General features: G+C 43.9%; 1 protein-coding gene across 1 annotated transcript; it reads right to left on the reverse strand.

Annotated features, from left to right (window-relative positions):
* Positions 1-32,439: 32,439 nt before the first annotated feature.
* On the reverse strand, positions 32,440-35,551 carry LOC130272521 (protein spinster homolog 1-like). The gene is made up of 2 exons (XM_056518374.1): positions 35,446-35,551; positions 32,440-34,032 (listed from the first exon to the last, which is right to left on the reverse strand). Exon 2 carries the CDS (start codon positions 34,005-34,007, stop codon positions 32,493-32,495), a length of 1,515 nt encoding a protein of 504 aa, XP_056374349.1. The 5' UTR covers positions 34,008-34,032; positions 35,446-35,551; the 3' UTR covers positions 32,440-32,492.
* Positions 35,552-72,089: the final 36,538 nt, after the last annotated feature.

Below are 72,089 nucleotides of genomic sequence, written 5' to 3' on the forward strand. Positions count from 1 at the left end.
ACAAGTTTCTGACCACTTATAAAATGTGTTCAATGTGCTGCCCATTGTGTTGGATTGTCAATGCAAACCTCTTCTCCCACTCTTCACATACTGATAGCAACACCGCAGGAGAAATGCTAGCACAGGCTTCCAGTATCCGTAGTTTCAGGTGCTGCAGAATGGGCAAAACAAAAATTGGAACAGGACCCTCAGTTTACACAGAAGATTTTGTTCAGTGATGAGGCAAACTTTTATGTGAATGGTGAAGTTAACCAACAAAACCACCGCTATTGGTCTGACACTAACCCACATTGGATAGATTGATTGTATGGTGTGGTATATGGGGTACAAAGATAGTGGGGCCATTCTTCATCAATGGAAACCTCAAGGACACTGGATTTGCAAAATTGCTACATGATGATATGTTTCCCTCTTTATGCACTGAAGCTGGCACGTTCCCTCAGTTTTTCCAGCAAGATGGTGACCACCACATTATGGGTGTCAGGTCCGAGCAGTCCTTGATGAACAGTTTCCTGGAAAGTGGATTGGTCGTCGTGGGCCAGTTGAATGTCCCCCAAGGTCTCCCCATCTGACCCCCTTAGACTTTTATCTTTGGGGTCATCTGAAGGCAATTGTCTATGCTGTGAAGATACGAGATGTGCAGCACCTAAAACTACGGATACTGGAAGCCTGTGCTAGCATTTCTCCTGCGGTGTATATAGTAGTATATAGCAGTGTATATGGATACTGGAAGCCTGTGCTAGCATTTCTCCTGCGGTGTTGCTATCAGTGTGTGAAGAGTGGGAGAAGAGGGTTGCATTGACAATCCAACACAAAGGGCAGCACATTGAACACATTTTATAAGTGGTCTTAAACTTGTAAATAACTCATGAAAGAATAAAGTTACGTTAAAACCAAGCACATCATTGTTTTTCTTGTGAAATTCCCAATATGTCTGATGTGTCACATGACCCTCTTCCTATTGAAAAAAACAAAAGTTGGATTCAAAATTGCCGACTTCAAAAGTTTCCCCCCTCACATATGCTAATGTGCCCCAAAGAGGAAGTTAATATCACCAACCATTCCCATTTTATTAAGGTGTATCCATATAAATGGCCCACCCTGTAGATTTGCCACGAATAAATTTGGATCGAACCAAATTTTTTTCAAAATATTCGGCGAATCAGCCAAATCGAATTTTTCAAAAGTTTGCTCATCTCTAATCCTGACAGGTAAACGAAACTCAAAGGACTTCAGTGCAAAGGGCGACACAATAATCCAGCAATCGATCACATGGCCCTGCCCGTTTACTGGTCTAGCCTCATCTAAAGAAGCAATCATCTACTGCGCTCACTTATCGGTGCATGTGATAGGACCCTATGAAATAAACTAAAGTGTTTCAATGGGGTACTGTCATTAGGTAAAACATATGACATGTTACCCAAATATGTTAAAAGACTAACAACCGTTACCGGCCCTGCGTTTCCTCCCTGCACCTTCTACATTGCATAATTTCTATTTGATTGTGTTAAAGGTGTATTCCAGGATTTTTTATTTTATTTGACTGTGCTACAGGGGCTGTAAAGTTAGTGTAGTTCATAATATAGGGTCTGTTCCTGTATTTGATGGCTGGTCTCCCAATGCTTATGCGATCTTTGCCCAGATGTAAATTTTTTGCAGCATAGAAAATAAGTGTTGTCTTAGCTTTCCCAGGTTGCAGTATGGCCCGAGACATTGCAACACTAGTCAGGTGCTGAAAGGGAGCCTGTCTGAGTTTCTGTGGCTGGAGAGATGTTGGGTGGGAGGGAGATCATTCTCCACAGGGCTGCAGGGAATTTAGGCAACTTAGCTGTGCAAGGCAACTTAGCTGTGCTGCAATGGGTGGGATGGCTGATGTGTAGGAGGAAGAAAAGTGACCTTACAGTTATCCTGGGACTTGTAGTTGGAGGGAGGGAACTCCAACAGGAAATAGCCATTTTACAAAAAAAAAGCAGCAGTGTGATAATGGACTCACGACACAGTCAATGAGCACCAAGACAAGCACAGATTATTCCTTAACATGTCCATTATTGACTGGCAGGTATGTACTAAAATCACCTTATGGTGGATATCACCTTTGAGTTGCTGTATCAAACAGCATAGCATAGAGGTGTATTTCCTGCTGTATTATAATCTTTTTCTTGGCTGGCATTAGTCCCAGGGTGGTCCCCCTTCAATTGCACAATGGCCTGTCCTGGAAAAACCCTTTACAGAAGATGGATGTGATGGTTAGTAACTATATTAAATACAAATTCCAAATATTATCATGCCGACAAGTAACCAAATACAGTGTAGCTTAATGCAGATGACATTATTATGTGTGAATGAACCAAAACATGTAAGACAAAACAAGATTCCTCTCATCTCCTATCTCATTTCATCCTATTAGCTCATCCTACACGTATTCCTCATCTGCTTCCTTTTGTCTGTTAGCACTTACAAAGTTACAAATCATAAAAAGCCTTTTAGTTATTTTTATTGGAACCTGACAATTTTTTCTTTTCCTTGTATTTTCCACTTCCAAATGCATCTTCAAGGGCCAATATGTCATCACAACAAAGACAAAATATGTCAGAATAAACAGGTTTTTCTGTGTAGCTGATCCTGGGAGGCGCTTGATTAATGGGGAAATAAGTCTCCTGGGACGCCTGGATTGTCTTCTAAACAAACTGGAGCTTGTATAAGGCTTTCTTCTCCAGAATAGAGAAACTCAGTTTATAGTGATGGTATGTAACTGCAAGTTCTAGAGTAAACTGCAAAATCCTCAATGTACTTGGACTGTTTTCAAAACATTTCTTTCACCAATTTGGTAAAGTAAAAAGCTATGTAAAGTCCTATTACAGAAAGTCTACAACTTAAAGGGGTACTCTGCCCCTAGACATCTTATCCCCTATCAAAAGGATAGGGGATAAGATGTCTGATCGCGGGGATCCCGCCGCTGGGGCCCCCCTTGCGATCTCCCTGTGTCACTCGATGTTCGTTCAGAGTGTCGGGTGCAGCGCCTGAGGCTTGTGATGTCACGGCTGCACCCCGCTCGTGATGTCACGACCACGCCCCTCAATACAAGTCTATGGGAGGGGCATGATCGAGGCCTCCCATAGACTTGCATTGAGGTGTCGTGGCTGTGATGTCAAGTACCTTTGTTTAACCCCTTAATGGCGTACTCTGGTGGAAAACTATTTTTTTTTAAATCAACTGGTGCCAGAAAGTTAAACAGATTTGTAAATTACTTCTTTAAAAAAAAATCTTAATCCTTCCAGTACTTATTAGCTGCTGAAAACTACAGAGGAAATTATTTTCTTTTTGGAACACAGAGCTCTCTGCTGATATCATGAGCACAGTGCTCTCTGCAGACATCTCTGTCCATTTTAGGAACTGTTTAGAGCAGCATATGTTTGCTATGGGGATTTTCTCCTACTCTGGACACAGTTCTTAAAATGGACAGAGATGTCAGCAGAGAGCACCTTGCTCGTGATGTCAGCAGAGAGCTCTGTGTTCCAAAAAAATAATAATTTCCTGTGCGATATATATATATATATATATATATATATATATATATATATATATGTGTGTGTGTGTGTGTTTATTACATTTTATTACAACTCTCCCCCCCCTGAATGTACTAACCCCTCTTGTGATTGTTTTTTCTTCTTCTTCTCATTACAGATCTGTGTATCCTGTGGACTTCTTCAGATTCGGTGGACTATGATAAACCACGTTTTTTTGGTTTATTATTAATAAAATGTTTAACGAGGGCTTGTGGGGGAGTGTTTTTTTTGGAATAAAAGTGTTTTAAACATGTTGTGTTTTTTAAAAAAATTTACTTCACAGGCTTAGTAGTGGACGCCGTCTTATAGACGGAGTCCATTACTAAACCGGCACATATACATGTAAGTGGGCTCAACTCTTCAATAAATAACCAAACAAGGGTGCTGCCAGTGCTTATGGGATAACCATAAATTGCATTCACAAGAAATAAGGGGCAAGGCACAAATAGGCGCACACCAATAGTTAGAATAGCAAGAAGATAATTTTATTCAGAGCATACAAAAAAACACATGTATGTAACACACATTTAAAAACATTTAAAATAAGGGAGCCAAAAATAATATGGTCTCCCAAAGCCACAGAGAAAAAAAACCCAGCAACCTGGAGAGCTCTTCCTCCCAAGGTACACCTGCTATTCCCAATAGGTGATAGTAAACTACCTTTCTAACATGTACCCCTGTACAAATAAATAGTCAGATATAAGGTATTATTGCGAGCCACAACTCAGACCGGGAAGTATGAGATTACACTGTAGTTTCATATTCCGGGGAGCCAGACTGCATCAACCAACGCTACCAATGCATCTACTACTCACCGCTGCAACTACAACTCCCAGCATGTCCTCACTATAAGGTAATGCTGGGAGTTGTAGTCCTGTAACAGCAAGCGGAGGGGTGGGAGATGTACAGGCGGCAAGATGAAGCTGACCAGCGGTGGAGGAAAGATAAGCGGCGGAAGAAAGATAAGCAGTGGAAGAAAGATAAGTGGGGGGTGGTGTTGCGGGAGATTACCGGGCAGAGGGGAGAAGAGCTGGGTTGAGCGGCGGCAGAGGAAAGATAAGTGTGTGTGTGTGTGTGTGTAGGGGGGGGGGGGGTTTGCGGGAGATGACCAGGCATGGTGGAAATGAATGAGTGGGGGTGGGGGCAATGATGACCAGGGGGAGATGAGGGGGTGGGGGGGAGTCGGCGGGAGATGTCTGTGGGGTGGGGGGGTAAAACGGAGCCCGGGCGGCTGCACAGTGATGCCAGGCTCCTATATTCAGCTGTGATTTCATATTTCCTGCCAGAGCCGTGATCTCTGCTCCTAGCGGGAAATATGAAATCCCTCTCTCCAAAGCAAGTTTTGTAAGCCAGCTCCAGACTTGCTTACATTTACACTGTTTTGGAGGCGGTTGCGACTTTTTGTCCGACTGTCGCACTTGATAAATCCCTGACCACTGCAAAGTGAAAACTGAAATTTACTTTGGTAAGCTCTTTTGTTCATTTTTGCTTACAGCCCAAAGTCGCACAAAAATTTGCTTAGGCGCACGTGCGACTTTTTGTGCGACTTTTGAAGGCAAAAAAAAACAAAACAGCTCTAAATCCCTTGATAAATCTCCCCCCATAACTATTTCAATTTTGCACCTAAAAATCCATATGATGGCTTATTTTTTGTGCCACCAAGTTTGCTTTGTAATGACATCAGTCATTTTACCCAAAAATCTACAGCGAAACGGAAAAATAAATCAGTGTGTGAAAAATTGAGGGAAAAAAAACATGTTGTAACTTTTCGGTACATTTTTCGGTAAAAAAATGACACCTTCTCTTTATTCTGTAGGTCCATACGGTTAAAATGATACCCTACTTATATAGGTTTGATTTTGTCGCACTTCTGGAAAAAGTCATAACTACATGCAGGAAAATGTATATGTTTAAAATTGTCATCTTCTGACCCCTATAACTTTTTTATTTTTCCACGTATGTGGCGGCATGATTGTTTGCACCGTGATCTGAAGTCTTTAGCGTTGTCAATTTAGTATTGATTGGACTTTTTGATCGCTTTTTATTCATTCTTTCATGATCTAAAAAGTGACCAAAAATACGCTATTTTGGATTTGGATTTTTATTTGCGTGTATGCCATTGACCGTATGGTTTAATTAATGATATATTTTTATAATTAGGACATTTCAGCACACGGTGATACGACATATGTTTATTTTTTATTTACACTGTTTTTTTTTTTTTTAAATGGGAAAAGGGGTGATTCAAACTTTTATTAGTTAAGGGGTTAAATGATCTTTATTAACTTTTTTTCCCCCCACTTTTTTTGTAATGTTATAGCCTCCATAGGATCCTATAACACTGCATACACTGATCTTTTACATTGATCATTGTTATCCCATAGGATAACATTGATCAATCATTCTGCCGCTTGACTGCTCATGCCTGGATCTCAGGCACGGAGTAGTCATTCGGCGATCGGACACACAGGAGGAAGGTTGGGGCCCTCCTTGTGCGCTCCAGCTGTTTGGGATGCCGTGATTTTGCCGAGATGGTCCCGAATAGCCGACTGAGCTAGCCGGGGATAGTTTACGTTCACTTTAGATGTGGCGATCAACTTTGAATGCAGCGTCTAAGGGTTAATAGCGCTTGGCACCGCGATCAGTGCCACACGTCAAATCGCTTCTTTAATTTTGCAGAGGCCTTTTAAAAAATGAAGCGATCTGATTGGTTGCTATGGGCAACTCAGCAACTTTTCCTCTGGACAGGTTTTGATAAATCTCCCCCTAAAGCTAGGTTCACACTACTGAATTTCCACCTGCAATTCCGCTTTGAAATTGCAGGCGGAAATTCCGCTCACTAAAATGTATAGTGTAGGGAATGGGTTTCCGTTCACAAATTCACACTTCGGAATTTGTGAACGGAAAAAGCGCTTTGGCGTTGCTCATTCTTCAGGTGGAAATATTCACGGAACACATTGCAGTCTATGGAGACTGCAGTGTCCTCGCGGTCCTAGCACCGACTGATTCAGCGCTGGCTAAACGCAGAATCTAAGGGCGGAAATTTTCTGCCCAGAGATTCTGTAGTCTGAACCTAGCCTAAGTGTTTAGTTTGCCTGCAACACCACCACCGGGGAAATGAAACATTACACATTGGACATTTAAATCAACAAGTTGTCTGTGGAATGCATAACAGGAAAGGTCTTCCAGTGCAAGAGATGCTCTGTTTTCTACCCTAGCTAATAGGATATATAAAAAGTGGGTTTTCTAAATTAGACAGCCCCTTTAAAGGGGTACTCCAGTGATTTTTTTTTTTTTAAATCAACTGGTACCAGAAAGTTAAACAGATTTGTAAATTAGTTCTATCTAAAAAAAACGTAATCCTTCCAGTACTTATCAGCTGCTGTATACTACAGAGGAAGTTATTTTTTTTTTTATTTCTTCTCTGTCTGACCACAGTGCTCCATGTCATGAACTGCCTAGAGCAGGAAGGTGTTTGCCAGGGGGATTTTTTCCTGCTCTGGACAGTTCCTGACATGGACAGAGGTGTCAGCAGAGAGCACTGTGGTCAGATATCAATGACATTCAAAAAGAAAAGAACTTCCTGTGGAGCATACAGCAACTGATAAGTACTGGAAGAATTAAGATTCTTAAAGAGACGTAATTTTCAAATCTGTTTAACTTTCTGGCACCATTTGATTTAATATTTTTTTTTTGCAGTAAAGTACCTCTTTAACACTTAAGTGACCAGCAAATCATCATATAAATATTGTACAGGACGCCACTTCTTTTAATAGTCCCAATGACTTTATATCTTTATACACTGATAAAGCCACCACTGTGAGTATATTTATTTTTCACTCACTGACACCTCAACAAATAAGAGTAGACTGTATCACAGCTGTTCACACATCCAATGTTTTATGACAGGAGAAGCACTAATAATTGTAATTGTGTATATTCTATAATCCTTATGATAAGCAGTCAATAAATGTTAGTATAAGCCGGGGAAAGCTACTTTACTCTTCAGATAAGACGTGTTCTGGGAAGAGTTTACCTCCAGGACCTTCTCTGTCTCAGTGTTATTAGTAAAGGCTTCAGATTGTAGGCTTTAGAAAACAGGTTAAAGGCAATTTGAAATAAGTACACATAATTGTCTAGTATGAGAGTTTATCTTTAATATTGTGAAAATTGAATAGTGACCCCAGACTGGAGTTACAAAAGCAATCACCTTTTTGAGTTGTAGGTTTTTTTTCAATAAAAACAGTGTCTGAGCGCAGAGAAATGACAGAAAAATTGCAGTGTTAAAGAAATATGGCTAATGTACTTTCATGTGGAAAAAAAATGTTTTTAAGCAATTAAAAAGTTTCATGTTTCCGAGGTCACTCCGGGCCTGAGCATCACGACACAGCTCAGGATGAGGATCGCAACCAAGGACTGGAACAAGTCACTGGAGGCACCATGGGACCACAGGAGGTAAGTATAGGTTTATTTGTGCAGGTCCCCATTTAAGTATAACACATACTTTGCAGTTGTCACTTTGTACAAAGGCCATATTGCAGTTTTCCACTACAGTGTTTGTTCAGTTTGGTTTGATGTAACACAACCTGTTTTATTGTGATGCTACTAAAATGTGAATTTAAACTGTTTTTGATAACATTTGTATTGCCCTTTATCACTTCACCAAGTTCTTGGCAGATGATGAACACACATACATACACACACTCACACACACACACGCACTGTTCAGTTTAGGTTATTTTTCGCTTCCATCTAATGGTGTTGTTAGGAAAGACATTTCTGTAGGTAACATGAAAGTTTCTTGAGAAAAGTGGGGGCCAGTCTAACAAGTTATCTATCTTTAGTACCTAAGTGTTTGGAAAAAGCCATTTAGTAAAGTTACCCATTAACACTGAACTCCTCAATTCATGGTGTCCTGACTTTATCTACACGCCAAAGGATCCTAATAGGCTGTCTGGGCTTGCTGGAAGTTGTAGGTTCGCAACCACTGGAGGCACCCTGGTTGGGAAACACTGCCATAGCAAACCTTCAGGAGCTGTCCAGCGCTCCGGGACTCACCTCTGGCCAGGTTAGGGTTAACAATCCTCCAGCGCGTCAGGCCCGATGCTGATATCCCTATGGCACATGCGCAGATGATCCTCCGGAGCGAGGACCAACTGCGCATGCGCCCATCACGGCATCTGATTCGCTGAAAGCAGCCCAATCCACATTCAGCTTAGAAGAAGCTGAAAGTAAGGAGGATGCGCGCTGATGACGACAGAGGATTCCGTCGCGCAGGAGGCGGGCACGTACGGAGCGAGGGGCAGGCCGGCCTCCAACACATCACCCTCCACGGTGACATCCCGGTGGCAAGATGGCGGCGGAAGAAAAGAAACAAAGTGGCCGAGGCAAGGCAGGAAGCAAATGAAGAAACCAGCTTCCGGGTCTGGAAAAAAAGGTAAGTAAAACACCACATACAGAACTGTTAGCAACATGAAAAAAAGCTATAATAACATATAGCCACAAAACTAACTAACTGCCAAAAGTAGGTTAAGGCAATGGAGAACCCCTTTAAGGAGTCAGGTTTTGTGTTAGCCTTGCTGAATGGAGTTAAACTGTGTCCGAAAGCTTGACTGGATCCATAGGGTATGCATTAGAAATCCAAAGATAAATCTGAGATTTTGGATGCAGATAGCACAATAGTTAAAGGGGTATTCCAGCTTTATACATCTTATCCCCTACCCCTTATCCAGCTCCTGGATTCCTGTGACATCACGGGCACGCCCCCTAGTGACATAATGTCACGCCCCTTCATTCATGTCTATGGGAGTCACACACCCTCCCATAGACATGAATGGAGGGTCGTGGCGTGACATCACTTGGGGCGTGGCTGTGACGTCACCTCCCCATCTCGAAGGCAGCGATTTTTTGGAAAAAGTTGCAAATTTGAGACACATGAGCTCTTTAACACACTAACTTAGACTAACTCCCACCAGTCCTACTAAAGCATCTACACCGGCAGCATGATGAATTTGACGAACACATACGGCAAACTCCCTGTGACATTTCTGTACTGAACCAACACACAGAGTAGGCCATAAATGATTAATTCCCATCATTGTTCTTACCAGGAGGGATTAAGTCTTGACGTGGTAAATCTAGGTACAATGCTTCCTCTACCAAATGGAGACACAGCACTGGCAATGACACCATCAGTGACTGCTTGCCTATTGCTCAGGCCTTGGCATAATAAAAGTCCCACAGGAGAGAAGACCTGAACTGCAGCCATCTTGTCAGAGAGGGTGAATGTCAATGAAGCCACAACCAAGTCTGGTTCTATCCTACTGCCCAAAGGCCTCCAAGTGACTGTTTTAGTGTCATGTAAGTTCTCCTGAACGTCCAATGTTATAGTTGTATGTTAGAGACTATTACTGAGTTTAATTTGTTGCTGCCTTCCCCAGATCCCTTGGACTGTAGAATCTGGTAAACTAGCCACGCTGTTAGCGGTTTGCACTTTGACCTTTTCGTCTTTGAGTCTACATCATTATCCTGTATGCATTCATGTCTGGTTCTTGTTGCTTGTCCACCTGCACCTCCCACAAATAAGTATGGAATAGTAATAAGAATTCTGGAACACATACAGTATAATAGACCAGGAGGCCTCCAGACAAATACCCCAGGCAGAAATCATGTGTGAACATAGCCCAACATGGAAGACAGTGATAGTCCGCTAGTCAGCAGCAGAAATGGCCGAGCGCTGAAGGTTTCATAAGGGTCCTGTACATCTAATAGCACTGTGAGGTTTTCGTTTTCTGTGTACACATAAATTATACCTGTAACATGAAAAGTAACATTGCCTGGCGGTACAGTGAATATGTAAAAGTTCTAGAATTGTGCCTTTTCATGTTATACAGAACATGGTATTTGTTATTTATTTATTGATTTATTAATTTTTTTAAATAATTTTGTATTTACTATTTAAAGCTCCTTAAAAGCTATTTTACTTTTTCTCATGAAAGAGAAAACAAAATGACATGAATTGTATGGGACAGGCTTCAGCGATTTCTAAAAGACTGAACAACTCTTGGTAATAGGCGGCATATACGTTTTTTTTTTAAAACTGCGACAATTCTTCTTTGACAGCATAAAAACCCATTACATAGAGAGATGCCATACTGCATTTTAGATAGAGCAGCAATGCTCGCTTTTCATACTTGGAAATAAATAAATGGCTGCATTATATATCTCAGAATATAACAACAAGAGTTATCGCTGAGTAATGTGAACAATGATAACACTGAAAGAAGGAAATAAAAAAAATAAAAAGTCATTTTCGCTGCTTTGGCCTTCTGTTCAGCACCATGGGGCCAATAATACTGGTGTTTTCCAAGATGTTAGAAAGTAAATTATTCTTTGCTTAGCGTGGAGGTACCGGTTACTAAAATAAAACCACCAAGGCTTTTATAAGGCTTTTAGTCAAGAGTGTTTTATTTTATTTTTATTTTTAAAATCAATTTTGTTTATATTTTTGTATCGATGCAGTCAAGATAGGAACATTAAAAATATAATTATTATATCTTGGTTCAGATTATGTTTCCTGTAAGTTCAAATTACATTTCTGGCTTTCCTTCCAGTCTTTCCTTTAGTGTTTGTATTCCTTGGCTGAAAGGAATTTTAAAGGGGTACTCCAGTGGAAAACTTTCTTTTTTTTTTTTTTTTTTTTTAAATCAACTGGTGCCAATAAGTTAAAAAGATTTGTAAATTACTTCTATTAAAAAATTCTTAGTGGCTGTATGCTACAGAGGAAATTCTTTTCTTTTGGGATTTCTTTTTTGTCACAACCACAGTGCTCTCTGTTGACACCTCTGTCCATTTTAGGAACTGTCCAGAGCAGCATATGTTTGCTATGGGGTTTTTCTCCTGCTCTGGACAGTTCCTGACATGGACAGAGGTGTCAGCAGAGAGCACTGTGGTCGTGACAGAAAAGAAATCCTAAAAGAAAATAATTTCCTCCGTAGTATACAGCCACTAATAAGTACTGGAAGGATTAAGAATTTTTAACGGAAGTAATTTACAAATCTGTTTAAATTTCTGGCACCAGTTAATTAAAAAAAAAAAAAAAGTTTTCCATCGGAGTACCCCTTGTATCAGTAGTGGGGCCTTCTTTCCATTTGAAGCAGCAATGTAACCCCTTTAGACTACAGTTCTATTGTAGAGTTGAGCAAACTTTTTAAAAGTTCAGTTCAGCGGGTTTGCTAAAGTTTCGGAAAAAGCCGCGAACGACAATGAAGTAAGCCTCAAAACACATGTATAACACTGCCTAAGAGCCCTGTATAACACTAGTAAGAATGTATTCTAGTAGTTTTCGAGTGTTTTTAAGGCTAAGCTAATGTCAAAGTTACGGCGACATGCAGTAACCATGGTAACTAACAGCTTGTTTAAAAACACACTGCGCTAGCGAATTTTGTATGCTTTTTAACACTAAAATAAAGCTGCATAAAATATCTATTTTTTGTTGGCAGATGCCTGCTGGTGTTAAAATGCACACACAGAGGTATCAGAAGATGCAATGGTTTTTATCATGCGTTCCAAAAGTTCTTCCTTTTTGGGAGTTGCAACAGGATTGGTGACGGTGTCTCAAAATAGTGAAGAACTTGTAGATAGTGAAGAAGAAATGTGCTATTGACATGTCAAAGTTTGGATGAGGGCGGACTGGGTGTTCAGACCTCTGCTGATCAGGAGAAGGAGCTGAGAAAAGTCTGCGCTGCCGCACAATCCTCTCCCTGCCTGTGTCACATGATCGAGACACTCTTATAGACCTTCATAGCAAGGTTGTCTTGATCACATGACCTGGAGCCAGGAGAGAATGTGCTGTGCGCAAACTTCTCCTGGCTTCTCCTGCTGATCTGCGGGGGTCTAAACACTCAGACCACAACCGATCAAAACTTTTTCATAATGACACTGGCGATTTAAAGATTTTGATCATGTCCTCCCTTTCCATTTTTTTCCTTTAGACTATAAAGACTTAGTTATGTAAATCTTTCATAATACATTCTATGCTTGAGAACATTCCACTATTTTTGTAGACTAAAAGGAGAGTGCCTGATGCGTATGGACCTGTGTAGGCTTAGAGCACAATAGGAAAAACACTCAGGTCATAAAAGTAAATCTTTATTGGTATACATTAAAATAGAAACATAAATGCAAAGATATATTGATAACACAATTTTTTAGCAAACACAGCTGATCCCTGATCCCCATGCACCGGCCTTGCTAGTCCGTGTGAACACCTACCTGTTAGTGCAGAGAGGCCTTCCTAGAGAGTGCCAACCTGCATCCGGAATCTCCTATCTCTCCCTAGTAACAGAGGGAATGGGAAGGTGCCAGGTGCAGTAAAAATGTAGGAGACCGTTAGTGGTCTAGTAGCTGGTTAACATAGACCTCCACAAAATACATTCGGTGAGTATAGAAATTGTAAACACTTATATACACTCTGTACAGTGATTACATACAATGCTAGTCACAATCAAGCAACATCCAACGCGTTGGGTTGTGTCACATAGCCAAGAATTATTTTCCCATTAGTAGACCAATGGCCAATGCCAGATGTGAGCCGCTGGTTCCGGGCTATCATCCCCAAATTGCGGTCACCCCGGCAACGGCTCATATGGCTCCAATATCCTAAACTGGATGCTGTTTAGGTACTCACTCTAGATTGAGACCACTGGTAGGACCCTATCTTAATGAATATCGCCCCAAGTAGAGGCCTGTGTATGCTCACCTTTTCAAGCAATAGATGCTACCTACCTGTACACTTGTCAGCTGAACCTTAAGCTCTCACTATGAGGAACATGTAACATATCAATGTATGCCTATCTACTAATGGGAAAATAATTATTTTGGACTACCACCTTTATAGTATTTACTAGAGATGAGCGAACTTACAGTAAATTCGATTCGTCACAAACTTCTCGGCTCGGCAGTTGATGACTTTTCCTGCATAACTTAGTTCAGCTTTCAGGTGCTCCCGTGGGCTGGAAAAGGTGGATACAGTCCTAGGAGACTCTTTCCTTCTTTTCTGAGCATTGTAGTGTGCCAGCAGAGCACTTGATGTCCACACACGGAGTATTTCCATACTCAGAAGAAATGGGGTTACAAATTTTGGGGGTCATTTTCTCCTATTACCCCTGGTAAAAATGTAAAATTTGGGGAAAAACCAGCATTTTTGTGAAAAAATTTATTTTTTGTGTATTTTTTTGTATTTTTTTTGCTGTTTTGGCACCATAGGGGCATCCTAAATATGACATGCCCCCCCAAAAACCATTTCACGTCCTAACATGGGGTATTTCAATACTCAGAAGAGAAGGGGTTACACAATTTGGGGGGCATTTTCTCCCATTACCCTTAGCAAAAATGGTAAATTTTGGAAAAAATATGCACTTTAGTGAAATTTTTTTTTTATTCATTTACACATCCGACTTTAACAAAAAGTCGTCAAACACCTGTGGGGTGTTAAGGCTCACTGGACCCCTTGTTACGTACCTTGAGGGGTTTAGTATCCAAAATGGTATGCCATGTGTTTTTTTTTTTTTTTGCTGTTCTGGCACCATAGGGGCTTCCTAAATGCAACATGCCCCCCAAAAACAATTTCAGCAAAATTCACTCTCCAAAATCCCATTGTTGCTCCTTCCCTTCTGAGCCCTCTACTGCGCCCGCCGAACACTTCACATACACATATGAGGTATTTCCTTACTCGAGAGAAATTGGGTTACAATTTTTGGGGGGATTTTTTGCCTATTACCCCTTGTAAAATTTCAAAAACTGGGTCTACAAGAACATGCAACAGTAAAAAATGAAGAATTAGAATTTTCTTCTTCACTTTGCTGCTAGTCCTGTGAAACACCTAAAGGGTTAACACACTTACTGAATGTCATTCTGAATACTTTGAGGGGTGCAGTTTTTATAATGGGGTCATTTATGGGGTATTTCTAATATAAAGGCCCTTCAAATCCACTTCAAAACTGAACTGGTCCCTGAAAAATTCCGATTTTGAAAAATTTTGAAAAATTGGAAAATTGCTGCTGAACTTTGAAGCCCTCTGGTGTCTTCCAAAAGTTAAAGCATGTCAACTTTATGATGCAAATATAAAGTAGACATATTGTTTATGTGAATCAATATATCATTGATTTGGAATATCTATTTTCCTTATAAGCAGAGAGCTTCAAAGTTAGAAAAATGCAAAATTTTCTTTTTTTGCATAAAATTTGGAAATTTTTCACGAAGAAATGATGCAAGTATCGACAAAAATTTACCACCAATATAAAGTAGAATATGTAACGAAAAAATTATCTCGGAATCAGAATGAAAAGTAAAAGCATTCCAGAGTTATTAATGCTTAAAGTGTGTCAGATGTGCAAAAAACGCTCTGCTACTTAAGGTAAAAATGGGCTTGGTCCTTAAGGGGTTAAAGGGGTACTCCGCCCCTAGACATCTTATCCCCTATCCAAAGGAAAGGGGATAAGATGTCTGATCGCAGGGGTCCCACCACTGGGGACCCCCGTGATCTAGGCTGCATCACCCCAGACATCCAGTGCACGGAGCGAACTTTGCTCCATGCCGGATGACTGGCAAGGGGAGGCAGAGGCTTGTGATGTCACGGTCAAGCCCCACTCGTGATGTCATGGCCACGCCCCCTCAATGCAAGTCTATGGGAGGGGGGTGACGGCTGCCATGTCCCCTCCCATAGACTTGCATTAAGGGGGCGTGGCCGTGACATCACGAGCTGGACACGGCCGTGACATCATCAGCCTCCAGCGCTGCACCTAACGCAATGCATCTGTTATGTTTCTTGATAGGTACAGTGAAACGCCAACTTGCACTGGGCTGTCACTACTCTGCAGATGTATCCACTACAATATTTGTAATATTAGGGTGCTATTCTGATGCTTTTTGTTAGTGGCTTATCATAGAGAAAGATCCTTTTTATGGGTTTATAAACTTTTCACAATCTGTTTCTGTTCAAAGGGTCCGAAGATCCTAAACTGTTCCATTGAGATCCCACAGTGTTCGGCTGTAGTCTTTGGGGGAAATTGTATATGATAACGTGTGTATGCACTAAAATAGAACAACTTGTCCATGAAACATTCTGCCTCTTATGTGAGCCGGAATTGTAAGACTAAGTGACTTTTACAAGGTATCCAAACACAGTCATTTTGTCACAGCTAAGAATAGAAGCTTATGTGGAAAAACACAACTTCAATCTGTATTGAATGATGTGTGAATCATTTGTTATATGACATTTGTGGGGAACTTTGGATGCTCTTAAAGGGGTAATCCTCTCAACAACATTTTTTTTTAAATCAACTGGTGCCAAAAAGTTATACAGATATGTAAATTATTTCTATTAAAAAATTCTTAATCCTTCCAGTACTTATTAGCGGCTGTATACTACAGAGGAAATTCTTTTCTTTTGGGATTTCTTTTCTGTCACAACCACAGTGCTTTCTGCTGACACCTCTGTCCATTTTAGGAACTATCCAGAGCAGCATATGTTTGCTATGGGGATTTGCTCCTGCCCTGGACAGTTCCTGACATGGACAGAGGTGTCAGCAGAGAGCACTGTGGTCATGACAGAAAAGAAATCCAAAAGGAAAAGAATTTCCTCTGTAGTATACAGCCACTAATAAGTACTGGAAGGATTAAGATTTTTTAATAGAAGTAATTTACAAATCTGTTAAACTTTCTGGCATCGGTTGATTAAAAAAAATAAATAAATAAAGTTTTCAACCGGAGTACCCCTTTAATCCTTCCAGTACATATCTGCTGCTGTATGCTCCAGAGGAAGTTCTTTTCTTATTGAATTTCTTTCCTGTCTGACCCAAGTGCTCTCTGCTGACACCTCTGTCCATGTCAGGAACTGTCCAGAGCAAGAGCAAATCCCCATAGCAAACCTATCCTGCTCTGGACAGTTCCTGACATGAACAGAGGTGTCAGCAGAGAACACTGTAGTCAGACAGAAAGGAACTATACAACTTCCTCTGATGCATACAGCAGCTGATAAGTACTGGAAAGATTAAGATTTTTAAATATAAGTAATTTACAAATCTGCATAACTTTCTGGCACCAGTTGATTTGAAAAAAAAATTATAATAATTGTTTTCCACCGGAGTACCCCTTTAATACATTTTGTAAAAAGAGCCTCTGGTGGGACCAGTTCTGACGCGCCTCCTTACCTCTTCAACATTTCTATTCTAAGGTTGTAATTACATCAGAATTACGGAGCATCTTTACTGATGCTGATAATGGAGATAAGCGGATTAATACCAATTAATCCAGATAAGTCCTGTTGACAATGTGGTCGGTCAGGTTTATTTTTGATGTCCATTAGTTTGCAGGATTTTAGTGGAGAAAAAAACTTGACCTGTAGAAAGTCCTGTCATTTTAACAGATTCATCGAACGGAGCTCGGAACGCCAATGTGCCTTATGGAACATCTGCCTGTTTTGAATCCGGTTCAAAAATGTCCTCTTTTAAATCCTGTTGCAGGAAAGTCCTACTGTTTTCAATGGGATTTTGCAGAACCAAGCACACAGCTGAATTTTTAGCGAAAATGCCAATTCCGGTGTCCACTGAAAGAATGAACATTCTTTTGGTGGAATCCGCTCATATATGTGTTACCTTCTAAGGAGACAGCACATTTCCGAGTCATCCTAGTGTCGGCACAACATGCAAATTTGTGGAATGTCAGCTCGTGTTTTTTGAAAGGACATTCTTCAAATTCTCCACCATGTGAACAAAGCCTAAGGTCCCCATACTCTTTAGTCAAACTTTGGCCAAACCTGCTTGCCTAGGCAGGAATGGCTGTCCTAACCTTTTATTCTGAGAGAGATAAGCTGCCATCAAAACTGGAAGTCACCTCCCCTCCCATAGACTTGCATGGAAGGGGCGTGGCCATGATGTTACGAGCCTCCGCCCAGCATTGCCAGTCAACCGGCACAGAGTGAAGTTCGCTCCATGCACCGGATGTCTGGGGTGCCGCAGCCGAGATTGCGGAGGTCCCCCATAGTAGGCAGCAGTTTCCCCCATAGTAGGCAGAGGTCCTCCATAATAGGCAGCAGCAGTTCCCCATAGTAGGCAAAGGTTCCCCAGAATAGGCAGCAGCAGTTCCCCCTTAGTACACAGAGGCCCCTTATAATAGGCAGCAGCAGTTCCCCCTTAGTAGGCAGAGGTCCCCATAATAGGCAGCAGCAGTTCCCCCTTAGTATGCAGAGGTCCTTCATAATAGGCAGCATCAGTTCCCCCTTAGTATGCAGAGGTCCCTCATAATATGCAGCAGCAGTTCCCCCCCAGTAGGAAGAAGTCCCCCACAATAGGCAGCAGCAGTTCCCCCTTAGTTGGCAGAGGTCCCCCACAATAGGCAGCAACATTTCCCCCTTAGTAGGCAGAGGTCCCCCATTATAGACAGCAGCAGTTCCCCCATAGTAGGCAGTTTCCCACATAGTAGCAGCAGTACCCCCCATTGTAGCAGCTCCCCCATAGTAGCCGTAGCAGAGTTTCCTCCAAAGGATGAAGCAGTGCCCCCCCACCCCCAGTAGGCAGCAGCAGGGTCCCCCATAGAAGGCAGCAGCAGTCAAATTGCACTCCCCTTCCCCCCAAAACAACACCAACCCCCCTCCCCCAGGCCTCGGCGAACTCACCTTTTGCATATATTCTTCATGGTTGGCTCCTCCAGCTGTTGTCTTCCATCCTCTGTCGACTCCTGCAGCTCACATCTTCCTCTGCGCTCCAACGTCTGTTGTCACTTGTGCGCCTGAGCGCAGAGGAAGGGTCCAGACTCTTGCGTCTGCTGGCTAACTGTTGCCAGGGACACAAGAGTGATTGACAGGGTGAGGAGCCAATGGCTCTTCAACCTGTCAAACTTCCCACTGAGTGCAGCGTTTAACTGTATGAGCCACATTAGGCACATAAAGTTAAATGTGGGACATGTGGGGGCCGTTCCAGGACGGCGGGACATCACCCCAAAAGCGTGAATGTCCCACCGGATCCGGGACAGTTGGGAGGTATGGATAAGATGTCTAGGGGCGGAGTACCCCTTTAAGTGTTCCCTACTCTAACATGTAAACATGCTCTGTATGATAAGGGTAAGTATTAACATAGCCGATTTTCCATCACAAATCTGCTGAATAAATCTACAGACAAAATTTTTGTGTACCCGTCATACTGTATGTCATTCATCCCTTACGTAAATAGAGTTAGCATCTTGGGGAGTGGCATGTACTAGCATCCATGTGCATTTATTTAGTTTAAGTTTTCAGGTTAACGCAATCTCAGTAGACCATGTTACTGGAAGAAGTTGGTTATTTCATTGCCATACACAGAAGAAAAATCCCACTCCTATCTTTGTGCCTTCTACAGCAGTGGTTCTCCACCTGTTGTGGTATGTGGGGCACTGCTGATGCTAATTGTATCTGCATTGCCACAGATTCGGATGAAAGCTGTGACATCCAGTCTTCATGGGCTCCTGAACGCAGCTGGGGACTACAGCCTGTTGGCAAAGGTTAAAGTGCACTGTATCCTGCCATTGGGAGACAACTTTCAGCATTGGGGCAGTGTGAAGGTAAGTCACATTTTTTTGGCTACAGGGGGCATAGTACTGGGTGCAGGGGGTGTTATTTCTGTCTGCAGGGGGTCATTATTACTAGCTGCAGGAGGTCATTATTACTGGCTGTAGTGGGTCATTATTACTGGCTGTAGTGGGTCATTATTACTGGCTGTAGTGGGTCATTATTACTGGCTGTAGTGGGTCATTATTACTGGCTGTAGTGGGTCATTATTACTGGCTGTAGTGGGTCATTATTACTGGCTGTAGTGGGTCATTATTACTGGCTGTAGTGGGTCATTATTACTGGCTGTAGTGGGTCATTATTACTGGCTGTAGTGGGCCATTATTACTGGGGTCAATATTTCTGGCATCAGGGGGTCATTATTAATGGTTGTAGGGGTTCATTATTACTGGCTGCAGGGGGTCAATTATACTGGCATCAGAGGGGTCATTATTTTTGGCTTCAAGGAGTCATTATCCTGGCTACAGGTGGCATTGTTACTGGCATTAGGTCGGTAATTCTTACTGGTTACAGGGGCATATTACTGGCTACAGGGGGGAAATTATTACTGTAAGTGGAGAGCATGTTACTGGCTATGAGGGGGGGGACATTTGACTGGCTCTGGGGACAGGGGCATATTGCTGGCTGTGAGGCCATATCACTGGCTTGAAGAGGGGGGGGGGGGGGGCATATTACTGGCACTGACAAGGTGCATATTTTTCATCTATTCTTTTTTTTAGGATGTTTTATATTGCATTTTTAAACTTGGAAAAATACTACTAAAAGTATTTTCAAACTACATTTATTTGCTTTAAACAGAGTCCAAACATACTATCTGGTGTGGCCTACTTCGAACAGAAGACTCGTTTGTCTTTGCTGCTTTGCGGTACTTTAGTGGTACTATGTGTTTGCCCTGTTTTTATGGCACATGGTCTGGGTAGAGACAAGGATGTGTAATGAAGACGCCACCTGTGTCTGGATGGTGGACAAGGAAACTGTGGCAGCTGCTCATGCATTTTGGCAGATCAAAGAATCCTCCTTACTGGAGCCTGTTTTCCATGTGGTTGTTTCCTCACATAACCACTCCTCTAACATCTCCTAACAGCTTGGTCAAAACAGCCTAGAAGATGGGAAATTCCTCAAAACAACCATCACGTTTCTCTGTGCCCAATTATGTTCCCCCTCTCAAAGTCTGTTAACTGGGCAAAATATCTAGCCCTCACCAAGAGGTACACTACCTTAAAGTAAACTCTGAGAGCCATTGCTGCTGGAAAAAAATATCTGTTCCCTTACCCTTCAACCCAGATACATCAGAATGCTAACTGCTATTGCTGAATATTGCAGAAGAGCTGGCTCATCTTATCGCTTTGCCTGTAACTAAGACTAGAACCTTGAGATGGAGACTATGGATACAAGACATCTAAACATTGGACTTTGTGGAAAAATGCAGAAATCTTAAGCAGGAGGACTTGCAAGATAAAGACTTATGCTACACAACAAATGACTAATCAGTATATAGAATGATGCATACTTTTATCCTTCAACCCATATACTCGAATACTATCTACTCGTGACTCCGAACAGCGGCCCTGAGTCGACTCCATGCGGGAGTAGAAAGACTAAACATCTGATGAACAGAGAACTTTTGCCAAGAAATTAATGGACACTAGATATGCTATTATATACGGACACAATATTTGAACAACCAATCAAACTGTAACATATTAATTGTGATGTCATAATCAACCCTCCCTAAGCCTTCTTCTTTGCACAATGTAAAAAAACAACTGTTTTTCCTGAAATAAAGCAGAACTATTTTTGAGGGCAGCAGAGCTTAATGCTAAGAAAGAGTGTATACCAACATACTCTGTGTGGTGTATATCTTCTTGTGTCGACACTTGGCAAAGTATATAGCAGCACCGTCAATCACATTTGAAAGCCCCCACTCGGTCCATCCTTATCACCACCAGCATCATAAAGTATGTGTACAAATGAAATCAGACATTACACAGTACAACCTCATTAAGGCTATGTCCCCGCACCTTTTTTTTTTTTTTTTTATAAATAAGCTTGTTTTTGTACAAATTGGCTAAAATATGGCTAATTGTTTTAGTAAAATTGTCTGAAAATAAATTACAAGCAAATTAATTTAATACCTGTTAAAAATTGACCGATTTTTTCCGGCATGGAAATTCCATATCCCTCTGTCCGCACAAAGAATGAACACATTCATTCTTTGTGTGGAGTCCACACGTAATGCATAGCCATCTATGAGAAAATGTATTACTGTGCGGTCCTGTGCGGACATTACGTCGTGTGAACATTGCCTTATGCATTATTATTGGAAAATCTGCAGAACATCAATCAATGTTTTTAACCATAAAGGGATACTCTGCCCCTAGACATCTTATCCCCTATCCCCTATAAAATGTCTGATCATGGGAGTTCTGCCTCTGGAGACCCCAGCGATCTCCCTGCGGCACCCAGCATTCATTTAGAGTGTTGGGTGCAGCGCCGGAGGCTCATGATGTCATGGCAGCGCCCCCTTCAATGCAAGTCTATGGGAGGGGGCGTGATGGCCGCCACGCCCCCTTCCATAGAATTGCATTTAGGGGGCGTACCCATGACATCACGAGCCGGGCGTGGGTTTACGCCACGAGCCTCAGCCCCGCATTGCCAGTCATCTCTGTGCACCGGATGTCTGGGGTGCTGCAGCCAAGATTGCGGTGGTCCTAAGCGGAGGGGGGCCCCCGCGATCGGACATCTTATCCCCTATCTTTTGGATAGGGGATAAGATGTCTAGGGACAGAGTACCGCTTTAAAAACTCAATTTTATGGGTAAAGAAAGGGCCGATTTTACTGTGGATGAACATGGCCTAACAATTCAAACGAGAAGAATGAGAGCCCTGTTCACAAGAGCTTACAATCGATGGGCGTCTAGCATGGTCTATACAAAACCAGCTAATGGTTAATATAAAAAAAAAGAAATTTTTTTTTTAAAAGAGATATAACATTTGCACTATAATGAGTTATTAGGCTAGGCTCTCTCTACGGAATCTCCGGCAAGAAAATTTCCACCCGGAGATTCCGAGTGCGGCCAGTGCCGACTGAATCAGTCGGCACTAGGACCGCGCGGACACTGCACTCTTCAATAGACTGCAATGTGTTCCACGAGTATTTCCGCCTGAAGAATGAGCAAAGCCATTCTTCAGGCAGAAATTTCCAAGCGGATTTTCCGTTCACAAATTCCGAAGTGTGAATTTGTGAACGGAAACCCATTCACTATACAGAACATTTTAGTAAGCGGAATTTCTGCCTGCAATTTCAAAGCGGAATTGCAGGCGGAAATTCTGTAGTGTGAACCTAGCCTTATAGTCCAGTTTTGACTTAATTAACAATGCATTTCTTTACCATGCTTAATGTCCCCGTGTGAACCCAGTCTGTTTTGTTATATAAAATGAAAAATAAAAAAATCAATCTTGCAATAATACGTTTGAATTGCAGGCAAAATTACTCGCGACGACCAATAACACATTGAAGATTAATTCGTAAATGTATCATCATCCTTGAGTTTTATACAGAAACATAATGTACCTTGGCAGAAAATGCCATTATAATCTATCACTGGCAATTTCATGACTAATGGGAGCAATCTGAAATGAATTTAAACCTATGATGTATTATTGGGTAAATTTTCTTTTCCATTTCTCCTGGGCATACAGTGACAGAATCCGAAAACAAGCGCTCACTTACTGCCCGATCCTCCCTGTTTATCATAAGTGCTGTTAATTTACTGTTGTCAATATGAACAGCGAAAGATGATGCATGTTGTACCTTACCAGAGAGCAGAAGGACAACCGCAGCAGGGTTAGATGGTCAGATTTTAAACAACTTCCCTCCATTTGTCAGTTTTTCAAAATCAGGTGCCTCCAGCTGTTGCAAAACTACATCTCCTAGCATGCCAGGACAGCCAATGGCTGTCTTGGCATGCTGGGAGTTGTAGTTTTGCAGCAGCTGGAGGTACCCCGGTTGGGAAACACTGGTCTATGTGATTGCTAACATATTGTTTAATCATTTTACTTACCAAAAAAATTACTCCTTACCCTAGAACACAAGCTCTAAAGCATTGGCCACCAAATTTCTCACTTTCCTGCAATTAAATCAAGGTTTTCCTCTCATCTTTGACCAACCATAAAGTTTTAGGCAGCTGTCCCTTTTGTTTCCACTACTGTATGTACACAGTGCTGCCTCCTGATTGAAGTCCCCTCTCTCCCTTTCCTTTAACTTGTCATTAGAGTTCAGCAAGTTTTCCAAAAGTTTGGAAAGGGTGAATTGCACATCACAACTTAACTCTTTTGTCACATTAAACCAGCGAATCCGTAACATCTTGCTGGGCTGAGTGATAGGTGCCGACCCAGCAATGAAGACGTTTTTTAGTGCTGCTGAGCAGCTTTAGTTAACTCCTTGAGGGGGAGAGGGGGTGTAGCATTACACTTACCATCTCGTTGCTTATCCGGGCCTCTTCTGTTATAGCCTCTCCTCTAGCAATTAATCCATGAGGGGGCAGAGCTACAGAAGACGAGGCCCGTACAGGGACAAAATTGTAAGCATCACTCTCTTCACTGTATACACTATACAGCCATATAGATATATATATATATAATTAATACACCTTCCCCCTCAAGGAGTTAAAGGAGTATTCTGCCCCTAGACATCTTATCCCCTATTCAAAGGATAGGGGATAAGATGTCTGCTCATGGGGGTCCCAGTGGCCAGCACTGCAGATCTCCGGGCTGGTACCACAGCATTCTGAACACAGAAGCTTGGAGCTTCCATGTTTGTGATGTCACACCATGCCCCCTCCATTCATGTCTATGGGCGGGGGCGTGATGGCTTTTACACATCTCCTCCCAAAGACATGAATGGAGGGGACATGACGGCTGTGGTCACCAGTCATTCGGAGTTTGCTTTGTGCATCGGATGACTGGGGTGCTGCGGCAGAGATTACAGGGGTTCCTGGCAGTCACATATTATTGTGCAAACCAGGTGTTTGTGCAAAAATTAGCAACTTTTCCTTGATCTGCACCTGGGCTAGACTTTAATAAATCCCCCCCTCGGTAAATCTAAAAGTTTATAGCCTGGACCTATGCAACTGAATGCAATATAGTTGCATACTGTCACGATGCCGGCTGGCAGGTAGTGGATCCTCTGTGCCAGAGAGGGATTGGCGTGGACCGTGCTAGTGGATCGGTTCTAAGCCACTACTGGTTTTCACCAGAGCCCGCCGCAAAGCGGGATGGTCTTGCTGCGGCGGTAGTGACCAGGTCGTATCCACTAGCAACGGCTCAACCTCTCTGGCTGCTGAAGATAGGCGCGGTACAAGGGAGTAGACAGAAGCAAGGTCGGACGTAGCAGAAGGTCGGGGCAGGCAGCAAGGATCGTAGTCAGGGGCAACGGCAGGAGGTCTGGAACACAGGCTAGGAACACACAAGGAACGCTTTCACTGGCACAATGGCAACAAGATCCGGCAAGGAAGTGCAGGGGAAGTGAGGTGATATAGGGAAGTGCACAGGTGAAGACACTAATTGGAATCACTGCGCCAATCAGCGGCGCAGTGACCCTTTAAATCGCAAAGACCCGGCGCGCGCGCCCTAGGGAGCGGGGCCGCGCGCGCCGGGACAGGACCGAGGGAGAGCGAGTCAGGTACGGGAGCCGGGGTGCGCATCGCGAGCGGGCGCTACCCGCATCGCGAATCGCATCCCGGCTGGCAGCGGAATCGCAGCGCCCCGGGTCAGTGGATCTGACCGGAGCGCTGCAGCGGGGAGAGTGAAGCGAGCGCTCCGGGGAGGAGCGGGGACCCGGAGCGCTCGGCGTAACAGTACCCCCCCCCTTGGGTCTCCCCCTCTTCTTAGAGCCTGAGAACCTGAGGAGCAGACTTTTGTCTAGGATGTTGTCCTCAGGTTCCCAGGATCTCTCTTCAGGACCACAACCCTCCCAGTCCACTAAAAAAAAAGTTTTCCCTCTGACCTTTTTGGAAGCTAAGATCTCTTTGACAGAGAAGATGTCCGAGGAGCCGGAAACAGGAGTGGGAGGAACAGATTTGGGAGAAAAACGGTTGAGGATGAGTGGTTTGAGAAGAGAGACGTGAAAGGCATTAGGGATACGAAGAGAAGGAGGAAGAAGAAGTTTATAAGAGACAGGATTAATTTGACACAAAATTTTGAAAGGACCAAGATAGCGTGGTCCCAACTTGTAGCTAGGGACACGGAAGCGGACATATTTAGCGGAGAGCCATACCTTGTCTCCAGGGGAAAAAACGGGAGGAGCTCTTCTTTTCTTATCCGCGAACTTCTTCATGCGTGATGAAGCCTGTAAGAGAGAATTTTGGGTCTCTCTCCATATGATGGAAAGGTCACGAGAAATTTCATCCACAGCGGGCAGACCAGAGGGCAAGGGGGTAGGGAGGGGGGGAAGAGGGTGACGGCCGTACACCACGAAAAATGGGGATTTGGAGGAAGATTCAGAGACCCTGAAGTTATACGAGAATTCGGCCCATGGAAGGAGATCTGCCCAGTCATCCTGGCGGGAGGAAACAAAATGTCGCAAATAATCACCCAAGATCTGGTTAATTCTTTCTACTTGTCCATTGGACTGGGGATGATATGCAGAAGAAAAATTTAATTTAATCTTGAGTTGTTTACAGAGAGCCCTCCAGAATTTAGACACGAATTGGACGCCTCTATCCGAGACAATCTGCGTAGGCAACCCGTGAAGACGAAAAATGTGTACAAAAAATTGTTTAGCCAACTGAGGCGCAGAAGGAAGACCAGGAAGAGGGATGAAATGTGCCATTTTGGAGAATCGATCAACGACCACCCAAATAACAGTGTTGCCACGGGAAGGGGGTAAATCAGTAATAAAATCCATACCAATCAGAGACCAAGGCTGTTCGGGGACAGGCAGGGGATGAAGAAAACCAGCGGGCTTCTGGCGAGGAGTCTTATCCCGGGCACAGATAGTGCAGGCTCGCACAAAGTCCACAACATCCGTCTCCAGAGTCGGCCACCAATAGAAGCGGGAGATGAGTTGCACAGATTTCTTGATGCCCGCATGACCTGCGAGATGGGAGGAGTGACCCCATTTGAGGATTCCGAGGCGTCGGCGTGGAGAAACAAAGGTCTTTCCTGGAGGAGTTTGCCTGATGGAGGCAGGAGAAGTGGAGATCAGGCAGTCAGGTGGAATGATGTGTTGCGGAGAGAGTTCAACTTCTGAGGCATCCGAGGAACGAGAGAGAGCATCGGCCCTAATGTTCTTATCGGCAGGACGAAAGTGAATCTCAAAATTAAATCGGGCAAAGAACAGAGACCACCGGGCCTGGCGAGGATTCAGCCGTTGGGCAGACTGGAGGTAGGAGAGGTTCTTGTGGTCGGTGTAGATAATAACAGGAAAACTTGATCCCTCCAGCAGATGCCTCCATTCCTCAAGTGCTAATTTAATGGCTAGAAGCTCTCGATCCCCGATGGAGTAGTTCCTCTCCGCTGGAGAGAAGGTCCTAGAGAAAAAACCACAAGTGACAGCATGCCCGGAAGAATTTTTTTGTAGAAGAACAGCTCCAGCTCCCACTGAGGAGGCATCAACCTCCAATAGGAAGGGTTTGGAAGGGTCAGGTCTGGAGAGCACGGGAGCCGAAGAAAAGGCAGACTTGAGTCGTTTAAAGGCGTCTTCTGCTTGAGGAGGCCAAGACTTGGGATCAGCATTTTTTTTGGTTAAAGCCACGATAGGAGCCACAACGGTAGAAAAATGTGGAATAAATTGCCTGTAATAATTGGCGAACCCCAAAAAGCGTTGGATAGCACGGAGTCCGGAGGGGCGTGGCCAATCTAAGACGGCAGAGAGTTTGTCTGGATCCATCTGTAGTCCCTGGCCAGAGACCAAATATCCTAGAAAAGGAAGAGATTGGCATTCAAACAGACATTTCTCAATTTTGGCATAGAGTTGATTGTCACGAAGTCTCTGAAGAACCATACGGACATGCTGGCGGTGTTCTTCTAGATTGGCAGAAAAAATTAGGATATCGTCCAGATATACAACAACACAGGAGTATAACAGATCACGAAAAATTTCATTAACAAAGTCTTGGAAGACGGCAGGGGCGTTGCACAGGCCAAAGGGCATGACCAGATACTCAAAGTGTCCATCTCTGGTGTTAAATGCCGTTTTCCACTCATCCCCCTCTCTGATGCGGATGAGGTTATAGGCGCCTCTTAAGTCCAATTTAGTAAAGATGTGGGCACCTTGGAGGCGATCAAAGAGTTCAGAGATGAGGGGTAAGGGGTAGCGGTTCTTAACCGTGATTTTATTAAGACCGCGGTAGTCAATGCAAGGACGTAGGGAGCCATCTTTTTTGGACACAAAGAAAAATCCGGCTCCGGCAGGAGAGGAGGATTTACGGATAAAGCCCTTTTTTAGATTCTCCTGGACGTATTCAGACATGGCAAGAGTCTCTGGGGCAGAGAGAGGATAAATTCTGCCCCGGGGTGGAGTAGTGCCCGGGAGGAGGTCGATAGGACAATCATAAGGCCTGTGAGGAGGTAGAGTCTCAGCTTGTTTTTTGCAGAAAACATCCGCGAAGTCCATATAGGCCTTAGGGAGACCGGTTACTGGAGGAACCACAGAGTTACGGCAAGGGTTACTGGGAACCGGTTTTAGACAGTTCTTGGAACAAGAGGACCCCCAACTCTTGATCTCCCCAGTGGACCAATCCAGGGTTGGGGAATGAAGTTGAAGCCAGGGAAGTCCAAGGAGAATTTCCGAGGTGCAATTGGGGAGGACCAAAAGTTCAATCCTCTCGTGATGAGATCCGATGCTCATAAGAAGGGGCTCCGTGCGGAAACGTATGGTACAGTCCAATCTTTCATTGTTTACACAATTGATGTAAAGGGGTCTGGCGAGACTGGTCACTGGGATGCTGAACTTGTTGACGAGAGAGGCCAAAATAAAATTTCCTGCAGATCCAGAGTCCAAGAAGGCCACAGTAGAGAAGGAGAAGGCAGAGGCAGACATCCGCACAGGCACAGTAAGACGTGGAGAAGCAGAGTAGACATCAAGGACTGTCTCACCTTTGTGCGGAGTCAGCGTACGTCTTTCCAGGCGGGGAGGACGGATAGGACAATCCCTCAGGAAGTGTTTGGTACTAGCACAGTACAGGCAGAGGTTCTCCATACGGCGTCGTGTCCTCTCTTGAGGTGTCAGGCGAGACCGGTCGACCTGCATAGCCTCCACGGCGGGAGGCACAGGAACAGATTGCAGGGGACCAGAGGAGAGAGGAGCCGAGGAGAAGAAACGCCTCGTGCGAACAGAGTCCATATCTTGGCGGAGTTCCTGACGCCTTTCGGAAAAACGCATGTCAATGCGAGTGGCTAGGTGAATAAGTTCATGTAGATTAGCAGGAATTTCTCGTGCGGCCAGAACATCTTTAATGTTGCTGGATAGGCCTTTTTTAAAGGTCGCGCAGAGGGCCTCATTATTCCAGGATAATTCTGAAGCAAGAGTACGGAATTGTACGGCATACTCGCCAACGGAAGAATTACCCTGGACCAGGTTCAACAGGGCAGTCTCAGCAGAAGAGGCTCGGGCAGGTTCCTCAAAGACACTTCGGATTTCCGAGAAGAAGGAGTGTACAGAGGCAGTGACGGGGTCATTGCGGTCCCAGAGCGGTGTGGCCCAAGACAGGGCTTTTCCAGACAGAAGGCTGACTACGAAAGCCACCTTAGACCTTTCAGTGGGAAACAGGTCCGACATCATCTCCAGATGCAGGGAACATTGGGAAAGAAAGCCACGGCAAAACTTAGAGTCCCCATCAAATTTATCCGGCAAGGATAGGCGTAGACCAGGAGCGGCCACTCGCTGCGGAGGAGGTGCAGGAGCCGGTGGAGGAGATGACTGCTGAAGCTGTGGTAGTAACTGCTGTAGCATAACGGTCAATTGAGACAGCTGTTGGCCTTGTTGCGCTATCTGTTGTGACTGCTGGGCGACCACCGTGGTAAGGTCAGCGACAACTGGCAGAGGAACTTCAGCGGGATCCATGGCCGGATCTACTGTCACGATGCCGGCTGGCAGGTAGTGGATCCTCTGTGCCAGAGAGGGATTGGCGTGGACCGTGCTAGTGGATCGGTTCTAAGCCACTACTGGTTTTCACCAGAGCCCGCCGCAAAGCGGGATGGTCTTGCTGCGGCGGTAGTGACCAGGTCGTATCCACTAGCAACGGCTCAACCTCTCTGGCTGCTGAAGATAGGCGCGGTACAAGGGAGTAGACAGAAGCAAGGTCGGACGTAGCAGAAGGTCGGGGCAGGCAGCAAGGATCGTAGTCAGGGGCAACGGCAGGAGGTCTGGAACACAGGCTAGGAACACACAAGGAACGCTTTCACTGGCACAATGGCAACAAGATCCGGCAAGGAAGTGCAGGGGAAGTGAGGTGATATAGGGAAGTGCACAGGTGAAGACACTAATTGGAATCACTGCGCCAATCAGCGGCGCAGTGGCCCTTTAAATCGCAAAGACCCGGCGCGCGCGCGCCCTAGGGAGCGGGGCCGCGCGCGCCGGGACAGGACCGAGGGAGAGCGAGTCAGGTACGGGAGCCGGGGTGCGCATCGCGAGCGGGCGCTACCCGCATCGCGAATCGCATCCCGGCTGGCAGCGGAATCGCAGCGCCCCGGGTCAGTGGATCTGACCGGAGCGCTGCAGCGGGGAGAGTGAAGCGAGCGCTCCGGGGAGGAGCGGGGACCCGGAGCGCTCGGCGTAACACATACATTGTCAAAAATATCATATGCAGTACCTTGCTTTATACATTTTTAGGTGGTTCCCACAACATAGGGTTGTCTATACAGTGCCAAAAAAGATATACTGATATATATCAGCCCAGCAGAAGGCAAAAGAAAAAAAAAAAAAATTTGACCCTGGAAAAATATTTTGTATTTTTTCTTCCATAAACTGACTGTATTCTTTTCTCTTAGCCTCAAGATTTTGCACACTTTCAACTGATGCTACTCTTGTCAATATTGCTGTCAACCTAACTAACTCTTTCCCCAACTGATCTTCCTTCTGTCGAAAGATTTTTCTACGTTTATTAATGGCTTTGTAAACTGGGCTTTGCAGAAATGCTTTTCTTGCATCCCAAACGATCCTGATATCAGCAGTTCCCTTGTTAATTTGCCAAAATTTGTTGGTTTTCAAATTGAATTTTGTTCCTATCATCTATAATATTGAACCAGTGTGGATTAAAGGGGTTATCCAACATGAGTTGACTTTAGTAATAAAGTGTCAAATAGTAATAGACATGCTAAACAAGGATCGGTGCTTGTGTTTGGGGCTTATACTATTGCACTAGAATAAGCCCCAAACACGTTTCTAACACTGACTAACGGCTCTAAAGCCCTGTATAACACTGCTAGGAAGTAGTTTTAAAGTTGTTTTAAGGCTCAGTTATGGCAACATGCGGTAACCAATGGTAAGTATAACTAAAAGCTTCTTTAATGCGTGTGATGATTTTTTAGTCCTATTCACACTAATATAAAGTGGCATAAAGTATCCCTGGTTGACATTAGATGCCTGCCAGTGTTGAAATGTAGCATATGTAGTTATCAGAAAACGCAGTGGCTTTTTCCAGGCATTCAAAAATTATCCCTTTTTGAAAATAGCAAGAGCTTTTTAGTCTGCCAAGCAAAGAAGATGGCATGGATTTCTCCAGGCGTTCAAAAAAAATTGGTGGACTGTCATTATCCAGTATACAGCAGGGGGTGGCGGACCAGTGTAACTGTCATTAGCCAGCATACAGCAGGAAGTGGCAGACTGGTGCTACTGGAGTTCTTCGAGTCGATCAAAATGAAAAGTTCTGGTCAAATCCGGGTTCGCCACGGTCGGCTCGCTCATCTCTACACATGAGCATTGGTAATGTCACCAGGGGCTGGCTTCACACACAACAAACAAAGCAGTCAAGCCCCCTTTTAGCACCTGACTTGTGATGTATTGTCTCGGACCACACTTGAAAATGTCCAAAAAAAACACATTTTGTGGGCTGCAGAAAATCAGCTTCTGGGAAAAGAAAAACCAAGAAATGCGATACCAACCACCAAACACAGGTAAGTGAAGTATATTAGTAACTAGACTAACTTTGCTGCCCCTGTCTTACATTCAAAGAACCCAAAATCCTGGAATACCCCTTTTAATTTTGCTTATCAGGTGTCAGGACCGACTGGGGGAGACAAGAAGAGTGAGCCCTAAACTTACCCTAAAAACACTCTCCCTGCCTACTTGCCCATTCATCCTAACGGATGGATTGACAACTTGGTGCCAGTCCTTCCCTGTGCTAAAGTGCAGTGGTGTAAGAACACATAATATACATAGTCGGTCACAGGCCAGAACAGAAACAGAAAACTACTAGACAACCAGATATACGTGACAGGATACAAATACTTACAGAGCAGAATATAAACAGGCAAACTGATAAGGAACATAGCACACTGTTCACAAACAGATACAAGAACAAAGGACAAAGATCAGACCAACCAAATAGGATATAAATATAGGACACTGTTCATACTGGACACAGGACTAGGAAAAGGATGAGTCAAAATAGACTCCAAGAACTAAACAGGAACAAGCTCAATCCCGCAGATAACCTCTGGTAGACAAAGGAATAATCAATACCCCAGAGTCCCCTACACAAAGGTAAAAGGGATCTATTGCTAAACAGGAATAAACACAATACCCCAGAACCACCAGAAGACACAGGAATGTATTGATACTAGAACGCAATCTCCCAGAGTCCACCATAGAACAAGGAGATCTCTTGTAGTGTTGAGCGGCATAGGCCATGTTCGAATTAGCGAATATATGGACGAATATTCACGAAATATCGTGAATTTGAATATGGCCCCTGCCACTCATCACTGCTAAAGACAGCTTTCCTTGCTAAAGCTTTCAAAGCTGTTTACTGTCAACATTTTAAACCAGGGGAATGAAGTAGGTGTGAATGCATTTTATGTTCTTATTTGGTCCTCTGATACCATTTGTGTGCATTACTGCTGATAGAGGACACCCCGGAAGAAGCCCTGAGCGTGGTCACCCCGGGTGGTCGGAGCACGCCATCTGTACCTGTTCCACTTGGTAATAATTTTTTTTTTCATGTGTTGCACTTTATTCTATTGTACTGTGTTGCATGCTCAGACGTAAAGGGCACAACCGTAGAGAATAAGGGGTAAAGTGGAACATAGAACAAATGCAGTTATTCTTTTCTTAATTTTTTTTTTAATGAAGTAAACGAGATAAAGGTAAGCAATGACTTTTCCTCAGTCTGAAGCGCGGTCCTCATCGGCAGGAAGCAGTGAGGAGGAGGAGGATGACGGAGGTTCTGATTCCATCTCTGCTTCTTTTTCGTCCCTCTCTATATATAGGGCCGTGGCCATGAAGAAGGCCCCTCCGATGACTGCCATTATGGTGCAGGTCATGAGGGCATACTCCAGGCTGCGGTATTTCAGAAGAGGGGATTTGGCATATCCTCGTTCGTAGGTGTCAGATATCAGGCCGATGAGGTACGGGCTGCCGGCGTCACCTAGGAGGTGATAGATTGTCATCTGCACGGCCAGGGCTGAAGATCTCCTCCACGGAGTTACTACTTTTAGTATAATGTCAGATATGAGGGTGAAATTTACTGACAGAAGCGTCTCTCCGATGAAGATGAAGATGTTGGTGGCAACGAGGCTGATGTTGCCAAAAGTCAATGCCAACAGAAGAAAAGGGGCGGAGAGCATCATCGCGCATCCACACACAAGCGGGTCTGCCCGTGGGTTGGATTTGCGATATCTTTTATTTATCTCCGTCCCTGCTACAACTCCCAGAATGCCGGAAACGACTGTAACCACACCAAATATTAGGATGTCGTGATAGTCACACGGTTCAGCACGGCAAGGGTCCTTCTCTTGTAGGAGTGTTCGTGCGTGGGTCAGGTATGACGGACCCCATACACCTATGGCTCCCACTATGAAGGATACAGCCGTCGATCCCAGGGTGGTTAACATGAAGCTTCGATTTTTAAATAGTTTTTTCAGATCTGTCGCCCATTTGGCAAACTTCTGGGATTTGTTGTTCTTCTTCCCGTTTGTAGTCGTTCTTGGAAGCTCCTTTGTGACCAAAATCATCAAAGCCACAGCTATGAGGCCCAGGCCAGGGGTGACCCGAAACGCCCAGTGCCAATCACCCCTTGCTGCATCAGTCACTTTGGGCCCGATGATGTATCCTAGTCCGCAGCCTACAGGTATGACGGAGTAAAACACGTTCAGCATGCGGGTCCGCTGGTCACTTGTAAAAAGGTCTGCAATGATGGAGGGGGCGATGGTGCAGAAAGTCGCCTCTCCGGCTCCAACCAGTCCACTCGTCAGCAGGAAGAGCAGGAAGTACCCGTCAGGGATGAATGACAGGGTAAGTGTCATGCTCAGCCAAACGATGACTCCTGCGCAAACAGTATATTTCTTATTACAGTGGTCGCCCAAATATCCGGCAATTGGTGCGACCAGCACGTAGCTTCCAATGAACAATGTATTCAATAAGCCAGACAGACTAGCATTGGTGTCATATGCTTTCTGTATATAAGGCAGCACCCCCGCCACGCTGGAGCGATTTGCATAGATGAGCAAATTAACAAAGGCGAGGATCACTACGGTGATGATGGAACGTGCGGTGGACATCACGCTTAGAGATGACAGGTTCTGCCTCTCAGGGATATCGCCATTTTCTACATCCATATCACTATGGTCCTCCATTGCTTCTTCCTCCTCCTTCAGCAATGGGTCTTGTGGAGAGGCCATGGTCACAGGTCAGAGCCTGAAAACACTAGAGAGAGAGAGATAAGTGAACACATTAGACAACATGTCATCATTCCTGTCATTATACAATAGATCCTTCATACAGAGCAGAAATGTCCAGCACAGAACCACAAGATAACACTAAGACCATCGCAGTCTCAGAAGAAGACGCTTCTCTATAAGTGTTTTATATGGAGACGTCTTCCCTGAGGTTTCCAGTGTCTGATAACCCTGAACCTGTCCGGTCCTAGTAATATCTGATAAACCTGAACCTGTCCGGTACTAGTTATATCTGATAACCCTGAACCTGTCCGGTCCTAGTAATATCTGATAACCCTGAACCTGTCCGGTCCTAGTAATATCTGATAACCCTGAACCTGTCCGGTCCTAGTAATATCTGATAACCCTAAACCTGTCCGGTCCTAGTAATATCTGATAACCCTGAATCTGTCCGGTCCTAGTAATATCTGATAACCCTGAACCTGTCCGGTCCTAGTAATATCTGATAACCCTGAACCTGTCCGGTCCTAGTAATATCTGATATCCCTAAACCTGTTCGGTCCTACTAATATCTGATAACCCTGAACCTGTCCAGTCCTAGTAATATCTAATAACCCTGAACCTGTCCGGTCCTAGTAATATCTGATAACCCTGAACCTGTCCGGTCCTAGTAATATCTGATAACCCTGAACCTGTCCGGTCCTAGTAATATCTGATAACCCTGAACCTGTCCGGTCCTAGTAATATCTGATAACCCTGAACCTGTCCGGTCCTAGTAATATCTGATAAACCTGAACCTCTCTGGTCATAGTAATATCTGATAACCCTGAATCTGTCCCAGTAATGGCGGATTATAAGGGCTTGGCTGTATGGTCACTGGGCCATGTGAACTTCATACTGTAGATACAATTGGGCTATCCTGCTATATACATTTACTAATAATGAACCTACCCCACCTCATTGGGATCTATCCGTCCCCTATATGACTTTCTGCCACTAGTTGATTTGAAAATTTTCCCTTTCGGAGTACCCGGAGTATTTCTATTGTTAGTACACACAGAATTCTATTATATACTTATTATATTTCTGCCCTAATCTTTCTGTTATTCTTTTACTACACCACCAAATCTTTCTCATAGACTTATATCTTTTAGAACTTCATGAATTAGGACTCTTTTTCTTGGGGGCTTTTTTGGGCATAATTGCATTTTAGCAGTTTTTCAAGAAAAAGCTCTGGTCATGATACTATCTGTGTGTTGTATTATGTTTAATGCCTAAGCCAAGTATTGTCACAATGCTATGAGAAATATAACTTTTGTTATTTCTTTTGGAAATTAATTTCTTGTTTTTTTTTTGCTTAAAAAAAAAAGCAACAGCAAAAAAAAAAAACTGTCAAACAAAAAGCCCTGTGTATGTATGAATAGAAGAGGCTGAGACTTACCTTGTGGTTCTCTCTTCAGACAAGGAACGGTCAAAATCTTGAATTCTCTATCGCAAATAGAAACTCTCTAACAAACACTTTGCACCACAGGTTGTGAATGCAAAACACACTGAAGAGACTGCAGCCGGCGCGCACCTCCTTGTACAGCTTACGGTGACATCATCCCAAGCATGTGTGACATCACAGGGTTCTAAACCATCTTCAGGTATGTGCATATCTGTATAGTAAATGTGAGTAGCCATATTAGTCCAGTGATGCAGATTGTAATATCTTTTTTATTGGACTAACAGAATTTTGTAGAGACAAACTTTTGGGATTCCTCCCTGATAATTTATAAAGTCCTTTGATCATTAGTCCTTGACTATTGGACTTGATAAAGGGAGGAATCCTGAAAGCTTGTCTCTACAAAATTCTGTTAGTCCAATAAAAAAGGTATTACAAGAGACTGCAACATATTTTTTGATTTGTGTGTGTATATATATATATATATATATATATATATATATATATATATATAGTTCCAAGCGTGCGTAGGTGCCTCCAGCCAGGGTCCGTGTCCAGGATTCTGCATACGTAGTTCCAAGGAAAATGCTGTGGCACTCAAGGTATGGTGAAAAAATGAAAACTATTTATTCATCCCAAATGTGCAAAGAGCAACGTTTCAATGGTCTCACACCATCATTATCAAGCCACTTGATAATGATGGTGTGAGATCATCGAAACGTCGCTCTTTGCACATTTGGGATGAATAAATAGTTTTCATTTTTTCACCATACCTTGAGTGCCACAGCATTTTCCTTGGAACTACGTATGCAGAATCCTGGACCCGGATCCTAGCTGGAGGCACCTACGCACGCTTTAGGAGTGCTGCTTTCTTCTTTGACATATATATATATATATATATATATATATATATATATATATATATATATATTAATATACACCTAGAAATACATCAAGTACATAAAAACATCTTTTAGAAAAATATTTCTCCAGGCCTGCCGAGTATATCCCCGTACTTCACAGTGTATTCTTAGTTTATATATTTTAATCTTTTGACCTTTTAACCCCACTAGGACCAAGGGCATCCTGGGACTTAAAGGGGTATTCCAGGCCAAAACTTTTTTTATATATATCAACTGGCTCCAGAAAGTTAAACAGATTTGTAAATTACTTCTATTAAAAAATCTTAATCCTTTCAGTACTTATGACCTTCTGAAGTTAAGGTTGTTTTTTTCTGTCTAAGTCCTCTCTGATGACACCTGTCTCGGGCAACGCCCAGTTTAGAAGCAAATCCCCATAGCAAACCTCTTCTAAACTGGGCATTTCCCAAGACAGGTGTCATCAGAGAGCACTTAGGCAGAAAATAACAACCTTAACTTCAGAAGTACTGAAAGGGTTAAGATTTTTTAATAGAAGTAATTTACAAATCTGTTTAACTTTCTGGAGCCAGTTGATATATATAAAAAAGTTTTTGCCTGGAATACCCCTTTAAGATTGAACCGATTATTATTGATATATGTCATGAATGCATCAACGGTCAGATGGTCGGACGACCAAATGATGACCACATCGTCTACATACCTCCCATACCATGCGAGGCATGTGGAAAATGGATTGGTGTCAGAAAAAATAAACTGCTCCTCCCACCAAAAAACAAAAAGCTTAGCCCGAGCTGGTGATGACTTTGCTCCCATTGAAGCACCCGTGCGCTGCAAATAAAAATTGTTACCAAACATAAAATAATTGTGTTTTAACACAAAATCTACCACCTCAATAATGTAATGTCTCAAATCCACAGAATATTTAGAAAATCTCATCAGTATATCCGAGATAGCTGATAATGCCAGGTTTTTCGGAATACTGGAATAGAGCCATTCAATGTCGCAAGTAAGCCACGACAGAGAATCGCTCCATGTGAATTTAGTTCTTCTGACCAGGAGTTTACTAAAAATTCAGATTGTTCAGATACCACGGACACTAGCGGGGACTCAGAACCGCAATATGTGAACACTCACAAGAATCGCAATGCGAGAAGACAGTCAAAAAACGAGGAAGGCGCGGTGGCAGAAAACATAGGAAGAAGAGCTTCGGAGTGTAACAAGGACAAACGGAAAAAGTAATAAAAGAGGATTTTCAAGTCATTAACATTTCTGCACAAATCATTACAGATGAAGAAACCTCGGTCCTGTGGAAAGGACTGGGTTTCTCTCCTACACATCATTTTGATGTTTATCGGACAATTTTGGATATAAATAAATTTGTGAGAACTTTAACAGTTAAGAAACATTTTTTTTGTGGAAAATGCTGATGAACCATCGGACCCACCTCAACTTTCTATAAACCCTGATTTACCACTAATGCATACGTTAGCAGAACAAATTGCTTTTAGAGATCTCTGTCTCCTTGAAAATAGTGGGATATCAATTTGTGATGAAGTGAATACTGCACATACCTTGTCCACTAAAAACCAAAATTTTTACCCCATACAGACCAGACCAGCAATTTTTGATTGGTTCCAGGACCTTATCATGAAAGATTTGGTTAATCTACAATCAAAAGTAATGTCCAATACAACTCGTCCTAATTTGAATAAAAAGGAGGCTGCTGCCATAAAGAAATTAAAGAAAAACTAAAATTTGACGGTCCGATACGCCGATAAAGGCGGCTCGGTAGTATGTATGGACACGGGAATGTATATCAATTTAAATGAAAATCTACAATCTGATGATAAAACTTACCTTAAACTTTGTGGGGATGCCACTGAACCTTTTAAAAAAGAACTGTTGACTCTGTTGGAAGAGGGGAAAGCCAGATCTATTTTGACCCAAAAAGAAGTGGATTATATTTTCGTGCCTGCTCCAATTATTCCTATCTTCCACTCGCTACCCAAGCTGCATAAGGACCGATACTCGCTGCCGATGCGTCCGATCGTGGCGGGGATCGGATCCCTTAACGAGCACCTATGCGAGTGGTTGGACTCAGTACTGCAACCTCTGGTTATGCAATGCCCAAGTTATATCAAGGACACTAAGCACTTGCTAAAAATCATGGATGAATTCACATGGAGCGATTCTCTGTCGTGGCTTACTTGCGACATTGAATCGCTCTATTCCAGTATTCCGAAAAACCTGGCATTATCAGCTATCTCGGATATACTGATGAGATTTTCTAAATATTCTGTGGATTTGAGACATTACATTATTGAGGTGGTAGATTTTGTGTTAAAACACAATTATTTTATGTTTGGTAACAATTTTTATTTGCAGCGCACGGGTGCTTCAATGGGAGCAAAGTCATCACCAGCTCGGGCTAAGCTTTTTGTTTTTTGGTGGGAGGAGCAGTTTTTCTGACACCAATCCATTTTCCACATGCCTCGCATGGTATGGGAGGTATGTATCCGATGTGTTCATCATTTGGTCGTCTGACCATCTGACCGTTGATGCATTCATGACATATATCAATAATAATCGGTTCAATCTTACATTTACCCACACATGGTGTAAAAGTGAAACCCCCTTTTTGGATGTCATATTACGTGGCAACCCTGATACAACTAAAATTGAGGTTGATCCTTACAGAAAAAAGATATCAGGCAATACCATCCTAAGGGCGAATTCATGACATTCCAAACAAACAGTAAGAGCCATACCAGTAGGGGAACTTATACGAATTAAGCGGAACAGTTCTTCGGCCGAGGTGTACCACAGGGAAGCTGATGCAGCATGCACACGCCTGGCGGCTCGAGGTTACCCTGAATGGCTCTTGAAAAAAGCTTGGTCGATAGTGGATCCTATGGATCGAAAATCCCTTTTTACAAGTAAGCAACCAACTGAATCACAAGATTGTCCTACATTTGTCACCACGTACAGTCCAGAATTTAATGACATCAAACGCATTGTAATTAAACACTTACCTTTGCTATCAACAGATCCCACAGTACGAGAGATTATAAAGTCAGGTGTGAGATGTGCAGTGAGGCGGGCACCTACTCTATCCAATCTCCTTGTTCCCAGTATGGTGGACACGGCTAGTGTTACCACCCAGTGGATTAGCACCAAGGGCTTCCACAAGTGCGGTAAATCGCGGTGTGCGGTATGTCCCTTTGCCGAAAAATGCCAGAAAATAGAAGGTACGATGGATGGCAAATGCCATGTCATTTACAACTTTATAAACTGTGATAGCACTTTTGCTGTATATAAAATCATGTGCACACAATGTCACTTAACATATGTGGGTTCCACCAAAAGGTCCCTTAAAAAACGCATGCAAGAGCACATTAGTCATGCTGCTGGCCCTTTAAGCTCGAACATTTCTAACATATCTAAACATTTTCTAATATGTCATAATTCAGACACCACTTCCCTCAGGTTCTCATGCATTGAGAAGGTGAAGCTAAATAAAAGGGGAGGTGACCATATTCGATCCCTCCACAATAGGGATATCATGTGGATTTATCTTTTGAATTGCATTCAACCCCATGGTCTAAATAGCAAAACAGATTTAATATTACATTACTGATATGTCTCCGAATAATTTATCTGTGTTTGGTCCCATGTTTTTGTTTTAATCACGTGCACATGTGATGTGGACCTGTCCCTCCCCTTCCTGTGGGAATGGGGAATAAGCCCTGGAGTATATAAGGGTGCCTCATTTGAGGATCTACAGGCTATGAGTAAGGATCGATAGATCAGAAACGCGTCAGCCATGCTTGGGACCCCCCTCTGTTTGTGCAATATTTCATATTTTTGATATGTTCACTGTTTGTCTGCCACCGTGAAGGCTTTTAAGGAAGAACCCTGAATAAAGACGGACATTTTACTTCTACTTGCTGGCTTTTTTAGTATTTTATTTTAGTTTTATCCACTGTGCCAGGGATGAAAATTATTCCAAAAGAAACAAACTCAACTGTCTATGCTCCCCTGTTGCTCCAATATTGGTGTCCCATTCTCTGTTCGCCGCCTTCTGCTTTTCCTGCAGGTCAGTGAATCACCGTGCGCTCAGTGTCATCATTGTTTCAGCACCAGTTTTACAAATCAGTGTGCCTCCAGTGTTACACCAGTGTTTACAAATGAGTGTGCCTCCAGCTGTTGCAAAACTATAACTTCCAGCATGCCTTGACAGCTAGAGACTGTCCGGGAATGCTGGGAGTTGTAGTTTTGAAACATCTGGAGGTCTGCAGGTTGAAGACCACTGTATCAGACATTGACAAGCGGTGATGATGATGATGACATGTGGTGATGATGACAAGGGGATGATGAAGGGGCGGTGTGTGGGATTATGACAAGGGGATGATGAAGGGGGGGGTGTGGAATGATGACAGGGGGATGATGAAGGGGGGGGGGTGCGGGATAATGACAAGGGGATGATGAAGGGGGGGTGTGGGATGATGACAGGGGGATGATGAAGGGGGGGTGTGGGATGATGACAAGAGGATGATGATAAGGGGATGATGAAGGGGGGTGGCGATGATGACAAGGGGATGATGACAAGGGGATGATGAAGGGGGTGTGTGGGATGATGACAAGGGGATGATGAAGGGGGGTGGGGATGATGACAAGGGGATGATGAAGGGGGGTGTGGGATGATGACAAGGGGATGATGACAAGGGGGTGTGGGATGATGAAGGGGGGATGATGACAGGCGGTGATGATGAAGGGGGGATGATGAAGGGGGGATGATGACAGGGTGATGATGACAGGGTGATGATGATGAGGGTGTTAATGACGGGGGTCTGGATGATGACAAGGGGATGATGACAAGGGGATGATGAAGGGGGTGTGTGGGATGATGACAAGGGGATGATGAAGGGGGGTGGGGATGATGACAAGGGGATGATGAAGGGGGGTGTGGGATGATGACAAGGGGATGATGACAAGGGGGTGTGGGATGATGAAGGGGGGATGATGACAGGCGGTGATGATGAAGGGGGGATGATGAAGGGGGGATGATGACAGGGTGATGATGACAGGGTGATGATGATGAGGGTGTTAATGACGGGGGTCTGGATGATGACAGGGGGGGATGATGTATTTCCCACCCTAGGCTTATACTCGAGTCAATAACTTTTCCTGGGATTTTGGGGTGAAATTAGGGGCCTCGGCTTATATTCGGGTCGGCTTATACTCGAGTATATACGGTAACCTACCTACCTAGCGGCAAACCTTTTACTTGCCTTCCTACCAACTGAACTTACTATCTGCCTAGATAACTTGTAAACTTACTACTTGCCTACCTACTTAGAGAATGTTCTACTTACCTAATTTACTACTTGCAAACGTACTACCTGCTTACCTAGCAAACATATTACTTGGGTGGGGGGGGGGGGGCCCAGGCATATTCTTTGCACAGGGGCCCTCTGTTGTCTGTGTCCGCCTCTGGCACAACCCCCCCCCCCCTTTTTTTTTGTCTTTTCCTTTAAAAATTCTTGGGCACTATTTTGCCTTTATTTCAGTACTCACTTACCCTTACCTTTCAGCATGCAACTCATACTTTGTATATGGTACTTGGATTTATTGTATTACAGATAATACTGTGGTCACATTCGTTATACATGCTTCCACTCCCTGTTCGGTTTTCTAATATTATTAGGCGTGGATCAGTCATGTACAGGAACGTTTTAAGTATATGAGAGTCCAAAAAGTCCTAAAGGAATATACAGGTTGACACCACACCTCTAACTGATTGAATGGAAAACAGAAACACAGAGAGCTTGAATAATAAGCTAGAGAGAGGTGGTCAGCTACATTAAGGAGGAATAGTAGCAGCACTCACCCATATGTTAAAACTTCAATTCTTAATTTTTTTGTCTTTAAAGGTTTGGTAGGTCCCCAGATGAAAATGCAGTAGTCAGGCAACAGCTGTTTTGCGCTTTATTTAGCGTTTTCTCAAGCATCAACTATCTCACTGAAGAGGGCAGTATTGAACCTGCTGCATCCATGGGAATTATCAATTTGGCCTCTCTTTGTAACAGGAGTTTATATACCCAGCTCTCTGACATTACTACTATGGACATTTCTTACATATTTGGATGTAAGGATGAAACACAGATGTTTCCAGTACCGCATGAACAAATTGTGTCTCCTCCATAAGCCCCCCCGTCAGCCCCGTCTCCTTCATTCATATTCTAATGAAGGCCACAGGCTCACTGGTAGCCTTCATTAGCATAATAATGAAAAGTAGAGGGCTGACGGGGGAATATGGAGGAGACTCTGGAGCTCAGCCAGCCGGCTCCCCGCCTCCAGAAACCAGCATCTAACCAACCGATTTTAGTGAGTAACCCATCATTTTACAGCTGTCTAACTGCACTATTACCCAGTATACTGGGTTTAATGCAGTGAACTAGCTGTTAGATTCTCTTAAAAAGGAGAAAAAAAATGTTAGGATTCGGCAGGCTGGATGTGGATCCTCTGTGTTAGCGAGGGATTGGCGTGGACCGTACCGGTGGACCGGTTCTAGGTTGCTACTGGTATTCACCAGAGCCCGCTGCAAAGCTGGATGGTCTTGCTGCGGTGGTAGCAACCAGGTCGTATCCACCGGCAACGGCTCAACCTCGCTGACTGCTGAGAAGGCGTGGGACAAAAGGACTAGACAGAGGCGAGGTCAGACGTAGCAGAAGGTCAGGGGAGGCGGCAAGGTTCGTAGTCAATGGTGATAGCAGAAGGTCGGGAAACACTGGTATGGCAAACACAGGAAATGCTTTCTCTAGGCACAAGGGCAACAAGATCCGGCAATGCTTGGAAGGGGAAGTGAGGTTATATGAGCAAGGAGCAGGTGGAAGCTAATTACAGTGATTGGGCCAGGCACCAATCAGTGGTGCACTGGCCCTTTAAATCTTAGAGAGCTGGCGCGCACGCGCCCTAGAGAGCGGACCCGCGCGCGCCAGGACGTGACAGTCGGGGACCAGGACAGGTGAGTAGCTTGGGATGCGATTCGCGAGCGGGCGCGTCCCGCAATGCGAATCGCATCCCCGCCGGCAGTGTCAGTGCAGCGCTCCCGGTCAGCGGGTCTGACCGGGGCGCTGCAGGGAGGAAAACGCCACGAGCGCTCCGGGGAAGAGCAGGGACCCGGAGCGCTCGGCGTAACAATAAACAGGTTTTTTTTCTCTGGTATTTTTTTTTTCCTGTTTATTTTTTGTTCGACATGTCTATGGGCTTTTTCAAGGGTTTCGTTTGGCATTTTATGTGGCTTTCTGTAGCCTGCTGTCACAATCCTGTAATTGTCTACCTTTACAAGACTCTGTATTTTAATATATTTTTTATGTAAGTTTTATATTCATAGTATTAACAAATAATAAAATGTCAACCACAAAAAGTAAAAACATTTGTACACACTGTGCAAATGGTTCTTCTTGCTGTAAACATACTCTATTTCAAAGATTGACTGATACAAATTAGCAAAAAGTACATTAGACCGGCGTCCCCATCACTATACCTTTTTATACCATTTGTCTTTGAGTTGAAAAACATTATTAGTCACAACAAAGTCCAATGCATCACATACAAACTCTATAAATAGATCTTCTTTATTTGCTTTATAATGCATTCCATCATATCTTAAGGATACAAATGATCTATTAAAAGCTTGTAAAAGGTTTTTTGGCAAGAAGATTTCATAGCTAGGGCATTCAAGCACAATGGCAAATATTAACAAACAAACTAAAGATGAAAAAAGATAGAATTAAGATTTTAACATATGGTGAGTGCTGCTGCTATTCCCAAATGTGAATGTATGTATAATGAGTATGTTAACACGATGAAATCTCCACACATGGAATTCCTATCAGGAACTCCACTTGAAGAATCCATCTGGCATCACGCCGACGTCACCATTTACGACAAAGCGGTCCGCACATAATTTTGTCGAAAGAATGAACAGGTTAATTATTTCTGCGGAATTCTCCACCTCTAAAATCCCACAGTGTAAATGGGTCCGCTCACGACTAGAGATGAGCGAACTTTCAGTAAATTCGATTTGTCACAAACTTCTCAGCTCGGCGGTTGCTGGCTTTTCCTGCATAAATTAGTTCAGCTTTCGGGTGCTCCGGTGGGCTGGAAAAGGTGGATACAGTCCTAGGAAAGAGTCTTCTAGGACTGTATCCACCTTTTCCAGCCCACGGGAGCACCGGAAAGCTGAACTAATTTATGCAGGAAAAGTCATCAACTGCAGAGCTGAGAAGTTCGTGACGAATCGAATTTACTGTAAGTTCGCTCATCTCTACTCACGACCCATTCACACCCATGTTAAATAGAATCTGACAGCTAGTTAACCTGCACTAAACCCAGTACACTGGGTTATAGTGCAGGTTAAAAGATGTAAAATGAGGGGTTACTTACTTAAATCCGTTGGTTAGATGCTGCGTTCTTCTTGTAAACAGTTTTACTCGTAATGCACCACAGCACACATTGGAGGCGGGGAGCCGGCAGGGTAAGCTCCCCTGTCTCCTCCATAGCCCCCCATTTGCCCCACCCCCTTTATTATTATGCTAATGAAGGGTTCAGAGCTCTCACCCGTGGCATTTACTAGCATATGAATGAAGGGGGCGGGGGCCAACAGGGGAATATGGAAGGGCTCAGCCAGCCGCCTCCCCGCCTCTAATGTGCACTGGGGCACATTAGGAATTAAGCTGTTTTCAGGAAGAACACAGCATCTAACCTATTGATTTGAGTGAATAACCCATAATTTTACAGCTATTCACCCGCACTATAACCAAGTATACTGGGTTTAGTCTAGGTGAAGTAGCTGTCAGATTCTCTTTAAGGATCACACATTCTGCAGCGCAATTCCGTTCGCAGAAATTCTGTAGTCTGTACATGCCTTTACAGTTGATGAACATCTCTATAATTGATAGCATACTTTCAAACAAAGCATCATTGTAATGTCTTGTTCACATCAGGGATACTTTCATGGTATACATCAGAGTATTCACTTTAACAGATTTAAAGGAATACTCTGATGAAAATTTACTTATCCCTTATCCACAGGATAGGGGGATACGTAGCTGATCGTGGGGGGGGGGGGGCGTCCGACCCCTGGAACCCTCTGCGATCTCCAGGACGGGACCCCGGTGCCTTCAGTGAGAACCGCGTGTTGTCTACTGGTAGATGGCACACGCTCCATTCACTTCTATGGGAGTGCCAATGATGCCCTAGTGCTGTACCCGGGTCTTTTCGATGCTCCCATAGAAATAAATGGATAGGGGATAAGTAAATTTTTGCCGGAGATCTCTTTTAACATAGTATGTTAGTTTTGGTCTGTTCCCTCAACATGTACTTTTTTTAGTGTGACTTAAATACTTGATAACAATATTGTTATCTCCTTAAGTCAAATCCATGAGGTATTCTGGTTATACATAAAAAAGGACCGTATAAATGAACAGTTAAAAAAAGGACTATATTCAGTAATTCTGTTGTGTCAATCTAATATAGCACCCCAGTTGCACATTCTAGATATCCTGTAGAAACCATGCCTTTGTTTATTTTTTTACCCTCTATAATGTTGATTATTGGTACCTATACCCCAATTGGTGAGTTTTAGAGCTTGGTGGATTCTAGTGTTTAGGGCATTATCCTTGGAGATAATTTTTCAGTATGATCTGTTCAACAATTTATCTTACAGCATATTTTCGATATGAATAATTTATTTTAACCATATTTTCATGAATGTTTTTTCATGGGACATGGCTAAGTGCTGAACAAAGTGGATGCAGGATTCCTTGGCTTCCCTAGATTTCTGTCCCACGAAGTGTGCGAGCAGCCTGCTACCTCCTTGCTTCCGTTCATTAGTTCCCAAGTCAGGATCCCAGGACCCTAGCTACTAAGGAAGTTCAGATACAGGCTTCTTGAGGCCCTTCAGGTGTCTCCCCTCCCCTTGATCACTGCAACTTAGTTCTTGCCTTCATGAACTACCAGGCAAGTGCCATTGTCATCTAGGGGATGCCTCTCCTCTGCCTGTTACCTGGTGGGGTTTTATGTTAAGCGGGGAGGTTTTATGTTATGCTGGCCCAGATTTACATTAACTTACCTTGCCTGTTCCATTTTCTATTAGTAATGGCTCTAGATAGGGCTGCCTGTCATCTCCTGTTCATTATATTTTGGTCATGGATTTGGTTATGGTCAGGGGATGCCGGTGGGTGGTTCCTTCTGTAAACTCTCACATTACCTATTTGGATCTCATATTACTTTTCTTAACTTTTTCATCTCAATGGGATCTGTTAAGTTAGTCGAACCTCTCATTGTTTGGGCATGGGTGGATATGGGAGCATATCCTCTACCTATTTCAGATGATTCCATTCCACATTTCTCTTACTTATTTTAAGGAGTCAAGACACCTTGTAACATGCTTTGTGTAGGCTGGAGGTTCCCTCCCTGGTTATAATCATTTAATTGAGCCTTAACGCCCAGATTTTTCTAGCTATCATAAAGCAGTGTTTTTGGACATACATCCTACATTGGTTCCATCATAGTGACTCTAAACTATTTATTGTGGCTCTTGCCATCCCACAGACCCAAGCCTTTTTGTTGCTTTGTTCACCGCTTACCAAATCTTTGGTTACTGGGATGGACAAAATTGTGTCTCTCCACCTTTCTTTCCCCCTGACCCCTATATTTGATAATTCAGCATGTCTATGGATGCTTCACAGCATTTGGGTATACCTTTCTCCTGTGACATAACATGTTAAAACAGATGTTCCCCCTAATCTCTGCTTCATGTTATAGATGTGGCAAAGAAGAGGGTACTCACCTTCATATCTGGTGGACATGTAAACTCATCACGAGTTTCGGGTCAGCACTAAATCAATTATATGCCCGGGCCCTAAAGATGGGCTCATTGGTACCTGTCCGTCACTCTGCTTTACATTCTCTACATTCTCCCAGGTGCAGGGGATAAGTATACTTATATATATATTTTTTTTAGGCGGTGAGATTAGTTATCCTTGGACACTGGAGATTCATCTTCCCTCCTGGAATGGTTGGTAGCATTTAACTTTCTTCAACCCATAGAGTCCATAGGTCAGCCTTTCTATATGAGGTACAATATTATTTGGAGACCATGTCATCTGTTTAAGAAATGCTTGGCCATTTAAACTTGGCTAGCTATCCTTCCCCTCATCCCCTCTTTAATCGATCAGAGCATACATTTCCCCTCCCCCTCCCTCCTATTGACACTTGAGCATTACTACAATCCTTCTGCTGCACAACATGTTTTTTTTCTTCTATTTGTTACTCTTTGATTGAACCATCCATGCCTTTTTTAACATTATTCTTGGAAAACCTAAATGAGATGAAAGTGATGCAGTACACAACATATTGCACACCTGCCTCCTGTGCAGTAAGTCATTTGTGAGTCATGGCCATTTACTGATTATACGTAATGAGAAACAATAGAGCACATATTGAGATGGTAATATTCTAGTGAACAGGGAAAGAAAACAACTTAACAAGGCCATTATCCCCAGAATACCAGCTTGATTTCCATACATTGTACATAGTTAAACCACCCACTAGCCGTCTGCATAAAAGATAACTCACGTTAAATTTGTATATTGCTTTCTCAGTGGCAGCGCACACAAGATGTTGGCACAGTGACCGATTCTCTGGAGAGTAGTTAACTAGATTATTGCGAGGAAAAATACTATCTTTGTCAGAACACTCTAAGAAATCAAAGTAAACTAAACGTTAAAGTGGTTCTCTCGGAATCATAATTTTGTTCCAGCACCAAAAGTAAAAAGACGTTCTAATTTTTAAACAAACTAAAAAACAAAACAAAAACACAATGTCCATAAGGATAGAAGGCATGGCACTGTGGCTCCTCTACGTCAAATTACTGCCAGGGGGATCGGTGTAAACTCTCATGGGGGGTGCTGCACCAGAACATAGCAAATATACTCCAACAGTGTAGCAAGAAAGAAAAGTTGCACTCACCCATTTATTCAAAAACACATATAGTACAGCGGGAAGATTGAGAGACAAATGACAGGACTACACCTAGGTGTAAATGCACGCCCTGGAGCATTAAATGATTATGAAGCGAGTGCAGGAGCTGCACTCCCTTCATAATGGTGACGAGGCGTACAAAACGGTTTTGTGGAGGTGCTGCACAACAAGAACATGAAGCGAGGACTCGAGCAGCACAGGACAATAAAATGTTTTTATCGGTATAACGTGGACAATGCGTTTCGGCATGAACTCATGCCTTCCTCAGGTTCACTTACAGTGCCCAAATTGATGCTTGTGGTAGTACTGTAGAGCTGGTCAGAGGTCCTGTGTGCGTCTGTGCTGCCGCATCTGTGTTTAATTATAGAAAAACTATATAACTTGGGTATTGTTTAGTCTTTCTGACCCATGGAACAAGGAGAACATTTCATTTTTACCATGAAGTGCACTGCCTGAAAACAATTTTAAGGCAACATGTAAGATATTGTTACAAAGTACAATTGGTCACGCAAAAAAAATACGCCTTATATGGGTCTGTAGATGCAAAAATGAAAGAGTTATGGCTCTAACAGTGCGAGAAAGAAAAAATCTAAATGCAAAAAATCTAAATCGGCTGTGTCCTCAAGGCCAAATAGGCCATGTTCTTAAGGGGTTAGGCTAAACTTATAAGTCCAAGAAACACACTTCCCATAGGTTTTGTTGCATGTCTTATTTCAGCTGAAATCCGTGTAGCTGAAGTGTAAGGGGGGGTGTGTGTTAGAGGGGTATTTCAGGATTTTTTTTTTAAATTTGACTTAAAGGAGAACTCCTTAAAGGAGAACTCCTTTAAGAGGAATGGGAAAATTGCCCGCCATACACCCGTCAGTAAAAAAATAAACAGGTACATACGTTCCTTCGCTCACCCGGTCCCTCCAGTAACCGGCTCCAGCCTCCGCCACGATCCTCTTCCTGGTTGCCGTTGGTCGGCAAGTCATACTGCACTCAGCCAATCACCGGCCGAGTCGGGACTTCGCTGCGGCCGGAGATTGGCTGAGTGCAGTATGACTCGCCGAACCACCGGCAACCAGGAAGAGGATCGCGGTGGAGGCCCGGAGCCGGTTACCGGAGGCACCGGGGGAGCGAGGGAAGGTATATACCTGTTTATTTTTTTACTGCCGAATGTATGGTGGGAAATTTTCCCATTCCAGAGTTCTCCTTTAACTACAGGGGCTGTAAAGTTTGTGTAGTTCATAATATAGTGTCTGTACCTGTATTTCATGGCTGGTCTTGCAATTCATTTGTAACCTTTGCCCCAATGTTCATTTTTATCAGCATGCAAAATGAGTATTGTCTCAGTTTTTTCCGGGTTGCTGTGCGGTCCAAGACATTACATTATCAGTTAGGTGTTGAAAGGGAGCCTACCTGAGCTTAAATGGGTGGAGCGACCGCTGGGTGCGAGGGAGATTATTCTACACAGGGCTGCAGGGAATTGTAGTTTCAAGCAGAGGACAGCATACAAGGCAGCTCAGCTGTGCTGCAATGGGTGGGGTGGATGATGTGTGGAAGGAAGAAAAGTGACCTCACACTTTGAAACAAGGGATCCTATGACTTTTAGTTGAAGAGAGGGAACTTCAACAGAAAATAGCCATTTCACAAAAAGAAAGCAACAGCCATTTAGCCCCAAGACAAGCACTGATCCTTCTTAAAGGGGTATTCCGCCCCTAGACATCTTATCCCCTATCCAAAGGATAGGGGATAAGAGGTCAGATCGCCACGGTCCCACTGCTGAGGATCCCCGGGATCCCCCGTAATGACGGGCGATACGGGGGACGGAGCAGCGTGACGTAATGGCGCCGCCCCTCGTGACATCACGGCCCGTCCCCTTAATGCAAGTCTATGGGAGGGGGCGTGGTGACTGTCACGTCCCCTCCCATAGACTTGTATTGAAAGGGGCGGGCCGTGACATCACGAGGGGGCGGAGCCGTGATGTAACGATGCTCCGGCCCCTGTACCGCCCATCATTACGTGCAGAGCGAACTCGCTCTGTGCTGTAATGATAGCGCGGTGCCGCAGCGGGGATCCCAGTGCTCCCCAGCAGCGGGACTGTGGCGATCTGACATCTTATCTCCTATCCTTTGGATAGGGGATAAGATGTCTAGGGGCGGAATACCCCTTTAAGCATGTCCATTACTGTCTGGCAGTTGGGTACTATAATCACCTTATGTTGGATAACCTATTTAACAAGCACAAATCTGCACAAGACTGTTTGGACCCTACATTGAAGCAGACTGGTTTCGTGAATGTCAGGAAAGTAGGAACAGAATTCTATGGTGATCAAAGTTTGGTTGAGTGGAACTTTTGGTTGTTGCGGATGTACTACTTATGCTAAAATGTGTTACACCCATGTGAATGATATATTATATCAAATTTAAATCTGTTGGGTGTTTATGAATTATACAAGAATGGTCAGGGTAAAAATAAATCATTCTGTTATGTCTAGTGCAGTGTCTAAGGGGGCAATGTACACAATATGGATTCTGCCTTTGGTTTTATAGAATCCAAAGCACTATTGATTGCCTGGGTTACACTGACATCAGTCTCTGTCATGGCCTAAAGGTAGACACATATGACCAACCCATAGTATAGGGCATAAGTGTCAGATTGCAGCCACTGGGTCCACTGGATCCAACACTGTGACACCCTGAGATTTCAAGAACAGGACCGATTCGCGCCCAGTAGATTGCTGTACTCAGCTGTCTCCGGCATTCCTTAGACAACGAATGTGGTGGCCTTGTGCATGTGAGACTTGTTGCACTGTTATGTGGTGCGTCTAGGGTCCTTGTACTTGAGCTCAAGGGGAGACCTAGCAGTTGGAACCCCCTCTAGATCTGACACTTATTCCCTATCCTATGGATATCATAAGTATTTAAAGGGGTACTCCGCCCCTAGACATCTTATCCCCTATCCAAAGGATAGGGGATAAGATGTCTGCGGGACCCCCGCAATCTCCTTTATGCACCCCGCATTCGCCCCGCATCGCCAGTCATCCGTCATGGAGCGAAGTTCACTCCGTGCACTGGATAAGATGTCTGGGAGAGAAGTACCCCTTTAAGTTGGACTATCCCTTTAATAAAAGTCCCACTGGAATCCCCATTAGTTTTTCGAATGAGAAATCAGTAGGAATGAATGTTTCATACATGTATCTGCTGAGGAGGTGGCAACCTGGATCTAACAGAGAAGCATCACACTGTCCAACTGCACAACAGGAGAAGTACGTCAAACTCTTAAGAAACAGACACCTAGTTGGGGTGTTTCTTTTACTGCATGTATACATGTATCCATACATATAAATGTATTGAACTCTCATGTATATAATAAATCATTTTGTTTAGACAATTTACAAGAGTTGGTTGTGCTCATAAAAATTCCTGACAACAGACATATCTTATGATAATCCTTTCTGATGTTCTGCATTCTAACATCTGTTTTCTTAAGGAAATTCTTCTTAATTTCCTTTAATAAATGTGATGGGTTCCTCAGTCAAAAGAGATCCCCAGCTTTAATTTGTTGCCTGTATTTATTGTTTTTACTATGTTAACTAGAGATCAGCGAAAACTAAATAGAGCTAAAACTTTAGAACTCGGTTCACTCAGAATTTCGCCTCAAATTATGTTCAGCGAATATTAGAACTTTTCCAGGTTTGCGTGAGCCAGGTAATAGTGTTATTATAGGAGAAGGGATGAGGAATACATGGTATTTTGGCCCCATTTTAGCATAAGATAAGGAAGTAGGAATACTGAGGTGAAGTCAAGGTAACCCAGAATAAAGTGATCCCTCAACTTACAATGGCCTCAACATACAATAGTTTTAACATATAATGGTCTTTTTTGGACCATTGTAACTTGAATCCAGACTCAACATACAATGCTATGGAATCTGTGAAACGTGTCAATGGCTGGAAGAACCGACCAATCAGAATGGACATTTCACTGGTAAAACCTGTGTATTCCTAAAGTGCATGCACTGACTGCTGTCTGATAGCACCTCCTACAGTACAGGGAGGCATTACATGTTCTGTACTCTTTACCTGTATTACTGAAGTGTATGCACTGACTGGTGTCTGGTAGCACCTCCTACAGTACAGGGAGGCATTACATGTTCTGTACTATTTAGCTGTATTACTGAAATGTATGCACTGACTGGTGTCTGGTAGTGCCCCCTACAGTACAGGGAGGTATTACATGTTCTGTACTACTCTTTACCTGTATTACTGAAGTGCATACACTGACTGGTGTCTGGTAGCGCCCTCTACAGTACAGGGAGGTATTAAATGTTCTTTACTCTTTACCTGTATTACTGAAGTGTATGCACTGACTGGTGTCTGGTAGCGCCCCATAAAGTACAGGGAGGTATTACATGTTTTCTACTCTTTACCTGTATTACTGAAGTGCATGCACTGACTGGTGTCTGGTAGCGCCCCCTACAGTACAGGGAGGTATTACATGTTCTGTACTCTTTACCTGTATTACTGAAGTGCATGCACTGACTGGTATCTGGTAGCGCCCCCTACAGTACAGGGAGGTATTACATGTTCTGTACACTTTACCAGTGCCAGGGTTAGCTTCTCCTTTGGACACCAAGTGGGGAGGCTCCATTTTACTTTTTTAGGACATTGCGTGTTCTGTACAGGACCCTGAAGAAGCTTCTGTCCTCTACATAGACCAGTGTTTCCCAAAGAGGTTGCCTCCAGCTGTTGCAAAACTACAATTGCCAGCATGTACGGAGTTGCAGTTTTGCAACAGCTGGAGGCAACCTGGTTGGGAAACACTGACAGACAGTGATTTACAGCTCCCAGCAGATCTTTCTTACTTTTATATGTAAGGATTTGCTTTATCTATATTAGTTATCTAATTATTTTTCTTTAATCCTCACTTTTCCTATTTTTGGATGACATTTTGGTGCCATTAGAACCAATTACCAGGTTTCCATAGAGTTATGGTCTCAACATACAATGGTTTTAACATACAATGGTCGTCCTGGAACCGATTAATATTGTAACTTGAGGGACCACTGTACTTTAAAACTAGCAGCAAGATCACATGACCACAGGTTAGCCACACATGAAATTATTTTGTGACAAAATAATGTCTGTTATTAATAACGGGCTATGATGGATTAAACAGGTAATGTAAAAATCCCATAGACTATAATGGAATTTTGTAACGGACGTTTTAAATGGTTTTGTTAACGGGTCATTATAACGGATCTTTAAAACAAAGAATTCTATAGTGTGAAAGGATAGCCTATAGCCTAAGGACTCAGCCCGTTTTTGCAATTCTGACCACTGTCACTTTTATGCATTAATAACTCTGGGATGCTTTTACCTTTTATTCAGATTTCGAGCTTGTTTTTTCGAAACATATTTTACTTTAACATAGTGGCAAATTTTCATCGTTACTTGCATCCTTTCTTGGTGAAAAATCCCCAAATTTCATGAAAATTTTGTAAATTGTGCATTTTTCTAACTTTGAAGCTCTCTGCTTGTGAGGAAAATGGACATTCCAAATAAATGATATATTGATTCACAAATAGAATATGTCTACTTTATGTTGGCATCATAAAGTTGGCATGTTATTACTTTTTGAAGACATTAGAGGGCTTCTAAGTATAGCAGCAATTTTCAAAATTTTCACCAAAAATTCAAAATCTAAATTTTCAGGGACCAGTTAGGTTTGAAGTGGATTTAAGGGTCTTTCTGTGAGAAATATCACATAAATGACCCCATTATAGAAACTTCACCCCTCAAAGTATTCAAAGTATTCAAAATGACATTTAGAAAGTTTGTTAACCCTGTAGATGTTTTAGAGGAATAGCAGCAACGTGGAGGAGAAAATTCTAAATCTTAATTTTTTACACTCGAATTTTGAATTATTACAAGGAGTAAAAGGAGAGAAATCCCCCCAAAATTTGTAACCCAATTTCTCTCGAGTAAGTTAATACCTCATATGTGGACGTAAAGTGTTTTGCGTGTGCGTAGAGGCCTCAGAGGGGAAGGAGCGACAATGGGATTTTGGAGAGTGAATTTTGCTGAAATGCTTTTTGGGGGGGAATGTCGCATTTAGGAAGCCCCTATGGTGCCAGAACAGCAGAAAAAAACAAACAAACAAACAAAAAAAAAAACATGGCATACTATTTTGGAAACTACACCCCTCAAGGAATGTAACAAGGGGTCCAGTGAGCCTTAAAGGGGTACTCCGGCGCTAAGACATCTTATCCCCTATCCAAGATGCCTGATCGCGGGGGTCCCGCCGCTGGGGACCCCGTGATCACGCACGCGGCACCCCGTTATAATCTGTCCTCAGAGCATGTTCGCTCCAGGTCTGATTACTGGCGATTACGGGGGCCGGAGCATTGTGACATCACACGGGGGCGGGGCTGTAACGTCACAATTCCCCCTGACTTCACAATGCCCCATCAATACAAGCCTATGGGAAGGGGTGTGACCCCCGCGATCAGGCATCTTATCCCCTATCCTTTGGATAGGGGATAAGATGTCTTAGCGCTGGAGTACCCCTTTAACACCCCACAGGTGTTTGATCACAAAGTCAGATGTGTAAATAAAAAATTTTTTTTCCCTAAAATGCTGTTTTTTCCCAAAATTTTTCATTTTAACAAGGGGAAATAGGACAAAAAATGCCCCCAAAAATTTGTAACCCCATTTCTTCTGAGTATGGAAATACCACATGTGTGGACCTTAAGTGCTCTGCTGACGCACTACAATGCTCAGAAGAGAAGGAGTCACATTTGGCTTTTGGAAATCAAATTTGGTTTTTGGCGGGGCATGTCACATTTAGGAAGCCCCTATGGTGCCAAAACAGCATAAAAGAAAAAAATACACATGGCATGCTATTTTGGAAACGACGCCCCTCAAGGAATGTAACAAGGGGTACAGTGAGCCTTAAAACCCCACAGGTGTTTGACGAATTTTCGCTAAAGTTGGACGTGAAAATGAAATATTTGATTTTCTTTCCCCAAAATGCTGGTGTTACCCCAAATTTTTCATTTTCACAATGGATAATAGGAGAAAAAGCCCCCCAAAATTTGTAACCCCATTTCTTTTGAGTATGGAAATACCCCATATGTGGATTTAAAGTGCTCTACGGGCGAACTACAATGTTCAGAAGAGGAGGGGTGCCATTGACCTTTTGGAGAGAGAATTTGTTTGGAATGGAAGTCGGGGCCCATGTGCATTTACAAAGCCCCCCGTGGTGCCAGAACAGTGGACCCCCACATGTGACCGCATTTTGGAAACTACACCCCTCACAGAATTTAATAAGCAGTGCAGTGAGCATTTACACCCCACTGGCATTTCACATATCTTTGGAACAGTGGGCTGTGCAAATGAAAGATTACATTTTTCATTTTCACGGATCACTGTTCCAAAAATCTGTCAGACACCAGTGGGGCGTAAATGCCCACTGTACTCCTTATCAGGGCTTAAGTCCTGCACTTTTTCCACAGCAGGAACACCAGCAACAGCTGGAGGCTCCATTTTGGAAACACTGCTGTAGGTTTTCCATTTTTATTGGGGGGGGGGGGGAGGGCAGTGTACGGGTGTGTATATATAGTGTTTTACCCTTTATTATGTGTTAGTGCAGTCTAGTGTTTTTAGGGTACATTCACACAGGCGAGGGTTTAGTTTCCCGCTAGGAGTTTAAGCTGCGGTGGAAAATTTTCCGCAGCTCAAACTTGAAGCAGGAAACCCAGTGTAAACCCGCTCATGTGAATGTACCCTGTATGCAGACTGTGCATGCTGGGAGTTGTAGTTTTGCATTAGCTGGAGGCCCACTGGTTGGAAAACCTTGATTTAGGTTCTGTTAACTTACTCAGTAGTTTCCAACCAGTGTGCCTCCAGCTGTTGCAAAATTACAACAAATCTGATAAGTCCTCTAGTTTCCTAAAAATGGAAATGAATGTTTACCAATGATGCCAACATAAATTAGACATATTGTAAATGTATTGTAAACCTTATTCCCTATATTGTAAACCTTATTTCCTAAATACCTTCTGACACGTTCCCTTTAAATGTATTTACACTTTACAGTTTTAATTTAGAATGTGAGCAGTTGTAGTAATAATAGTGGAATAAAAAAAATCCCCAGCAGTTAAGAAGTCAATAGTTTACAAACATCTGAAATAAAGAAGAACTTACAGAATATGTTGCTGCAGGAGGGACTTATCTTTACAAAGATGTATGGTATATTCTACCTCAGGCAGAAATGTTTACATCTAATATTCCATTCTTCATCTTCCACTGTTTAACAATTTCGTTTGAGTCACATATTACCTCAGCAGACGAGACGGCCGAAGTGTGAAGGTCAGATAAAATCATTAAAAACATTTTACACTTTAAAAGTTGGAAACTGGAGCATATCCAAGCCGAGCTTTGTACACTGTCCTGCGTCACAGAACCGCGTTTCAGCAACAACGTGTACTCAGCTGGTGATTTATAATATGGCTGCCTGGTGGTAACAAACCAAACATGTCTGATGTTTTCCTGGAAAAATAGGATAAGTAAGTACTCCCTATAAATCAGACGCCACATAATATTACTACCTATGTGGTCTTCAGTAAACGATTTCTATGTGGCTACAATTGTGAATAGCGTGTATATGAAATTAGGACAGAAGAGGTAAACAACAGTTTTACTTGCAAAACCATCCAGCTATTAACAATAAAACCATTAACAATCAATAAAAAATAAAACCATTAACATTCAATTAAAGGAAAACGCTCATCCCGTTCACCCACACTAAACCCAATACATCAGGTTAAAGTGCGGGTGAACAGAAGACCCATGCGGGGTCTCTGTCTAATATACATACCTCCTGTCCGGCATCCAGTCTCTCTGAAGATACTCTTCTGTCTTCTCTAAATTGCGCACTGGAGGCAGGCCTGCCGGCTAGATTTCAATATTCATGGTCGCTGGTCACGTGAGCGCTTGTGCCTACTGAGTACTCACGTGACCATGAAAATTCAAATCCAACCGGTGGGCCCTCCTCCAGCACGCAATTCAGCGCAGCTAGAAGCCGATCTTCAGAGGGCAGAACATATGTATATTAGTCTGAGACCCTATATCGGTCTCCTGTTCACCCGCACTTTAACCTGGTGTATTGGGTTTAGTGCGGGTGAACGTAATGACCGTTTTCTTTTAATAATAAAACCATTAAAAATCAATTAACAATAAAACTAGGGATGAGCAAATTTTTCAAAAATTCGATCCGGCCAATTCGCCAAATTTTCCCCAAAAATTGTTTCGGGCCAAATTTATTTGCGGCGAATCGCTATTAAAAAATGGCTATTTCTGGCCTACAGAGAGCCTTAATAGGGGTGTAACACGCATAGGGTGTGTGCTGGGTTAGTAAAATAATACTGTTATTCAGTATGACATGCAGATCAGAGGCATCGCTATTAGAATCACTGTCGCAGAGCGGCACAATGACAGAGCCTGGAGTTGGCATCAGTATGAGGAGACCATATAGTGGCTGAGTGACACAGCGTGGAGGTGGCAGCAACATTAGGAGACCACATAGTGGCTGAATGACACAGCGTGGAGGTAGCGGCATCATATAGTGGCTGAATGACACAGCCGGGATTTTGAGGCAGCATGAGGAGATCATATAGTGGCTGAATGACACAGCGTGGAGGTGGCGGCAGCATGAGGAGACCATATAGTGCCTGAATGACACAGCGTGGAGGTAGCGGCAGCATGAGGAGACCATATAGTGGCTTAATGACACGGCCTTGAGTTGGCGGCAGCATGAGGAGAACATATAGTAGCTGAATGACAGAGGCTGGAGGTGGCGGAAGCATGAGAAGACCATATAGTGGCTGAATGACACAGCGTGGAGGTGGCGGTAGCATGAGGATACCATTTAGTGACTGAATGACACAGCGTGGAGGTGGAGGCAGCATGAGGAGTCCATATAGTGACTGAATGACACAGCGTGGAGGTGGCGGCAGCATGAGGAGACCATATAGTGGCTGAATGACACAGCATGGAGGTGGCGGCAGCATGAGGAGAACATATAGTGGCTGAATGGCACAGCATGGAGGAGGCGGCAGCATGAGGAGAACATATAGTGGACGAATTACACAGCCCGGAGTTGGCAGCAGCATGAGGAGACCATATAGTGGCTTAATGACACAGCCTGGAGTTGGCTGCAGCATGAGAACATATAGTGGCTGAATGACACAGCCTGGAGCTGGCATCAGCATGAGGACAACATCTGGTAGCAGAATGAGACAGCCTGGAAGTGGCAGCAGTATCAGGAGTCCTGAAAGTGACCGATTGACAGAGTGGTGCAGTGGGTGGCAATACCAGTACCCAGTGATGAAGGTGGGTGAAAACTTGGCATCAGATGTGTGGCATCAGGCGGGTGGCAGGTAGGCAGAAGAAAATGGTCTCTTTTGTAAAAGTGTTAGTGTGCACAAGTAAGTATTGAGGATATGCATTACGTAAAAGGTAACTTTTAATAATATGCTTAGGATCAAAAATATTGACCCCAATTTTTTTTTTTAAATCAAATAAAAGGAAAGGTGTGCAAAAAACACCATGTGTCACCTACACAACAAAGTATTGATGTGATGCAAAGACCTATAAAAGGTGGAAGAGGACAACATATGGTTCATTGTAACCGGTGGGGGTATAAACTTCCCCTGTAAGGCCCTACTCTCGCATTATTAATTCCCTTCTTGGCAAGTGTTACTCGCCCTAAAAAGGGCAGCCCCACACAGGAACCTCTCCCTATTTCCACCTACAAACACTGCCATTTCCCAGGGTTTTTAGGTGGAAATAGGAATTGGTTCCTGTGTGGGGCTGCACTTTTTAAGACGAGTAACACTTTCCTCGAAAAGGTGGAAGAGAACAACGTATTGTCCATCGTAGCAGGTGGGGATAAAAATTTCCCCTGTAAGGCCCGGCTCTCACTCGATTAATTCCCTTCTTGGCAATTGTTACTCACCCTAAAAAGAGTGGCCACACACAGGAACCACCTAAAAACCCTGGGAAATGTCAGTGTTTGTAGGGGGAAATAGGGAGAGGTTCCTGTGTGAGGCTGCCCTTTTTAGGGCGAGTAACACTTGCCAAGAAGGGAATTAATGATGCGAGAGTAGGGCCTTACAGGGGAACTTTTTACCCCCACCGGTTACAATGGACCATACATTGTTCCCTTCCACCTTTTAGAGGTCTTTGCATCACATCAATACTTGGTGTTGAAGGTGGCACATGGTGTTTTTTTGCACACCTTTCCTTTTGTTTGATTTAAAAAAAAAAAAAATTGGAGTCCATATATTTTATCCTCAGAATATTATTAAAAGTAAAGTTTTACATAATGCATATCCTCAATACTTACTTGTGGTCTAATGCGGAGAAATGTCTGTAACTGGGGAGCAGCGCCTTAAATATGCTTAGCACTATCCATATTTATGAATTGTTGGTGTGGCACCATGGTCAATCTACTCTGATGCATCAGGCATTGGTGGATTGAAATCCTGGCTGATCCATGCCTGATTCATCTTCACAAAGACAATTCAGCGGTCACTATGCAAGCAAGTAAGCATGCATCGTGCCATTTGTGCAAGGGAGTTGGAGGGGCTCCCTGCCTCCATCTCCACTGCATACTGCAGGGTGTGTCTGGGTCCTGCTCCTCTAGCTCCTCTGGCTGCTTCTTCTCTCCTGTCAGATGACTAGAAAAACCGCCCATCTCGCAAAACCTAAACTGTGCTCCACGGTGCCCCTCCCCCTCCTCCTCATTCTCCAGTTCAGCCCCCACAGGGCTCATGTGGCCGTGAGATGTAGGCGCCATGTATCCAGTGCCCTGACCAGTCATTGTTTCCAAAACGTGTTGTAGTAGATGAAGCAGTGGAATGACATTGTTCATCCCATAATCCTGGCGACTGACTAATAAAGTGGCTTCCTCAAAGGGCCTAAGCAAACGGCAGGTGTCACGTATGAGCTGCCTCTGGTTGACATTTAAGTTACACAGGGGAGTCCCCTTATCCGCTTGGATCATCAAGAAATCGGTGATGGCTTTTCTCTGTTCATACAATCGGTCCAACATATGGAGGGTGGAATTCCAACGTGTGGCAACATCATAAATCAGACTTTGTTGGGGGATGCCGTTCTGACGCTGCAGCTCAAGGAGGGTGGGCTTTGCAGTGTACGAGTGGCTGAAGTGCATGCAAAGTTTCCTTCCCATTGTTAAGATGTCTTGCAGATGGGGGGAACACTTCAGGAACTGCTTGACAACCAGATTGAACATGTGTGCCATGCAGAGCACATGGCTCAAGCTTCCTTGTCGCAGCGCAGATAAGATGTTCTTCCCGTTGTCGGTCACCATGGTTCCCATTTCCAGTTTTTGTGGAGTAAGCCATGATTCGATTTCTTCATGAATGACTTTTAGTAGTTCCTCCCCTGTGTGACTCCATTCGCCAAGGCAAACCATGTGAAGAACATCGTGACACTGCCGTGCCCTGCACACATGGTATGTTGGAGGGGCACTGAGACTTGTCTGGGCAGTGGAGGCTGAGGACACGGTGGAGGATGAGGAGGGGGAGTCGCACACTGTCACAGGACCAATGGCCTTGGAGCGTGGAGGCAGAAGTGGCGTGACCTGTCCAAGTTGCTGTTGTGGCTGTGCAGGAACCACATTCACCCAGTGGGCCGTAAAGGACATGTATTGTCCCTGACCGTAGTTACAGCTCCACACGTCGGCGCTGCCATGCACTTTGGTACACACTGACAGGCTCAAGGACCTTGTGTTCCAAAAAATTGTGCAGGGCTGGTGCTGCCTTCTTCGCAAACAAATGACGGCTTGGCACTCTCCACCTCGGCTCGGCACAAGCCATCAGTTCTCTGAAAGGTGCAGAGTCCACCACTTGAAAAGGGAGGGACTGCAGCACCAGGACAGGAGCACATTCAGCACATTCAGCTTCTGCGCCGTTGGATGAGTGGGCGCATACTGTTGCTGGTGGAATGACTGACTCGAAGTGGGAGGAGCAGGAGCATCTGGAGTGACAGAAGATGGGTATGACAGACAGCTCCCTTCGGCTGAGGTGGTGGAGCCTTGGCTGGCTGAAACAGGGAGCGGCGTGCCACTGGGTGATGCAGCAGGCTGGACCACTACATCGGAGCCACGTCTCACAGGCCACTTTATGGTGACGCTGCATATGTTGACACAGGGCCATGGTGCCAACATTGGGATGCTGGCCACGCTTCACCTTCTGCCAACACATCTTGCATGTGGCCATGTTAACCTCCTCCAGATGCTTGATGAAAAACTGCCACACTGCTGAGTAGCTGATTTTCCCACCAACAGTCCTCTTTGATTGACTGCTACTGCCGCCGACTCCAGGAACCCCAGTTTCACTACCTCCCGGGAGGGTAGGCTGCCGCGAAGCAGGGGGTCTACCCCGGGCACGTTTGGCTCCAGACCTTCCACTTCTGCCATTATGCTGACTGCCAACCATGGTACCACCTTGCTGTCTCAGCTGCGGCCTCACGGGCAACCTGCAACCGTATTCTCCTGATCATGATGAAGCCCCTTCTGCACCCGGCTCCCAAGTGCCACCGCCTTCATCATCATCGAGTTGTGTCTGCATGTCACTGATGTCCTCCTCAGGTTCCTCAACAGTGTCTGCTTCAGGAGCCTGAATGCTTGCAACACCACCTCCCATACCACTCTCCTCATCACTACTTGCCCGCATAGCAGAGGAAGCAGCGGATGTCTCCTCCACTTCTTGGCTGGGCAGTAGCTGCTGACTGTCCTCTATTAGATCATCCTCAGTGAATAGTGGAGCTGAACCCACAGCATAAGATACTTCTCTAGGAGAGGGAACAGCATAGGACAAAGGCAATGGGAGGACAGGGACTGCTCCCGGGCCATGCCAACTGAGGGTTGTGTCTGAGGAACCCACCGACTGTTGACTGGGGGTGTCAGATGTCATTTGTGATGAAGTGGATGACTGTGTTAACCAATCGATGATTGCAGATGGGTTGCTGGTTGAAACACGACCGCTAGCTGATACCGGGAGCTCAGGCCTCTCGCTGCGACTCCTGCTGCGCTCACCCCTAGTCTACTGTGACCTCTGCCTGATTAATTTAGGCCTCTGCCACTCCTCTGAGCACATCCTGGCACTTCTCTGCCTGACATACTTAGTGCGTATATATGAGGGGAGTACAATATGCTCCACTTCGCTTGTATTTGTGTACAACATCAGCCAGTGTGTACTTTTGGCTAGCCTTTCGCAGTATCTAGGCCCATAAGACTTTAACAGGAACAAAATAGTACATCACTTTGATGCACGTATGTGGTATGCACTTATGAGGGGAGGACAATGCACTCCAGTACCCTTAAAACAGTATTTGTGTACAACACCAGCCGCTGTGTACTTTTGGCTGCCCTTTTACAGTATCTAGGCCATTAACACTTTAACAGGAACAAAATGGTACACCACTTAGATGTGCGTATGTGGTATGCACTTATGAGGGGAGGACAATGCGCTCCAGTACCCTTAAAACTGTATTTGTGTACAACACCAGCCATTGTGTACTTTTGCCTGACCTTTCACAGTATCTATGCCCTTAAAGGGGTACTACCGTGGAAAACTTTTTATTTTAAATCAACTGGTGCCGGAAAGTTAAACAGATTTGTAAATCACTTCTATAAAAAAATCTTAATCCTTCCAGTACTTTTTAGGGGCTGTATACTAAAGAGAAATACAAAAAGAAATGCATTTCCTGTGATGTCCTGACCACAGTGCTCTCTGCTGTCCATTTTAGGAACTGTCCAGAGAAGCATATGTTTGCTATGGGGATTTTCTCCAGTCCCTAAAATGGATAGCAGAGGTCAGCATCTGGTGATGTCCTGTGGTCAGGACATCACAGGAAATGCATTTCTTTTTTGGATTTCTCTTTAGTATACAGCACCTAAAAAGAACTGGAAGGATTAAGATTTTTTAATGAAAGTGATTTACAAATCTGTTTAACTTTCTGGCACCAGTTGATTTAAAAAAAAAAGTTTTCCACGGTAGTACCCCTTTAAGACTTTAACCCCTTAAGGACCCAGCACATTTTCACCTTAAGGACCCGAGCATTGTTTGCACATCTGACCACTGTCACTTTAAGCATTAATAACTCTGGGATGCTCTTACTTTTAATTCTGATTCCGAGAAAAAATTTTTTGTGACATATTCTACTTTATGGTAGTGATACATTTTTGTCGATACTTGCATCATTTCTTGGTGAAAAATGCAAAAATTAGATGAAAATGTTGAAAATTTAGCATTTTGTTAACTTTAAAACTCTCTGCTTATAAGTAAAATGGACATTCCAAATAAATTATACATTGATTCACATAAACAATATGTCTACTTTATGTTTGCATCATAAAGTTGACATGTTTTTACTTTTGGAAGACATCAGAGGGCTTCAAAGTTCAGCAGCAATTTTCCAATTTTTCACAACATTTTCAAAATCTGAATTTTTCAGGGACCAGTTCAGTTTTGAAGTGGATTTGAAGGGCCTTCTTATTAGAAATACCATATAAATGACTGCATTATATAAACTGCACCCCTCAAAGTATTCAAAATGACATTCAGTAAGTGTGTTAACCCTTTAGGTGTTTCCAGTGGCGTTGCGACCCGGGTGCGGGGGGTGCGGCCCGCACCGGGTGACACCAACCTAATGGGGTGACACCAAGACGCTCCGCAACACCCACCCCCCCTCCACCCCCCATCTGTGCACGACCGGCATCCGTCAGCACCCCCCCTTCACCTGCGCAGCGTGTGCGGTGCGCCCGTCTGTCAGCACAACCCCCCTCCCCTTTCACCTGCACTGTGTGCCCGTCCGTCATCACACCCCCCTCACCTTCACCAGCACTGTGCCCGGCCTCCGCTCCCACGTCTGCGCCGGCCTGACGTCACACCGCATGGCCGCGCAGGAGGACGTCAGTTACGTCACTCGCAGGGCGCCCTGTGAGAAGGAGCGCCCCGCTGGATGGGTGAGTGTGTGTTTGTCTGTCTGTCTGTCTCTATCTATGTTTATGTGTGTGACTCTGTGTGTGTGTGTGACTGTGTGTGTGTGACTGTGTGACTCTGTATGTGTGTGTGACTCTCTCAGTGTGTGTGTGTGTGTGTGTGTGTTTGTGCGACTCTGTGTGTGTGTGTGTGACTGTGTGTGTGACTGTGTGACTCTGTGTGTGACTTTGTGTGTGTGACTGTGTATGTGTGTGACTGTGTGCAGTGTATGTGACTGTGTGTGTGTGTGTGTGACTCTATGTGTGTCTGTCTGTGAGTGTGTGTCTCTCTGACTGTGTGTGTTTGTGTCTCTCTGTGTTGTATGTGTTTTTTTGTGTGTGTGTGTGTGGGGGGGTTTAACCAGCGATCTAATGTGGGGAGACTTTGGCCCATTGTGGGGAACCTGCAAGGGAACCTGCGGCCTAATGTGGGGAAACTACTACCAAATGTGCGGAGTCTATGCTACCTAATGTGGGGAATCTGTGCTACCAAATGTGGGGAGTCTATGCTACCTTATGTGGGGAATCTGTGCTACCTAATGTGGGGAAATTGCTACCTAATGTGGGGAATCTGTGCTACCTAATGTGGGGAAATTGCTATCTAATGTGGGGTAACTGGTACCTACCTAATGTGGGGGAACTGGTACCAAATGTGGGGAATCTATGCTGCCTAATGTGGGGAAAAGATGCTACCTAATGTGGGGAAACTGCTACCTACCTAATGTGGGGGAACTGCTGCCTACCTAATGCTTCCCCCCTGCCAGTAGCACCCTCATCATCCACCAGCAACCCCCCCCCCCCAGCACCTCCATCAGCATATCCTGATGGGGGATGACGGTGGTGCTCCTGCCAGGAGGATGATCCTGCCGATGGATGATGGGGGTGATACTGCCAGGGGGGATGGCCAGTAGCACCCTCATCATCCTCCAGCAACACCCCCCCAGTAGTAGCACCCCCATCATCCACTAGCAACACCACCAATACACCCCTCCCGTGGTAATAGCATCAGCTAACGGATGTTGAGGGGTGTTACTGCGGTTGTGGTATTATATTCAGAGGGTGCACTGTATGGCAACATTATATTCAGAGGGCGCAGTTTGTGGTAGTATTATTAGAGATGAGCGAACTTACAGTAAATTCGATTCGTCACGAACTTCTCGGCTCGGCAGTTGATGACTTATCCTGCGTAAATTAGTTCAGCCTTCAGGTGCTCCGGTGGGCTGGAAAAGGTGGATACATACCTAGGAAAGAGTCTCCAGCCCACCGGAGCACCTGAAAGCTGAACTAATTTATGCAGGAAAAGTCATCAACTGCCGAGCCGAGAAGTTTGTGACGAGTTGAATTTACTGTAGTTCGCTCATCTCTAAGTATTATATTCAGAGGGCGCAGTGGGTGGTAGTATTATATTCAGAGGGTATAGTATGTGGCGGTATTATATTCAGGGGTACAGTATGTGGCAGATTTATATTCAGGGGTACAGTATGTGGCAGATTTATATTCAGGGGGTACAGTTTGTGGTAGTATTATATTCAGAGGGCGCAGTGGGTGGTAGTATTATATTCAGAGGGTACAGTATGTGGTAGATTTATATTCAGGGGTACAGTATGTGGCAGATTTATATTCAGAGGGTACAGTATGTGGCAGATTTATGTTCAGAGGGCACAGTGTGTGGTAGTATTATATTCAGAGGGCGCAGTGGGTGGTAGTATTATATTCAGTGGGTACAGTGTGTGGCGGTATTATATTCAGGGGTACAGTATGTGACAGATTTATATTCAGAGGGTACAGTATGTGTTGGTATTATGTTCAAAATGTACAGTGCGTGGTAGTATTATATTTAGTGGGTATGGTGTATGGAAGGGTTATAATCAAAGAGTATAGTGTATAGTAGTATTATATTTAGAGGATACAGTGTCTGGCAGGTTTATAATAATACTTGTTTTCATATAGAAGATGAGAATGCGCTGACATAGTGAGGAGAAGTCTCGGCATCACATTCTGCAGACAGAAGTTTTAGCTGGAACAAGTCCTGGCGGTATGTACCATCTGAATTAGATAAGGGAAGACTATAGAGAAGACATCACTTGTAGTCACTGATATTATTGTGTATTCTCCTCACTATAGAGAAGACGTCACCTGTAGTCACTGATATCACTGTGTATTCTCCTCACTATAGAGAAGACGTCACCTGTAGTCACTGATATCATTGTGTATTCTCCTGACTATAGAGAAGACGTCACCTGTAGTCACTGATATCATTGTGTATTCTCCTCACTATAGAGAAGACGTCACCTGTAGTCACTGATATTGTGTATTCTCCTCACTATAGAGAAGACGTCACCTGTAGTCACTGATATCATTGTGTATTCTCCTCACTATAGAGAAGACGTCACCTTTAGTCACTGATATCATTGTGTATTCTCCTCACTATAGAGAAGACGTCACCTGTAGTCACTGATATCATTCTGTATTCTCCTCACTATAGAGAAGACGTCACCTGTAATCACTGATATCATTGTACATTCTCTTCTCTGTGTCCTATCAGAGCTGTAGTCGCTTGTCAGTTCTACAGTTAGGTCAGTGAAACTACAACTCCCAGCATAACCTCACCACTGCTAAAAGGGGTACTCTACTGGGAAACATTTTTTTTTAATCAACTGGTGCTACAAAGTTAAACAGATTTGTAAATTACTTCTATTTAAAAATCTTAATCCTTCCAGTACTTATTAGCTGCTGTATAAGCGATTCACAGGAAGTTATTTTCTTTTTTTAATTTCTTTTCTGTCTGACCACAGTGCTCTGTGCTGACACCTTTGTCCATGTCAAGAACTGTCCATAGTAGGAGCAAATCCCCATAGCAAAACTATCCTGCTCTGGACAGTTCCTAATATGGACAGAGGTGTCAGCAAATAGCACTGTGGTCAGACTGGAAAGAACTACACAACTTCATGTGGAGCATACACCAGCTTATAAGTACTGTAAGTATTAAGATTTTAAATAGAAGTAATTTAAAAATCTGCTTAACTTTCTGGCACCAGTTGATATAAAAGTAAATGTTTTCCAGTGGAATACCCCTTTAAGTAATTCTGGGAGCTGTATATTTAAATGGTGAAAACTTCTTTAACACTGCCCCATTCTGTGGCAACTGGTATATCTAATTATTATACTGGAATTTCCCACAATGCGCTACAACAGTGGTGTCTGTCACAACAGGCTAAAAACTTACTGGGGGGAGGGGGGAGGTATGGGGGTGACACCATTTTCTACCGCACCGGGTGACACCAACCCTAGCAACGCCACTGGGTGTTTCACAGCAATTACAGCAAAGTGAAGGAGAAAATTCAAAATCTTCATTTTGTACAATCGCATGTTCTTGTAGACCCCGTTTTTGAATTTTTACAAGGGGTAAAAGTAAGGAAATACCTAATTTGTGGATGTTAAGTGCTCTGTGGGTGCACTAGAGGTCTCAGAAGGGAAGGAGCAACAATGGGATTTTAGAGAGTGAGTTTTTCTGAAATGGTTTTTGGGGGGCAAATCACATTTAGGAAGCACCTATGGTGCCAGAACAGCAAAACATTTTTTTTTTAAAAAGCCACATGGCATACTATTTTGGAAACTACACCCCTCATGGCACATAACAATAGGTACAGTGAGCCTTTACACCCCAAGGGTGTTTGACAAATTTACACTAAAGTTGGATGTGAAAATGAAAAATAAAAATTTTTTCACTGAAATGCTGGTGTTACCCCAAATTTTTCATTTTCACAAGGGGTAATAGGAGAAAAAAAAATTTAACACCATTCCTTCTGAGTAAGGAAATGCCCCATATGTGGATGTAAAGTGCTCTGCGGGCTAACTACAATGCTCAGAAGAGAAGAAGCGCCATTGAGCTTTTGTAGAGAGAATTTGGTTAGAATAGAAGTCGGGCGCCATGTGCATTTACAAAGCCCCCCGTGGTGCCAGAACAGTGGACCCCCCTCACATGTGACCCCAAGGGGTGCAGTGAGCATTTACACCCCACTGGTGTTTGACAAACCTTTGGAACAGTGGGCTGTGCAAATGAAAAAAAATTTTTTTTATTTTTACGGACCACTGTTCCAAAAATCTGTCAGACACCTGTTGGGTGTAAATGCTCACTGTACCTCTTATTAAATTCTGTGAGGGGTGTAGTTTCCAAACATGGGGTCACATGTGGGGGAGGGGGGGGGGGGAAACCACTGTTCTGGAACCATGGGGGCTTTGTAAACACACATGGCCTTCAATTTCGGACACATTCTCTCTCCAAAAGACCAATGGAGCTCCTTCTCTTTTGAGAATTGTAGTTCACCTGCAGAGCACTTTACATCCACATATGGGGTATTTCCATACTCAGAAGAAATGGGGCTACAAATTATGGGGGGGGGGGGGGCTTGTTTCCCCTATCTTCCCTTGTGAAAATAAAGAATGTAGGGTAAGTAGCATTTTAGTGAAAATTTTTTTTTTCATTTTCACGTCCAACTTTAATGAAAATTCATCAAACACCTGTGGGGGTGATAAGGCTCACTATTACCCCTTGTTACGTTCCCTGAGGGGTGTAGTTTCCAAAATAAGGTGACATGTGGGTATTTATTGTTTTGCATTTATGTCAGAACTGCTGTAAAATCAGCCACCCATGTGCAAATCACCAATTTAGACCTCAAATGTACATGGTGCGCTCTCACTACTGAGCCATGTTGTGCGCCCGCAGAGCACTTTGTGTCCGCATATAGGGGGGGACATTTATCATTGTAGCTTTGGTAAGCAGGTTCTGTTGGCATTTTTTTTTGCTTTAGTTTTGCTTATGTATGGCATATTTATCCTACTGTCACAGGGGGGTTGATAAATTTGGCTTTGGCTTAAGCAAAAAACAATAAATCCCTTTTGAAAACCATTTTTTTTTAGCACACAGAAGCAAAAACCAATAAATGCCTTCAGAACACCAATTTGCAGCTTTGAATAAAATGTGTTTTATATATATATATATATATATATATATATATATATATATATATATATATATGTGTGTGTGTTTATTACATTTTTTTTACCACTTTTTTTCCCCTAAATGTACTAACTTATTTTTTATTTGTTTTGTTTTACTTCTCATTTCAAATCCGTCTATCCTGTGGATTACTTTAGATTCGGAGGTCTACGGTGACCAGTTTTTTTTTTTTGTTTAATGTTAATAAAATGGTTAGCGAGAGCTTTTGGGGGAGTGTTTTTTTTTTTAATACATTTTTTTAAACGTGTTGTGTTTTTTTTAAATTTACTTTACAGGCTTTGTAGTGGAAGCCGTCTTATAGAGTCAATTACTAAGCCGGGCTTAGTGTTAGCCCCAAAAACAGCTAGCGCTAACCCCCAATTATTACCCCGGTACCCACTGCCACAGGGGTGCGGGGAAGAGCCAGTACCAACAGGCCCGGAGCATCAAAAATGGCACTCCTGGGCCTAGGCGGTAACAGGCTGGCATTATTTAGGCTGGGAAGGGCCAGTATCAATGGTACTTGCCCACCCTGGTAACGTCAGGCGGTTGCTGCTTGGTTGGTATTTGGCTAAGAATAAAAATAAAGGGAACCTTATGATTTTTTTGCATAAATAATGAAATATAAAAAAAAATTGTTACTGGCCCTCCACAGCCTAAATAACACAATTTTTGACGCTCCGGGCCTGTTGGTACCGGTTCTTCCCAGCACCCCTGTGGCGGTGGGTATCGGGTAATAATTGGGGGTTAGCACTAGCTGTAATTGGGGCTAACGCTAAGCCTTTGCTTAGTAATGGACTCCGTCTATAAAACAGCTCCCACTACTAAGCCTGTCAAGTAAATAAAAAAAACACAACACGTTTAAAAAAATGTTGTTAAAAAAAACACTCCCCCCCACAAGCCTGCTTTAACCATTTTATTAGCATTAAACAGAAAGAAAAAAAAACGCTGATCATCGACGCAGTCCACCGAATCCGAAGTAGTCCACAGGATACACGGATCTGAAATAAGAAAAGAAAAAAAGAAAAATAGGTTAATACATTTATTGTCACCTGCCTGCGCATCTCCTGTGCCACACGGCCACCACTCCCAGCATGCCCTTACAGTAAGGGAGTTATAGTCATGTGGTGGGGGAGATGTGCGGGCAAGTGACAAGCTTGTCACCTACCAACAACCCCCCCCCCCCAATGCTGGAAGTTGTAATTGTGCGGCACGGGGCAGGTGACAAGCTTGTCACCCACCGCACAACAGTTGTAGTCGTGCAAGCCAGGGAAGCAGGTGGTAATGCACTCCGCTCCCTGGCCAGCGGTGATCAGAAAATCACTGTAATTTCATATTTCCCTCCGGTCCCGCGATACGGGATCCGATGAGAAATTTGAAATGACAGTGAACTCTGCGGCTCCGTAGCAAATGGAGCCAGGGCTGACATAACACTGCAGCCGCCCGGGACTCCCGTTGCCAGGCCTGGAAATGTTCAGGAGCCGTCCCTGCCATCTCTCAGCGTGTACTGCAGCGCGGAGGGATGGCATGGATAGCTCCTGCACATCTCCCAGTCCGTCTGCAGGAGTCCAGGGCTCCTTTTAACATATTACAGAGCAGCTGAGTTTTAGTCCCTACTGTAAAATCAAATTTCCCGTTGGGACATATGATTAGCTGCTCAGTCCCGGCCAATCACGGGACCCAGCGGGGAATGTGAAATTACATTAGGGACTCAAAAAACTTCCAGCATACTTTGACAGTCAGTAGCTGTCTGTACTGGGAGTTGTTGATTTTCAACAGCTGGAGGCTCTGTTTTGGAAACAGTGGCATATGAGAGTTTTTTTTTTTTTTATTGGGGTGGGGAGATTGTAATGTAGTGAAGTGTTTTTAGAGTACATTCACATGGGTGGGGGTTTACAGTGAGTTTCCCGCAGGGAGTTTGAGCTGCAGCGGAAAATTTGCCACAGCTCAAACTTGCAGCAGGAAACCCACTGTAAACCCCCGCCCATGAGAATGTAGCCTGTACATTCACATGGGGGAGGGGGGGGGCAAACCTCCAGCTGTTGCAAAAGTACAACTCTCAGCATGCCCTTCGGCTTTCCGTTCATGCTGGTAGTTGCAGTTATGCAACAGTTTGTTGCTTAACTCAGTGTTTCACAACCAGTGTGCCTACAGCTTTTGAAAAACTACAACTCCCACCATGTACGGTCTGTCAGTGCATGCTGGGAGTTGTAGTTTGCAACAGCTGGAGGCACACTGGTTGCAAAACACTGAGTTAGGTAACAAACTCTGTGTTTCGCAACCAGTATGCCTTAAGCTGTTGCAAAACTACAACTCTCAGCATGGATTGACAGCCGAAGGGCATGCTGGGAGCTGTAGTTATGCAACAGCTGGAAGCACACTACTACATCACCCAGCATGCCCTTTGGCTGTTTGTGCATGCTGGTTGTTGCAGTTATTCATAGAAAAAAAGTGCCTCCAGCTGTTGCATAACTGCAAGCCCCAGCATGCACAAACAGCCAAAGGGCATGCTGGGAGTTGTAATTTTGCCACCAGCTGTTGCAAAACTACAACTCCCAGCATTCCCTTTTGCTGTGCATGCTGGGACTTGTTGCTTAGCAACAGCAGGAGGCGAACAACTCACCTCCCGCTGTATCCTGCCGCCGCCATTGAGGA

This window comes from Hyla sarda, chromosome 5 (assembly GCF_029499605.1).
Source record: "Hyla sarda isolate aHylSar1 chromosome 5, aHylSar1.hap1, whole genome shotgun sequence".
Classification (NCBI taxonomy): domain Eukaryota; kingdom Metazoa; phylum Chordata; class Amphibia; order Anura; family Hylidae; genus Hyla; species Hyla sarda.

Excerpts from the sequence above, each read along its gene's own strand:
- LOC130272521 (XM_056518374.1), bottom strand. The coding sequence starts at position 34,007 with ATGGCCTCTCCACAAGACCCATTGCTGAAGGAGGAGGAAGAAGCAATG.